A 70,707-nucleotide genomic window follows, 5' to 3' on the forward strand; every position below is an offset into this window, starting at 1 on the left:
ATAACAGTTTCCCTTTTCACTCAAAGTTAAAGATACTCCTGAGGACACATGAATCAACTTATTTTGGCTCTCTGCCAGATTGTTTTGCCCAGTTTTCTGCAAAGTCCTCAGTTGTCAGCCGCACCACATCCAAAGAAATATTGCCATGTTAACTTCATCCAGTCACACACATTGCCAGAAAACGGCTAATTGGTGTCAAATATCCTGCCATTTGCAAGGGAAGGGAATATGAGAGAGAGAGAGAGAACTTGCAGATAATACCTGATAAACCTTTTGTCATGTTAAAACATGTAATGTCTTTACATACCGATGTTTTACATCTTTACTAGTATTTGTTTTAATTTTTTTTTATTGAGAAACAGTTATCTTTAAGGAAAATACTTGTATCCTTTTTGTGAGGGTTTTAGGTTCTCTCTTTTCTGTTTCCCCTTCACTCTCTTCTGTTTACCATTCTGAAAAAAATCTATGCAACTTGGAAACCAGACGCCCATTAGTAGATGTTTTAGGGGTGATAATGCCTTGTGATTTACTGAAAGGGATTGCTCCAGGGATATATTTTTCCATTGAATTTTGGATCATTGCGGAAAGTAGGCTGACGTTACTAAAACCTATATATGTTGGTCAACAAGATAATCCTTATCGATGAACAACACTTTTATTAAAACAAATTACCGTAAATGCAATCGTCAGAATTAAAAAGCTAACGTTAGGCTAAAAACAAACGGTCGCATGACTTTGACGTCACCAACACTAAACTAAAGGCGCACTAGTGTTCAACATTGTGACATTTTGTAGTCGCATTACGTGAGCAGGGTATTTATTAATGTGTTTTAAATCGTAGATCAAAATGTAAAATCTCTGTGTTAACCATAGATCTTATTTCAGGCATTTAACCAAAAACCCTTTGAATAATTCGGAAAGAGAGAAGTGCAAAAATACAAACACTGATTTCCTGGCTAGGACTCATTCCTGCAGCACTCTCTCATACTAACGTTCACTAGAGGGAGTAAAACACTACACAAACATGTATGTAGGTGTATATAACAAGAGAATAACACCATTGCAACCACTAAAAATAATTGTAACAGATTAGTAGTAGTTTCATGAGATGTGAAGAGAAGTTTTCAATAAACTCCACTGGCGTCATTTTAGTTTATTAAAAGAGGTGTAGAACTATTATTGCTTGCATGTATTTTGTTGTAATGTACACTTTTATTGATCCAACAGTGGGGAAATTCTTCTTTGCATTTGACCCATCCTTAGTTATTAAGGAGCAGTGGGCTGCAGTGAAGCGCCCGGGGAGCAACTGGGGGTTCAGTGTCTTGCTCAAGGACACTTCAACCTTGGGGTTGCGGGACGACCTGTTGCTTTCATTTCGTTACTTTCGGCTTTTTCAAAAGGTGTTCGTGCTTTACGTACAAACGTAACAACCAGTTAATCAGTGAGTGAGACACATTAATTCTGTTTGGAAACAGAAAGGTTAATCACTTGCACCCCAGAACCATTAGCACGGTTATTTGAAAATGGCATTTTTCCAAAGACTGAGAGTGAAATATGACACAGATAAAACCTGAAATTAAAAAGAAGTGGAGAGCTATAGTGCACTGCAGTTGGTCTACTGCTGAAAAACTGAACATCGCAACATATAATATATGTTTGTATAAGACACTCAGTATTGTTCGTCTTAAGGTAAATATTACATCTCATATGTATCTGATACAAGCATGCTGAACTAGCATACTGGGTGCATATGTGTTGGAAAGATTGGGGGCTGGGGAGGTCATGGTTCAGTAATGAAGCATCCTTGTGAAATGCAAAATAAACTGCAAAATGTATAAAAGGACAAGCTTCACATGGCGGGGGGGAATATGGTGAGTGTTGACATCACAATACATCTAGGAAATAGATTTTTTTCTGTGAATTAATCAGTGGCCCAGGCACTGCAATTATCTATGAGCAGAAAATATCGGTCAAGTGAACGTCAGTATTAATAGGAAAAATCATTCTGATTCCGACTTGTTGAAAAAGGGAAATCAGGAAGATACAGTATTGGATCCCCAAGTTTGGATATTGCTATAGGCCTATGAGGATTCAAAGAATGTCGGAAGAATTGTGTGTTAAATTTGACGAGATTAGCAAAAATAGCTACAAGCATCAACATATCTTTAGCCAGCTAAATAGAAGACCAGGAAGGATTTGAAGTGTGAGGAGAGGCAACAGGGAGCAGAAGGTTGTTGGGCTGTCATATCTCTTTGTATCAATTTTTTAGTTAGTCAGTGAATGCTGCAGAAGGATCCTTTGTGTGCACCATGAGATACAATACCTAGTAGGCTATGGAGCAGTGTGTTTGAATGTTTTAAGAAGCTCTGATCTCATGTAATGATTTCTTAGAGGCTTTGTTGGCATGACTGGTAAGAACAAACAAAGGCGTTTTCTCTCTCCCTTGTTTTGTTGTACAAGTGCCCGAGGCCTCAATTCTGCCAGTCTGTTGAGCATATGGTGTTTATTTCACCACTACAACAAATCAGTTTGGTCTCAATTAAAAATACGCTTAATTCTGACGGCTCGGGCCTACATGAAGAGGGAAAGCAACCCCAAAACTTGTTTGATTGTGTTCAATGAGATGCCCATTTAACACTCCATATATGTGAAAATAACAAGGCGTAATACGTAATAGATTTCTAATAGAAGGGAATACCAATTAGGGACTGAATCTGAGAAGGAGAAGCCAAAGCATTTTTCAGAGGACATTTTGACATCCGTTCTCATTCCCAGGTTATCAAATACAGACGCGTTGTCCCGCCTCTTGCCTCTGACAGCACACACGTCAACTTTCCGTGTCTGTATGAAATGTACAATGTAGACCCATAGGTGCAATGTAAACCCATAGGTGTCAGTATTTTATGTTAATTGAAAATGAATGGTGATGTCTGCAATGTATTTTCTGTACTTATGTTACATTTTACTTTACTTAATGATGATTTTAAGCCCAACCATGATGTTTTTCCTCAACCTTGCTAAGGGGTTTTGTTACCTAAGGCTAATGCATTTGTTTGAGTTCACAATGTTAGCCGTGTGTTTACTGTGACTGTGATCAAGTGAATGTGAAAATAAAGGCCCATGGATGATATTTTATACATGTGCATACCCATGGATTTCCAAAAAGTATAAAACAAGACTTAAACATTCTACAGTCATGCTAGCAGCTCTGAGGTTGGATTTAGCTAAATGCTAACGTCAGCGTGCTAACAATAACAATGCAAACATACTGGTTAAATTAGGTACAATGCTCAGTAGCATGTTAGCATGCCAACATGTGCGTATAAGTATGGTCTTCAACCTTAGGCTAATTGGAAGTGTGTTTGGATCGCATTAGCACAGTATGTTAGCATAACATAGTGCTGATTAGTTTTGGAGGCTAACCAGGAAGTTAGTACGCACTGGTTCCTTCAACAAAGTCAATGGGATTGTCACATTGGATTTTTGCGAAAAATGAAGCTTGTGGCTAACAAATGCTTATGATACTTACACTCAATCACTTTTATGATTTTTGAAGTGTAAATTAACTACACCACGGTCACATGACTTCACGTCACCACTGCTAAGCTAAAAGCAGACTAGTGTTGTAGTGATGATATCCAGCAGTCACATTTAGCCACTTGTTAGCAACCTCCTTTTTTGAAGTCAGATATTTACTGACGTATTTCATTTTGTAGCAAACAAACAACAACAAAAAAGATTCAAATCTATGAAGCTTGTGTTAAGCAGATACCTTATTTCAGCCATCTAACCAAAAAATAATTTAAAAAACAATTGACTTGAAACGAGGGAACTGTGAAAAATGCGAGTTAATTTCCAGGTTTTAGGACTCATTCAGCAGCACTTAATGTCAGCTGTCTACACATAGACGACTCCTCGTGAGGGGCAGAGGAGACTGATGTGTCAATACAATAATACTATATCTGTTTTCCCCTCTGATGAATATCTTACTTTTTTTGTTAAGTACAGTTCACGATTGTGGCACACGTTCAAAGATTAATTCATAAAATGTCAGCACAGACATGCAAATCTCAGTCACACTGCAAGTTTTATTCATCCGTCATATCTTAAAACCGTAAACTCTTTTGAACTTGGAAAACAACCACTCTAGATAAGTAAAAACATGGTGATATGGACATCAAGAGAAATCATGAGAGAAAACAGAATTACAGAAACATTCTGCCTACATTTCACTGCTTTATATCAAAGGCAGAAGTAATGAGAATTACAGAGATCCCTGCAGGTCATCTGAACGGATTGCAGCAATTTTTTTTATTAAAAGCATGTTTATTTGTGTTTGTGTGTGTGTGTGTGTGTATGTGTGTGTGTGTGTGTGTAGCTAATTAATGGCAGTGTTTACCTGCGCCCTCTGTGAAATTAGTCCTTCAGCCTCTCCAAATTTAAAAAAGTGGTTACGTTCACAAACAAAGCATCAATTACAGCTAAGAAATAAATCCAAATCCTGAGTGACTAGCAAAACATGCCATGCATAATTACAATCAGCCCCCACAGTCCCAAACAAAAACACGTTTTTTAAGGTCAGGTATACGAGCAAGGATGAAATATAATCAGTTGTAACTGCTTGGAATATGTAATTAAGGAGACTTTTAGTGACAGCTAACAATATAGAGGGACAGTTAACTTACTAATGATTCACAAAAGGCTCGTTAACATTTTCAAACACAGATAAATAAACCTGAAGAAGAATGGGAATGTAAATGTGTTGTTAAAAGGGATGTGGAATTGTTGCTGTAAGGCAGAGAGCACAGTCAGCTTGCATAAACCTCTACCTCCATCTAGTGAATGATCCACGTAGGCTTCTTTTATGACACGAAACAGTCAGTGAGCGCAAACCAAATGTTGTTTTTGTGAAATAACATAAATATAAATCTCTGATGACCATCTCCATTAAAATGCAACTTCCAAATGAAATCATCAGTGATATTAAATAATTATTATTCGTCAACACGTCTGATAGTAAAGTTGAACCCCGTGTTTAAATCAATCAAATGCACATCCGAGCATCGTGGCATTATCTCCTTATATAGTGTGCACGGGTCTGCCTTTTATTAATAATACACATATCAATATGCAGATTATTACCTGAACAGTACGAGGATCTACTAAATAAAGCTGTTACATAAAATAACTGGGCAAAACCAAAAATAAAAGGGTACATCAATGAATAAGATGAAGGAGCCAGACACCCATCTCCGCTGTAGTTTCTATAGTCACGCCTCGCCCGTACGTGCCTGCGTGCCTGCGTGCCTGCGTGCCTACGTGCGTCACTGGCGTGCGTCAGGAGGATTGTAAACACTCCTCGCGCTTCAGCAGCAGCTTCCTAAGCAGTAATTTGTCGAGTGAGCTAACGTTGTGTGTTCCAGCGTTTAATATTTCACAGGCGACATGTTTTCCAGTTAATTGCTGGTAATAATTCAAGTAGATATCGGATGATGTCATAAATTCTTTTTTGGGGCTTTACAAGACCGCGTCTCAAGTTACTGCCATAAAGTTGCTCTTAGCTAACGTTAGCTCTCAGACTCGTGAAGTGTAATTCCTTTGCAGCGGAACCAGACGCAGCGTCGTTTATCTCTCTCTCTCTCTATATATATAATTGTTTCTTTTTATGTTCAAAGCTCACCCTTCTCTGTGATGAAATGGTGCTTTCCTTGGTGAGCCTTTGCGCCATGGAGGTGGTGAGGGACCACAGCTCGTCACCCTGCTGGCTGAGGTGGGTGCCCAGGGAGCTGTACAGACCGCTGCTGGAGGCCTCTTTCACCGACTGCAGACCGCTGGCTGTGGGCGAACTGGTGCAGAGGTGGCCTGAACGCACGTTGCGTGTCGGCGGACGCAGGAAACAAAACCAAGCCGGGCCAAATCGACTCTGTATCCAGGCCCTGTTACTCGCAGTTGTCAGAGGAATGTCAGACCAAAGGTAAGACCAGTGGTTTATTGTTCTAGCTACAGTGTTTGGATCCTGTGAGAGACATTTAACATACCATCCCTGTTTCCCAGGTATGCCATGCAAGTACTGGATCTCTGTGGACTGCAGGGAGATGAAGGAGGCATGGGAGACACCATGGGAGGCTGGTCTCTGACTGTAGCGCTCTGCACCATGGTCGTTCAGGCCAGGGCGAGAGCTCAGAGGGCACAGCGGGAGAGGAAAAGGTTCTCGGCTTTGGAGAGGGAAAAGGATGGGAAAAGAGAACGGGGACGGTGTAAGAGGGGAAAGGAAACAAATTGCGATGTCGCAAGCCCAGAGGAGATGGAATCGTGTGGGACTCTGGGTGAAGAGGAGTTGATTAAAGGCGTCAGAAGGAGGATGGAGGTGGAGAGGAGAAGAGAGATTGCAGGGTTAGGAGGCAGTAGAAGGGAGGCCGAAGAAAAAGATGTAAACAGTGATGTGTTGCTGCATGTGAGAGCGGATCTTTTTGTAAATGCTCGCTCTTGGGAGCGTTTTCGCGGGGCTCTGAGCACAGTGGGACCGCTTAAGCTTCAGTGCAGATACCTACGTGTGGAAGAGATTTCAGTGACTCGTATCAGGACCCTGCTGGGCCTCCTGCCCCGCCGGGGTCTTCTGGGCATTGACGTTCGCTACAGCAGCCTCGGGGTGGCTGGCCTGGCTGAGCTGCTGCCACTGCTCTCCACCTTCCCTGCGCTGAACTCTCTCCGCCTGCACTACTGTAACTTGGATTTCCGCAGAGACCACCCTGGCCAGGAAGATGCCCTGAGGGACTTGTCTCAGGGTCTGACACAGCTACAAGAACTGCGACGCCTCAGCCTCACTGCACTGCGCTTGCCTGGGCAACTTCGTGTGCTGCTTAGGTATGGCCTGATACCCCGTCATGCACACTGTCCTGTAACTTTGTCCCTACATGCTGAGCCTAGTAAATACCACTGTCGCACACTCAAATGTTTTTAGATTTGTTCAACCTTAAGAGTAGGTAAGAGTAGGAAATGTACCAATCTCTAATGGAGTTGAGACAAATCGTCAATTCTGCTCTTTGGTGAACAATTTATTAGAAATTGCAATCGATAGCTGGCTCTAACCTTGCACATTTAAGATTTGCAGCTTTTATTTGATAGTACATTTTATATTTAAGATGGTTGTGCAACAAAACAAGAAATATGAAGAAACTACCTTCGGTTTTAGAAATTGTTGATTAGAATTTTTACCATGTCTTTCCATTTTATAGCTAGTATTAATTTATTTTTAAAGGATTTATCAGTTGATCAACAAACTAATCGTTGGATTAATCCACAATGAAAATAATAAGTCGCAGCCCTATTTTTTATCTTTAATTTGAAACAAAACTGCCAAAATAGCAGTCGTAGTTAGAATAATGAGAATTAAAAACATAAAACAAACCAATTAGGCCTCGAAGTTGAATATTCTAATTGAATGATGAATATTTGAATGTTCTTTTTGTTCCAGCTCACTGCCTCAGCCTTTAGAGATACTGGAGCTGCCATATTTGAGCCTGAGCCCAGCAGACCTCGCCTATCTGTCCTGTAGCCATCATGCTTCCACACTGCAGCAGCTGGATCTCAGTGAGAACCGTCTGGATGAAAACACCCTGACCTCTATTCGCCGCCTCCTCTCCCAGGCTTCCAGTTGCCTGCAGCACCTCACTTTAAGTGGCTGTGGCCTCACTGATGGCCTGATGGGACTCTTGCTGCCCTCAGTGGGAGGCTGCAGGGCCCTCAAGAGCTTGGCGTTGGCTCTGAACCCTCTCTCCATTGCTGGCCTCATGGACCTGGTGAGGATGGCCGTGAGAATGCCCTCGCTCCGTCAGTTACTGTACCCCAACCCCCTGGAGGACTACCAGCCGGGCCTTCCTGACCTGCCCTCCAGTGCTCAGCTCTTAGACTGGCCGCTCGATGAAGCCACAGACATCAACATCACCAGCAGTCAGCTCAACAGGTTGCGGCTGGAGAGCGGGCGTTCGGACCTCTTTCTGACATGCGACCTGCTCAATTATGATAAAGACCTCGTGGACTAGAGCAGAGGTGATGGGAAGGACTCGGGTGTTTGTTTTTTTATGTTCACCATCACATAACAGAGCAATGTCATTCATATAAATGGTCTAGTATTCTTTTTCTTGCCCATCTGTCTTGTGAATGTCTCATAAGGGTAGCCAGAGTTCAGGGTGATGTGGGGTTGGAGGGAAGTCATTGTGTCACCAAAGCAACAGGTTTGTTATTGTGGTGAGATAGAGTCCTCCTCTTGATTCAAGAAAAAGACATTTTTTATATTTGTTTGCAAGACAAAAGGACAAACACCTTTACACCATATGCTTGAAAAAAATGTTGCTAAACTACTTCAATATAGGTCACTTATTGACTTTATATATTGTTCTGTACCCAAATTTGCTTTAGTCAGGTTAACAGGATATGTGGGATTACAGCTGTCACTACTTAATTCATACAAGGCCATTCATTCATATTCAGTATATATGCAGATATACATTTGCATACTGTTTGCTAAATATTTGCATTGTCTTTCCTTCATAGGAAAGGAATGTAATTGCAAAATATTGAGACTTATTTTAATACCTAGCAATTATTTGAGTGACGTTCTCACTCTTTGTGCTTTTCTAATTTACATATTTGTCATACTGTACTTCATGTATCTCTGTCGTAAAATGTCCAGGATGATTTTGCTTTATTTCTCTCGGGTCAAAAATCGTAAATCACAAGGAATGCATGTATCAAATTACCGTTGTACCACATTAATGCATTTTTTCTTTTGTCAGTTCCAGAATAAACTAGAACGGGCACTCGGTAGAGCGCATACCTTCGCTGCAGCCACTTTTTGGTACTTGGCATGAGAGTGTGGGGAACAGTAAATTGATGTAACTTGATACCAGATATTGTGGTAAACATCACAAATGAATTATGTATGAACATCAGCCTTGATTTATTAATTTCGAAAGAAAACCATTGATGTATCGTGAGTCCCTGACCTTTGACCCCCATTTCGCTAACAAGGGTAATGACGGCATTGTGTCGTGGTGGATATCACACGATTGGGCATTAAGTTCTGAACATTTTGGCATTAGTATCATGCAAATTTGACACAAATTAAAAACGCTATGGTAAAAAGATGATTTTGACATTTTTATGATTTTGACCTTTGACCCGATCGCTCCCAAAATCAAATGGTCCCCGGATAACAGCCAATCATCCCACCAAATTTCATGCGATTCGGTTTAATACTTTTTGAGTTATGCGAATAACAAACAGACATATTTACAAATAAATACACAGCGATCAAAACATAACCTCCGCAAAAGTATTTTGCGAAGGTAATAACTGCTACCAGTGACATCAGTTTATTCTGATGTCACAACAAAAGAAAAGTAGCTGACTCGTGTATATTTACATCAATTATAGAGGTTTTCTATCTGTCTGCTGCACTATGGTAACATGGAGTTCAGGCCAGAGATACATACATATATGTCTATATATATATATATATGGTGTATATATATATATATACCCCTTACTGTTTGCACCCCGCGCAAGCAGTAAGGTTGGAGGGATGCATACTGTATATGTAAATATACAGTATGCATCCCTCCAATCTACCCCCTCCCCCCAACGCTTGTGCGCCTGCCAGAGAGGTTGTAGGGAGCAGAGTGGCGTCTCTGCCCCCTCCCCCCTCCCCCCTCCCCTTACCGTTTGCCCACCGTGCAAGCAGTAAGGGGAGGGGGGAGGGTGGAGGGGGCAGAGATTCTACTCTGCTCCCTCCACCCTCCCCGGTCCCCGTCTAAGAAGTCTGGTGGAAGTCACTTCTATTTATAACTTTGGGTGTGTTTTCCGTATATTTACATATACAGTATGCATCCTTCCAACCTTACTGCTTGCGCGGGGTGCAAACAGTAAGGGGAGGGGGAGGGGCGAGATGCGCCTAGATGGTTCATCTTCTGGCCAAAAACTAAATTAAACCAACTTTTAAGAAATTTCAGAGGTTTTCTATCTGTCTGCTGCACTATGGTAACATGGAGTTCAGGCCAGAGATACATACTGTATATATATGTGTGTATATATATATATATATATATATATATATATATATATATATATATATATATACACCATATATGAATATATGGTGTATATACATACAACATACAGATCTACAAGTTGTTCCGGAGGTGGGAGTTGAAGACCTCCCGGACAGGATCCTCCGCCAGACGTTCCCAGTTCACCCTCAATACACGTTTCTAGCCGGCTCCGCCGTCATCTGATCCGACTCACCACCTGGTGGTGATCAGTTGACAGCTCACCTTCACCAGCAGGGTCTTTCCACAGCCAGGAGGTCCATGAAGGAGGAAGCCCCTCGGAGGAACCATTCCCAGCCACACCTCTGGGTGACGCATGTGGATCAGCAGCCTACACACCTCCTGCAACAATGTTCGAATAAATGAAAGTGAAAACAATACAACCGTCTAGTGCAACGTGCCCAATGAGCCTCACTGTGTAGGACTTTAAAACGTGCAGTCACTGGAGGACAAGCAGCAAGGTTAAAGGTACTTACCGTTAACGTCTCTTCATTACCTCCGACATCTTCAAACTTCAGAGTGGGATACTGCAGCTCGAGGGACTTTGATTTTGCTGAGAAATCATGTGTTCAAAAAAAAAAGTTACGTTTAATAATACAAAATAGCCGTCAAAATATCTGTAAACCAATTAATAGACGATCAATCAATTCAACAAACTGAATAAATACACATTAAACTAAATACATATATTCATAGATTATTAAAACAGCCGTTTGTCGCAGCGCGACAGTAAACGCTTCACAAGCTCAACATCGATTACTCTGTAATGTGCTGTTCAATAGCACGTTAATAATCTATACTCAAACTAGAACGGGCACTCGGTAGAGCGCATACCTTCGCTGCAGCCACTTTTTGGTACTTGGCATGAGAGTGTGGGGAACAGTAAATTGATGTAACTTGATACCAGATATTGTGGTAAACATCACAAAAGAATTATGTATGAACATCAGCCTTGATTTATTAATTTCGAAAGAAAACCATGTAGTGGTATTTGATACAATTTGGACTGTATGTGCTGCGAAGATATAAGACACAGAAATGGTTGTTCTGTTGATATGTATTTTATTAATTGTTTGGACAAGTACCTGAACATACATGTCCAAAACCGGACGTTCGTGAAACAAGTTCCCTGAACATTACCATTGAAACATCAAGGCCAAATGCATGAAGATTAATACCTGTGATTTTGTTTATTAATTTTGAAACTTTTGTTTGCGTTGAGAATAATTTGAGAAGACTTACAACACCATATATACTCCTATTGAAACACAATACATGAACTAGATGTTACTAACAATACATCAGCCGAAAATAAAACGTAGTATTCTAACTGACCTAAGCGTGTGCAGTCATACATGAACCAGTGATAATTGTGTATAATATACAAGAACTAGAAGTAGGAATACATCTCATCATAGGTGAAAAGTCACATTAGCAGAGAGACGCAAATGATATCGTGGTCTGAATAATATGTGTCCACGACATCCACATGTACAGTGACTGGCTGGTTGACGTAGACGTGGTCCAGCAGTGATCCTTGGTCAGTCGTTGGTCCGGTTACACACTGGCTGAAACCGTGGTGAGCCATCAGTTGGAGGATGTCATGGTTAGGGGTGTCCAGCAGGTCAAAATTGAAATCTCCGAGGAGGACCGTCAGGTTTTCTGTGTCCAGTGTGGTCATTAGTTGTTGAAGACGATCTTTGAAAATCGTAGGACCCTGCGATGGAGGCCTGTACACGGTCACGATGTTGATTGTCCTTCGGTGGGTGTGGAGGGCGATTCCTGTGTACTCCAGTGCTGTGGATAGTCTGTCCAAACTCGCTGGAGCCATCCCCTGTGGAGCCTGAATCATAATGCCTCCTCTGTGAATACCGTGGTCGAGGGGCCTCTCAGCTCGAAAGCATTTAACGTCCTGCTTGAGCATTTGTTTTCTGGTCCTAGTCGTTGACCATCATGCAAAAAGGTCTCTGCAAACAGCCGAAAACACAAAACGCTATGGTAAAAAGATGATTTTGACATTTTTATGATTTTGACCTTTGACCCGATCGCTCCCAAAATCTAATCAAATGGTCCCCGGATAACAGCCAATCATCCCACCAAATTTCATGCGATTTGGTTTAATACTTTTTGAGTTATGCGAATAACAAACAGACATATTTACAAATAAATACACAGCGATCAAAACATAACCTCCGCAAAAGTATTTTGCGAAGGTAATCAGTCAAAGAGTTCAAGAGTTATTTAATTGTGAAAGTTATTGAGCATACTTCAAAGTGCTAATGGGAGTGTCGCAGACTTCGAGGCATTATTTGTATAACTCCGCGGTAGAGTGTACCAGCTGCGGTAAGACATGGTCTTCACAAAGTCCTTCTCCGAGAAGACGTGAAAGGGAGAAATGGTGACCTTCGTTATTGGCAATGCGTATCGAAGACACCTCTGGAGGAAGGGACTGCTTGTCAGGGGAGGCAGAATTATAGCTGTATGGCAAGAATACATCAAACGTTATAAACCAGTTATTTTCAAGCATCAGACGTCTTTGCTCAAGGAGAGTGAAATCTTACGTGGCCTCCTCTGTGCCCTGGCCATGGTGTGAGTCTCTCCCAGACGAAAGATTGGTTGAGAACTACTACACAAATAGAACAATAATAAATAAAACAACGTGCGGTGCTTGTTTTGCAGAGGAAACCATATCTACTGTATGACTTTCACATACCTGTCACATCCAGGCAAAAGAACGGTGTCCTTGCGTCTCGGAGGTGGAACACGTTGAGCCTTTCTGTACTCCTTCTGGACAGAGCAGAAATAATTCAGCACATCCACCGCGCTGAAGATTGACGGCTTGCACTTGGCTTTACTCCTGAGGTAGAGATGCCTGCTGTGTTCCTGGTGGCATGGACCAAGCGAGGGGAAGCAGTTAATCACCAGCCACGACACCACCGGCCATGCCAGTCGACCACTTAGTGACACGCTCTCATGCATTCCATTATTTAGAGGAGCTAAGGTCACAGTAAAGGACACGGGAAGCAGTGGCGGGCTGATTCAAAGAGGGAGAGCCTCCTGACCTGTTTGCCACACTCAAAAATGTGAAAAGATGTTGCTTTTTCTTCCGGATTTAAAACAAGAAGAGAAGATAGAGAGATATTTAAGATTTAAGTGAAACATGTCTGTTACTTTGTATTTGGAAATCCATAACTCCAGCCAAGAGTCTGCTCTGTCGTGGAGGCTCGTCCAGATGTCAGACCGGTCCTGCAGCTCCGAGTCCCAGGTCTCCAGCTCCGGCAACAACCACTGCTCCGCCTCATTGACAGCTACGCTGGTCAGCATGCGCAGCACTGTTTCTCTATTGACAGCGCAACACGACAATTTCAACTTTCGCTCACTTCAGAGAGTTGAAATTACTATTTTTGCCACATGGGGGGGGGGGGGGGGGGGGGGGGGGGGGGGGGGGGGGGGGGGGGGGGGGGGGGGGGGGGGGGGGGGGGGGGGGGGGGGGGGGGGGGGGGGGGGGGGGGGGGGGGGGGGCAGTGGAAATAAGTTTGTTTTCACATTGTCATTTACAGTCACGTGTACTTAACAATATTGATTACAGCGGCTTCAAATATAAACGTTTAGGTGCCTGTATTGTCACATGGTTGTTATTCTAACATCGACGGACTCACCGAAGGCCGAGATTTTTAAAGGCTAAAAGTGTGAGAAGCTTTTTCACCAGCTCGTAGCTGACAGACTTGAGAGACATCAGCAGCTTCAACATTCCAACTAGTGCGGCAGACGACTGAAACACACACACGCAGGGAAGAATCAATAACACACGTACACTTCTTAAAATGCACTGTGGCAATCTAGATCCTGGATATACAGTACCAGAGGAGGTCTCACGAATTGGGGCACCAGGTCAATGAGGCCTCGGTAAAGCGTGTCTGTGGTCTGTAAGAGCCCCTGGTTGTGCAGGGCGTGCAGGGCAGCGAGGATCTGCATCGGGGAACTGCAGGTGTTCAGACCACCCAGCAGCTGCAGGGAGAAGTCCTCTGGAGAAAGAGTGCCCGGGATACACTGTACACAAACACGCGCTTACCATGAGCTCATCGTTTTCCTTTGTGCATGATCATTTGATGGTTCACGGCATATATATATATATATATATATATATATATATATATATATATATATATACTTGGCACAGATTACCTTTTTATCAGGATACAGGTCTTTAAACCAGCCTGCATCTTCAAACTGTTTGAGGAACATCGGCACCTTAGGGCTGGGTTCCCGCGGTGGTGGTAGGGTCTTTGGACGACGACAAGTTGGAGGTGGAGGTGGAGGAGTATTGGGTATGGGTTTCTCTTTAGATTTTCTCTTTGGAGGCTGCGGATACTGAGATGCACACACAACTGCTGCTGTTTTGTGCGTTCTTTTGTCGTCTGCCAAGCAAACACAATGAATGCTCTTACCTCTTTATACTTTTTCTCCACGACGGGTTTCTTGGGTATAAAAGGCCGTGGCTTGACTTTAATCGGAGTCCTTGCTGGTGGAGCCCTATTCTCCTGCAGTAAAGAATACAGCTGACTGATGTATACCAACATACAGGAACTGGAATAAAGCTGTGAATTCTATTGTACATTTCTGCAAAGAAAAGCCAAGAATGACTGAGAACGAGGTTTTGTTTATCAAGCTCACAGTTTTGTACCTGCTTTTTCTCCACGCTCACAGGAATCTGTACTTTGGATTTAGGGTGGACGTCCTCCTTCACGATACGGTTACGGGCATAATACGGTTCAGGTTTACATAAGGGTATCTCAAATTCATCTGGGTCAGAGCTGTCCTCCAAATCAATCTGTTAACACAGCATTACCATATTAATGATATATTTATGTCTGCATATATATTTCTTTTATTCCAGACTCATGAGTTCATAAAGCATAGTGAAAATGTGCAAAAATTCAAATAAAATGGCTGATTTCTGAAAGCTGAGACCAAATCACTACCACATTCGCATCATACAGAAGCCACATAAAGAAATATGGTGATTTTTAGAGAAAGAAGCCATTAGATTAATTTAACTTGAGCTCGTGACAGACTGCTTCTGAGTATTAAAGAAACAATTAAAAGGCATCTGATTATGTAGAGAACTTGTCAAAAGTCTGTGTATTCTTGAAAAGTATCGAAAAAGAAGCAGAAAAAAACGAGTAGGGGGAGGAAGATGTAGAAACCTTAATAATAGGAGGTATCCCATAAATGATCTTCATATAGTTATCAAAAGCCTCTTTCCTGGTTTCCTTTGTGCTGGGAGGCTTCCTCCTTTGGCATTTTACTGAGCCCCGTATGAGTGCCGCTAGGTCCGCGGTCAAGTCCATTGAGCTGACGTACTCCTAGAACAAGACAGATGGAAAATGTATTCTATGTTTTTGAACACATTTTTCAGTGTGCCTCTGAATCAATTCCCACACACCTTCTGTCTCTTATGTCTTATGTCTTCGGTCAATAACACATTGCCGGCGGTTGCCTCATCTTTGTCTGTGCTTGCATTCCTGTTTGCAAACATATTGCTCATAGCTTAACAAGGCATTCTTTGGGATTATACAGTATATAATAGGAATAAATCTTACTTTCCTTCGCCAGACTTTGTTTTGGTCTCGATGATAGGAATGTCAGGAGGGGGCTTAACATAGTAAGTGTAAAGTAGCTGTGGAAATAAAATGGGTTTATAATTTGTAGCTTTGGTTAAAAATGTCCAAACTACCCCGTAACACACGCACACACGCACACACACACACACACACACACACACACACACACACACACACACACACACACACACACATCATACACTGTAAACGGACTAGTTACCATTTGCTGAAAGTAGTGTGGCAGGAACTTTGCACAATTCATCCTGTACAGATCCCCTTTGATGCCAAGAAACACCTCCCCTCCAAACCCAGTGTAGGCCAGACACTCGGGCACCGCATTCAGCTGCAGCGTCCTGGTGTCACAGACGCATAAATAGACATACATTACTGATGTGAGGTCCTGGGACAGGGATGTCGTATGTGTACAGATTGTAAAGCCCTCTGAGGCACATTTGTAATTTGTGATTTTGGGCTACACAAAATAAACCGAATTGAATTGAAACGCTGCAAGAAATAAGTGGTAATGAACTCTAACTTGATGAGGTGATTCTTCTCATTCCAGATACACACTGTCCCATCTAGACTGCTGGAGACCAACACATCCAGATCATGACACACACACAGTCCTGCAAGAGCAAACGCCACAGTCACTCACACACATACGAGCAATACAACACGGTCCAGAACAGATAATCCATCCAGTAGGCACACAAACAAAAGCGTTTATGTCACCTGTGAATTGGTCTGAATGGCCTTCATTGGGTGGGCAATCGGTCTTGCTCTGGTTGAGTATGTTAACGTGAATCAGGTTGTAGGTGCCATTGTTGGGCTGTTGAACGGTCAGGGCCAACTGGGGCTCCAAGGCTGCCAGGTAGACTTGAGGATGGTCACAGTGCAGGCTCAGCTGTTGGCTGAGAACCTCGGCTGAGTAGGGGTTTACTCTCCACACCACCACTGTCATGTCCTCACCTTACGGATAGATGTAAAGTCGTTAAGTCATCTGGGACAAGCATACAAAGGCAATGAAGTTACATGAGGAAATACCCGTGGAGAGGAAGCAATCGTTCTCAGGATACGCCTTCATCGCGGTGACTCTCTGGCCGTTGTGTGCCCGCGTCCTGTACAAGACCTTCCCGTTATCGATTTTCAGAACACTCAGACAGCCTCCACTTTGGCCCAGAATGATCATAAACCTGTAAAGTAAAAATCAAATTGGCTGAAATGAAGATACTTTTGCCCACGTGGTATATTTACATAAATTATATTTAAAATTAGACAAAATGCCCACTTATTCTTAGCATCAGTAGGTAAGACTTTATTCCTGCGACTGCATCCTCTCATCTCCTGCAAATTCATCCACTCCTCTAAAGCTTCCTGTGTATTAACCACAGAGCTGTAGAGTATGAGGCAGCTAGCCGGGCCAGGCTGGGCGTCCTTCTCAGTCACATGGTCCATATGCGTCCAGGGCTCCTGGCCTTTCCCCTTCCACTCTCGCATCAAAGTGATTGGATTAGTGAGTGTGTTGGCTTGGAGCACCGTACCTGTGTCAGTCAGAGCCAACATAATCTCTTTTTGCAGGCAGTAGTCAGCACACATAATCCTCTGCTTTGCCTTGAAAGAAGTCAACACTGCTCCGGTTTCTGCAGTCACAAGCGTGACGTCACTGTCCCCGCTCAGACAGAGGACCCGTGAGGGGAAAGGAGCAGGGAAGGGGGAGGCTAGGATTTGTCTCAGGAGGGCTCCTCCATCCTGTTTGAGTTTGCAGTGGAGAGAGTACAAGGTTCTGAAGGTCCAGAGATCAACTCCCTTGTGAGAGAAGGAGAAGAAAGTATCTCCCTTATTAGTGCCACCTATGCACAACAGAGGAGTGTTCGGCTCCGCATGGACACACTCGACCACATGACCCTCATCCACGCTCCAGCAACGTATCGTACAATCCACGGAGGCTGATAACAGCATGCTCAATGCAGAGCAGTAGAACAGAGAGCTCACCACATCTAGACACAAAGGAAACAGAACACGTGAACGATTTGTCTCATCGTGAAAGATGGACAAAAAGAACATGGATGGACGTTGTGATTTTACCATCATGTCCTACAAAAGCAACGCGAAGTTCCCAATCTGGACCCCATACTCTAATGGAGCGCTCTTGAGAAGCAGTGATCAAACAGTCCAGTTGAGAGCAGTACACCATCGCAGTGATAGCGCTGAAAAAACACAACCTGTTCATCTTTCTTTTCAATCAAATTGAAATCACCTCACGTGCACCAATACACACCATGAGCAGAGATCCCTCTTGTGCTCCAAAACCTTCCCGGCATCGAGGTCGACCACCGTCACGACCAGCCCGCACACGACAAAGGCTCTGTGGTGCCTGTCGGATCGCCGGGGAGCTAATGCCATTTGAGTGAAAGTGCTGTGCCGCAGCCCTTTCTGTATCTTCACCTTACACACCATGATCAACTCCGACCACACGCACACGTTCCCCGCGCCTGCGGTCACAAAATCCGTGCAGTGCTGAGCAGTCTGACACACACGTACGTCCAGGGCATCGGGAGCAGCTTCCAGCGGGCGTAACTCACTGTCCAGAAATGTGATGACAGGCCCCGGGCCCCAACCCACCAGAAGGCCAGGGATCTTTGTGGCGGTCAGGCCCAAGAAAGGGAGGCGCGCGAGGGAAGTCTGCGTGTGGCCATCAGCTGTGTAGAGGCACACTGTGTTGTCTGAATGGAGGCTAATGAATGCTGCAGCGGCTTCAGAATACACCATGCAACGCACAGGGCTGTCACAGGAGAAATGCTGCAGGGGATGGAGACCATGAGTGAACACCTGCTGCTTGCTTTTTACCTGGAGAGTCAGACAAAGATAAGTAAGATAAGGTGTTTAAGATATCTGGGATTGCACAAAGCCAACCAGCATACATCATGTTGGTGTACCTTGCCTGTGGCTGGCTTCACATCCTGCTCGAACAGATTCGGCTTCCCATTTGATGTGCCACTCTCTTGAGACAACAGTCTCAGGGTGCGACTGGGGGAGAGTACTTTCGTTGTTCTCGTCTCCTCTCCTGGGGCAGCCATTTACACCACTTTCTACACTGGGCTTGGACATTAATGCATCAACAATGTTAATTAAATAATACAAAGTATTTTACTTTTTTATTAAGTTTTACTTTTGGTACTTTATGTATATTTGTATCCTAATACTTAGCTTATATAATACGTTTTTGAATACTTGCCACAGAGTATTTTTTACTTTAGTAGTTCTTCCACCTATGTATTTGGTAACACAGTAAGTAAGAGTTATCTAGCTAGTAAGCTAACATGAGTTAAAAAAAAAAAAGAGCTAAAGACGAACTTCAATCCCTTTGTTTTAACGTCTTAAAGTGAAGATCACCATAAAAGTTGGTCAAATAAGTTAGACTTTGTCTTTACCTTCCACCAACGAGTAGAGATGTAGCTAGTCCGAAAGCAGCAATGGGTTCGTACTTCAAACAACAATCATTTCATTGAGTTAAAAACAATAAACACTTCATGTGCGTATTTGTTGCCAGGCAACGGGTCGCTCGGCTACATCCATGGCAGCAGATCAAAATGGTTCAAATGGTTCCTCAGAAAACCTTTGGTTCTTCATGTCGGTACTTCACGTTGGTCCTTAGTTCATCATCTTTTCTAAATGAAATGAATACAATGTAAGTGCCCCTATCGTTAAACACGAGGACTGAGGTCATGTGTTAAGCACCTTTTCTGGGAATCATCCTTTACTAGATATTTTATCAGATGATATTCTTCAGACCAATATATTACATTTTTACTATTTTTAGACCAATTAATTATGAAATGATTCATTAGTTCATCACTCGACACGGGCCTAATCTATTGATCCAAACTAGGGCAATTTTTAGATGAAATAAATTGTTCCTTTGTCGTCATTTTTAAAATTAGCTTTTCACATAACAAAGACCTTCATGTTGGGAGAAAAACAAAACAATATATAAGACAATATAACAAAACTGTTTAATGAATAAATCAAAAATGTCTCAAATCTATGGCCCTGGTTAAACTTAATTGTCGTGTCATGTTGAAGAGGTAAAACATTAAATACACAAAATAAACATACAGATTTAGTCAGTTTATTATATAAAAATTAAAGTTGATAATATCAAACAGTAGAAAAAAAATTACATCAACAAACATGTACATCATATATATGTTTCTTATCATTATGGAGGATATGAAATGTTATTGTGCCCCTTGTAGGGGACCTTTGGTATTTAGCCACATTTGTTTCAGGTGAGAAAAACACACACATCTAATTTAAATATAACACATACCGTATAAACTGAATTCACCAAAAACAGAACCATAAATTGATCTGTATGCTCTTCCAGGTTATTAAAAAGCAGTTTATCTTTTGAATAAACAAAATCAGTCCAAATGCAGCCAGACAAGACGCAGTGTTTCAGAAGGCTTCAGTCGCCATCCTCTCCAACTTCTCCTCTTCTGCAGCAACGGCCACAGTAAAAGCTCTCGTGAAGTACTGCATTTCTATCTTTCCCGACTCGTGTGCAAGTGCTATTCCTGAATATGTGTTTTGTTGTCCTGAGTCTCCAAACACAGCCATGGCGGTCACCCTGAGAGGAGAGCAGAAGACGAGCGCCACATATCAATATGACAAATCTAATGCCACTCAGAGGAATCATGCCTCATCGTCTGTCTGGTGTTACCTGTCTGATTCCATCCTTTCGGTGACCACAGGCTCCGCGTCACTTTTCAGCAGGTCCCATATGTGGAGGGTCGAGGCAGCGTCGAGCACACAGAAGACTGTGGGTCTGGTTTGGACCCACTGCAGTGAGACCACCGGGTCCCCAGCCATACCGCTGCTCCACTGTGCCACAGGGTGCTCATGGCTGACCTCATGCAGCCTGATGCTGCCGTCCCCACAACCCACCTGGAATAAGGAAACTATATTATGTAGTATTTTATTGTCTTAGCTTATCATTTACATTTTTGTAACTTTGTGTCATTCAATATCTTTTTAATAAATGGTGGTCTTAATAGTAAAGGAGTTGCTGCAATGGCAATAAAGTTAGCTCAACATCCAATCTCTGGAATGAAACATACTTAGGGTTGAACAATTCAGCAATTTTATTTTTAATTTGTGTTTACTGATATTAGAATTGAGATAGGATTTGGGATATATTAGCTTATATTATATATATTCTGATCATTTTTACATCATAATGAAAAAAACACTGTAAAAACTGTAAAACATGATGTGTTGACCAGGACTTCTCTGCAGCAACATGTCATTTAAAATGTTATTTTGACACACATTTTGAAAATTGCTATTGGCAATATTGCCACTTCAGTCAAATTTAATTATGCAGCCATTAAAAAGGCACCCTGAAATATGAGAGTAGTTTTCGCAAAGCATTTCATCTTTGCAGGCCACTGCTCCTGTACTTAAAATATATTAAATGTTCAAATTTGGGGAGGGTGGGGACACATGAATAGTGCTCAAGAAATGGCATTCTCACCAGGAACAAGTGTTGCCTGAATGGAGAAAAGTGGATAGAGGTGACATCAATCGGTCGGACTCCGGCTTCCTGAAACCTGTAAAACTTTGGTGGAGCCTTTAAACCGTGACTCGTCTCATGATTGACCAGACCCTAGAAAGAAAAGATATTAATGCACCGTCACTAAACGACACATAATGGCAGACGAGATGATGCTCACCATGTTGGTGCCGATAAAGAAATGATTGGAGTCGGTTGGAAGGAATTTCAAAAGAAGCGTCTGTAACGGCCCTGTTATCGCGGCATCTCGTAGTGACACCCTGAGAGCCAGACAGACCAAGAGAGGAGGAAAAAACAAAAGCCAAACCACAGGTCAAAGGTTACCACATTCCCAGCCGAAAACAATGCGTGCAACGGTGGCACGCAACACTTTATCATATTCACACTGCACATATACACGTAGGTGTTCCAATCGAATGTTGAGGTGACAAAAACACCAGCCCACAGTGCACAACTAGCACGCTCGTATGACCACGACGGAGCAGCTGTGTTCCCCTGGGCCGAGACATTGTGGGCTATTTTGAGCCCTGTGGTCGGCATTGATGGATGGTCATCACAAGCTATTTATCAATCTCACCTCTCAGCAGTGAGGAGGCGGGAGCTGTGAAGCAACTTTACTTTGCCGCCAGGCCTGAGCCCTGCTTGGGAAAACATGGAGAGGGAGAGAGAGAGAGACAGAGAGAGAGAGAGAGAGAGAGACAGAGAGAGAGAGAGAGAGAGAGCGAGAGAGAGAGAGGCTCAAGCTCGTGCCAGCATGTGTGAGAAAGATGAGAATGTTTGTGGAAAAAGAGGGAGTGCTCTAAAACAAGCCTGCCTTACCTAGATCAGTTGGAGAGCCGGCCTCGTTGGCTTTTGGGAGTTGCACTACCACCTAAAGGACACAGAGAGGAGATCATGCAAGTCCATCAAGGCATGACTCTGCTGGCTTTCAACACAGTTTATTTTGTTTTGAATTGAACTAAATGGATTTTTGACACTCCTGCTATTAGTCTTTGTTTTCTCCTATTTAGGCTAGAATCATGCGTAAAAACAGTTCTCCTAATATGAGGATGTGAATGGGATAATACAAGGATACTGTTGCCATGGAGTCAGTGAGGTAGCTGTGGGTTTATAACTTCCTTTAAGCCTGTATTTGTTTCCAACCTGGCTCCATCAAAAGTATATGATACAGTATCTATTTGAAATTTTGGTTTGCAACGTACTCATGATTGTACAGAACTATAAACGAATGTATTTGAGGCTGAAAAAAACCAACAAAAAAACGTTTAAATGTGTTTATTCTGCCGTTAGGGACCATCTTTTTTCTGCGTTTTCCAAGGAGATTAATGGTCATTTATTAAAATGATAATAGAATCCACAGGAAAGGTAAGTCACGCTGAATCTAAAAATATGTGCATCATGTCTGTGTGTTTAAATTCTTCAGCGTTATGACTCTGTGAAGGAGTCTTATTATAGCCACGGCCATCAGGAGTGAACATTTTCCTTAATTGCCTCCATTAGCTGCGCGTCACAGCTACTGCTGACCCTGTTAAAAACTATAATAAGTAATTTCCTGTCTTTTACACCTCACCAGTATCTTCGCCCTCACATCTCTCCCTCATTGCCCCCCTTCAACTCTCCCGTGGCGAGGAGCGCATCTCAGTTTGAAAACCTCAGGCGTGAAGAAAAAAATGCATTGGATCTACTTTGTTGCCCGACTCACCCAGAAATTCAAAAGCCCCATTTCATCCAGAGAAGCCAGCTGGAATGACAATCCTGACGACTCTGGATTATAAAACAGAATAACACAATACGGGCGTGTTCATGAAACGATACACAAGACCTTCGATCAATGTGTTGACCGTCCCGATACCGTTCCATACCTTCCTCAGATGCCAAAAGGGGGACCTCTGGCCTCAGGCCCCCCGGTGCCGTGGACGGGACGACTTCTACAGATGTCACAGATGAAAAATGGCTTGAGCCGGCCATCACTGCATCTGTGTTGACGAGGTGATGAAAGAGAGGCCATGAGCGAACACTGAATGAACAAGTGTTGTGTGATAAAAAGAGCCTCTGAGCTCCAAATACATCTCACATAATACTAAAATAAGAACACAAGTATCATATTTATAATTTGCCTTAAGTCAGCTCACTTGCCAGTTTTCATTTCCTTCTGTAATAATGTATGCAACATCAATGCATATTACTCCAGGGATGTGTACGGATTGTATAGGCATAATGGAGAATTGTGTAAATAGTTTATTGTTTCCCCAGTTTTTTTACATGTCTTATTGTTGTAGAAATGTTTACAGTTTATTAAAATAAAATATGTTCCAATTTGATTCAACATTCAGTTGCTTTGTGGTTTAATAGGTAAATATAGAGGTCTGGTTCAATTAATGTATTGAACCCCATTAGTAATATGAGATATATAGTCTGGTACATGATAAAACTCAATGCTTGGAGACCTCGCCTAAAGCCCTAATTTTGTTCTGCTTCACTTTTTTAAAGTCAAACTTTGCAGAGATACTGTTCATATATTGTTCTATGATTTTGAGAATTGTAAACCTTTCAGCTGCATCATTCCAAAAAGATAATCATAATAATAATGACACTATGCGATGCATCGCAGAATGAGTAGAAGGAAAAGGCACAAAAAGTGAAATGATTACATCTTCGGGAAAATCTCGGTTTCAAACTCTGGAGATCATGTCCATGTATGAAGAAAGAACATCATTCTCATCTGTGACATACCAGTGGAGAAGGTCGGCTGTCGGAAAGTCCATTCATTGTCCCCTATCTTCAGGCGGTAATGGTCAGTGGCGCGCTCCCTCAGGTCCCACAGCACCACTGAGCCCACTGATGTGCCTGCAAACACCAGGATGGCTTTTCCAGGGCTGAAGCAACAACACTGCACCTGCAGCAGGGAATATTACAAGGTTACTGATGGTGTTTTGTGGTTTTGTGGTCGTGTCACTGTAGTTCCCCGAAATTTGATTTCAGGACACTAAATTGGTTTTGGTGAATGTTGCATATTAGGACTGGCCTTTTGGGGATATCTGTATCATGGAGAATATAAGTGTAATTGTTATTTTTTAAGGGAAAGCCAAGCAATGAGGCCTGATGATTAATGTTTAGATCGTTGAAGTTGTTCAATCTGAGCTGATTGATAGTCATCTTGCTCATGTCAAGTTTCTAAATCACTGAAACGTTGGAAAAATCTAAATATTTATGGGGATTTTATTATGGTGACAACTCCCTTTGCTACAAATGAAAAAGGAACCGAGAATGTCACCTCAGATTCGTAGACGAGGACTTTTTGAGGTCTGGACGGCTCCCAAATATTCCAGATGCAGATGATGGTGCAGCTGTCAAGACGCACAGCGCTGGGCTTCGTTGTCGGCCTGTGCACTGACATCATGGTGTGCCTCTGCACCTGAGAGAAGTGCACCAGGCTGATGCGGCGACCTACAATCGACAGATGAATCACAAACGGTGCAGTACAAGAGATAAGATAAGATAAGATATGTACTTTATTCATCCCCAGGGGGAAAATTCTTAAGAGAAGAGCTACCTGAGATGTGTAATTACGCACATGTTCTAGTTTAAACAGCATTTTCTAACCAACACTAATGAGAATACAGTGGTTTGCCAGTACAATAATCAAGATAAATGTATCTGGTTGTGGTGCGCACCATAAAGAAAAGACAAATTAGTGTTGAGCTGTAAACTTCCGTCGCTGAAAGACGGCGTGTCTGTTTGAGACCTCAGCTTCCTCAGGGATTTCCTCTCAGCTCGATCCTCCTCCAACAGAACGACCATGACCTTGATTCAGTCACAAGAGACGGCAGACGTTAGTTTTGGAGAAAGAAAAAAAACCTTCCGTGTAGGAAGTCAAAAAGTGTGGAGTGGTGAGACGACCTGAGAGGCTGAGCGTAGGAACGCTGTCAGACGCTGCGAATCAAAGCTCATTTCACTTTGGTTTCGTGCTTCATGGGAGAGGTTTGGATCTGTCAGATAAAACACAGCTGTTGAACTCTACATGTAAACCATTAGAGAAAGTCGTTTTAAGAAGCGTTTCCTCACCCCCACAGGCTCCATTGTGCTCTGGAGGATGCTGCGTCCACTTCTCACACACCTCTATCTCCTCTGTCTGGACGTCTCTATCGGCATTGTCCTCGTTACACTGAACGTACGCCTGGCGAGAAGCAAGTTATATTCACACAGAGACGATCACAATTGTGTATGACACGATTTCCTTTTCTTTTTTATAATTTGGTTCCAGGTATCTGTGTCGAGTAAGAAAGAACAAACACTAACCTGCTTTGTGTTTTCAGTTCCAAAGGCTCTGATATACATTTCATATTCGTTCACTGGTGGCAGATCCAAAAGAGAGACCGTTATTGAGAAGTCCAGATCAATTAAGCGAAGAAGCTCTGTACTGCGTTTCCTGAGAAAATACAAGTCGAAGGTACAATGAAAGATACACACACACACACAAAAGTGTCCCAAATCATAAAAAGGGAGTCACTATGAGCATCGAATCATATTACAAACTGTTGAACATGAATATGTTTTTGGCAAGTTAACTTACTTCTGTTTCGTGGACACTTTCTTGCTCACTTCACGCTGCTTTGCGGCTACAAAGTCGATAAACTTCCCGCGTTGGGAGCCTCTACTCTGGTTCTTTTCTGATCCTGTGAAAAGAGCAACAAAGATGCCTCACGTCACCTAGAAAGCTGCGCAGAATATGCAGACAATAACTGATCTTCCGATCAGACACACAGAAACTCATCTGGGTACACTGTGGCATACACTAACACAGCAAGTGCTTTAGTTGAAATATGTTTTGAGTCAATAAAACAGAACTGCACCTTTGGACCATTTCGGCGTTTCTTCCTCCTCCCTGCTCGGGGTTTGTCTGGACTGAGCTGTTCCGACTCTCTCGTTCTCTTCATCCATGGCTCTCTGAATTGCTTCAATTTCCTTTCTCTTTTGAGCTGAAAGTTCCTCCCTCTCCTCCCCGACCTCTGGATGCTGCGGCTCGCTCGCGTCCTCGCCTTCATTTGCGCTCTCATCCATCTCCTCAAAGTCCTCCTCATAATCCTTTTAACAGAGAAATCCAATCAGTTGTACTCACACAAACAAAAGACATAACCAAGATGCTGTGAGCACAAACGTCTTATGAGAATGAAAATGGATGCACTCGTAGAAGCTCTAAATACTCACCAGTTTCTTTGAACATAAATGGTTTATAGCATGCAAAGATAACACAAACATAAGTAAATGAGCATGATGAAAAACTTAAAAACAACCGAATATGGATCGACCACATGTAGCCTTTTTTTCATAATCAGAAGGCTGTATTATTACCTCAAAGTCATCATCATAGCCAACATCTTCATCATTGGCAACCTGACATGGGAAAATTGGAAAACTTAGATAAGTGTGGTGCAGAAACTCTTTGGGATGACGCAGCACTCCAGTGAAGCAGAAAATGCTGTGAAGGAACGCGAGTGCGGTGCATGCAATACAGACGGTATATAATATATAATAATATAATACGGCCCACACAGCAAACACAAACACCAATTCACCCGCAATCAGTTCATTTTTTTCTTTTGCTTCAGCTCGTAACTTCATACGAGCATCTGCAGCATGAGCTTTGAAGCATGATCTGTTGTCATGCAAGAAGCAACGGAAATGTAGCTGTGAGATCAAGCAAGTTTGAAGAAGAAGAACACGCCACCAAACTAAAAACTAAAGTCCCCAGAAAAGCAAAGTAACAGAGCATCTTACGGGCTCTTCTGTGGCTCCCACATCGTTCATACTAGTTGTCTGGAGCTCAGATACCTCCTGGATCGCAAATATGACACATGGAGGGAACAAGGCCATATGATCCATAAGGGAACCATATAAAATGATCCACGGGTTACAGTGTACAGGCTACTTACGGGCACAGACACCTCAGTTTTAGTCTCACGCTTGAGACTTTTATCAGATGCAGGTTTCTTGGAGCTGGTCCCGTCTCTGGGATGATTTCTTTCCGGTTCCCCCTCCTCCCGTTGCCTCCTCTCTTTGTGTTTGTCCCGCTCTGCTGGCTCACTGTCACCACGATGGCGCCTGACCTCTTCGCCTGAACCCTTCAAGCCTCGATGCTCCCTCGATTCGCTGTCATGCGTCCGCTTTTCATCCTGGAGAGCAGCAGAAATCCGCACCAGTAAAACGATTTGAGCGAAGGAAAGAAGTTATGAGTGGAATGCTCTCGAGTTGTGGGACATAGGCCGAATGTTATTGAATTTAGTCGGAATGCAAGAAAGTGATGAACAATCAGTATAGACGCTTACATGATGTCCTCTCGCTCTGTGTCTCTTTTCTCTCTCCTCTTTATGTCTTCTCTGTTCTTCTTTGTGCTCTGAAATCAGAAACACATGAATGGAAATCATGATCCTGTGATTATGTTAAGCTAAGTGTGCACACGGCTGTGGCCTCACCTCTTTCGTCCTTCACTTCCAAATGCGTTCTGTCTCCATGCCTCTCTCGTCTTTCTTTGTCGCTCCTCTTGCCTTCATATTCCTCTTTGTGTCGCTCTCTCTTTTCTCGTTCGTGCTTTCCCATCCGATCTCTTTCTCCTCCTCCACCTTCCTCGTGTCTCCGTCTCTCCCTCTCGGTCCTGTGCTCTCTGTCCCGCTCTTCTCTCCGTCTTTCCTTTTCCCTCTCGTCTCTTCTTTTGTCCCTGTCCTCCTCACTGCGTCCCTCTGTATCCCTTTCCCTCTCTTTCTCCTTATCTCTGTGTCTTTCTTTGTCCTTCTCCCTTCCATGCTTGTCCTCTCCATCCCGCCTCTTGTAATCATCATCGTGCCTCTTCCCATCCGCCAACTTTTCTCTCTCCATTCTCTTCTCCCTGTCATCCTTTTCCTTATCGCCTCTCCTATCCCGTGATCCCTCTTTTCGTCGATCTGAATTTCGGTCTTTTTCGTCTTCATCTCTCCTTTCCCTTGTAATCTCCCTGGGCTTGTCTCTCTCTCGTCTAGACTCCTTCTCTGGGTCCCTGCGCCGTCTCTCTACGGATTCCCCACCACGGCGCTTTTTCTCACTGTCATCTCTCCTCCTGACATTGTCATCAGTATGTCCCTCCTCCTGAAAAAACAAAAATAAAACCATGTTACTTGGATGCAATTGTGTCTCCTGTTATAAATCCAGCTGGAATACTGTCCCAAACTCCCCAAAACTGACCCTGATGTGTCTTCTCAGGTCAGCTGGTCTCCATGTGTCTTCCTTGGTTAATTTCTAAATACATAATTGTCGATGTTCACTCGATGACAATATCAACGTTCATTCATAAACGACACAAATGTATTGGTACAATATCTAACCAAATCCATGCTCATAGGCGAGGCGACGTTAATTTCCGACAAACAACGTTTGTTCACAACAACAGCGGACACGATATTCTGCTGAAAACGACCCATTTACGGGAACGTCGAAGATGAAGCACGTACCTTGTCTCTGTGCATGTTCTCATCCGTGTTGTTATTCGTTGAAGTCGCTCAAACGCCGAAAATCAACTCATATTTTGATAGTGACGCCGCCATGATGGAAAAATATTTTGTGCGCAAGCGCAGTTAGTCGAAACCAAGGAGCTCGCGTCACTTCAGCTTGACAACAGGCTTTGTAATCAACAGCAGAGAGATCTCTAGAATAAACAGCAGTTGCCGTGGCAACGCCCAATGACGTTATCTATTTTTGACAAACCGTATCGAAACGTTGTCGTTTAACTGATTGTAACGATTTACACTACTACACATGGCACTAATGTGTGTGCGTGGCTTCATTTCAGTGTTTGATATTGTAAAACTCGTCTGTTGATCAATTTCTCTGTGTTCGTCATTATACACACGTCCCTAATATCGTAACGTCTCCGGCATTCAATCACGCACGCGAGCTTGTTAGTAAGTTAAGGAACTTTGTTGGAAACAGAACAACCAATTCCACACGTTAGTTCCGTTAAGAAGGCCGGTTTGACTTCAACCGTACGCCCGCCTCAACGTTTATCGATGCGCAGATGAAAACGACAACCTGCGTTTGCCGCTAACGAACACCAGGTGGCGGTGTTTTGTTCTTCTTTTTTTTTAGCTCGTCTCTGGGCGCCCCTGGTAACGCACAGTGCATGATCCCTGTGCGTTTTGGCGAAATGAACATTTAACCTGTGTAGACAGTAGGAGCAAGTGGAGCTGTGGACTGGACTGGACCGGCTCGGCGGACTATTTTTTTGTTACCATGCCAAATACCCGAGCTTTTTAGTCTTTGCCCAAACTGAAGTGGTCAATGCCAACGATTCCTCCGAAGGCGATGGGTCGGTGTGCAGGTGAGCCAACGCGAGGAGAGGGACCGCTTCGCACATGGGAACCGTGTCGCCCGACCTGATCCGCATTTGAACAGTTCCGAGGACGCACGGGGACGCGTCTTTAGAGACAAGCATGACAGATATACGAGGCGCCCATCTACCCAAGGAGAACGGACACATCGCTCCGCCGAGCGACAACTTTCCCCATCCCTCCGCGGGGAACATACCCGAGGACACCCCGGTGTCTTCCACCAGTGAGTTGACCCAGACCTGGGTCCACGTAGCAAAGACGTTTGTTATCATCTTCCCCATATACGCATTGGGCTATTTTGAGTTCAGCTTCAGCTGGCTGTTGATTGGACTTATTCTCTTTTTCGTGTGGAGGAGAAACACTGGAGGGAAGCACAGCCGCCTGAGTCGAGCTTTCGCTTTCTTTGAGCGAGATGAGAGAAGTATCAAGCAGAGTGTTACGATCTCTGATTTACCACCATGGGTAAGGCACTCTGTGAAATATACCGGGGATGACATCATGTTCACGTCGTTTATCCCACTTGAGCTGGTTCTCTGTAAAGCATGTGGTATTTTTGTGAGGAATATTTTTGAGTTTCCAGGAAGAAACAATCAGCTGACGAGAGCAGGAGGAGCAGAGTTGAGCTGTAAAGCTGTGATGGAGCAGCTGTTCCCCCCCCCCCCCCCCCCCCCCAGCAGTGACATTAGACTGAGTCCCAGTCTAAATACAGCAGGGTACAATGGTGAACCAGACACCACGCTGCAAGGGAAACATGCCCAGGGTCCCTGTTATTTTGGGATTCACACTGCTCAATTGCAGTAACTCACTCCATTACAGCAAACGTGTTAGATGTCCCTGGGGTTCTTAATATTCTTTCCTCCTTCTCAGGGTTAACAGATTAGTGTACAGGGTTTCATTGGGAATCTCCTGAAACCTCCCCAAAGATCTCTAGCAGCCCCACCATATGAGTCAATGAGATACGCTTGCATTTCATCAAGTGGCATCCAAAACACAAAATACATCAACTCGGTTGATCATTTAGAGATCAATATTTTGAACTGCAGGCAGTGTTTTGTAGGTGTGTCTAATGATGTATGCAACACTCATTATGTTTGTCACACAGCCATATGCTCTGAGGCACTTGTTATTTTCATAGAAGCTTGTAAGACATCATGTAATCCATGTTGTTAACGACTGTCTGGAGGGAGTTGGATTATAGCATCAAGGGGATTCAAAGTAAATGTCTTGGCCTCTTTTTAATAGGCTAATGTACTTAGTTTCCTTAATGAAGGATACAATGGTTATGCATGAGTCCATATTCCACATTCATTCATTTAATTCCAAACTCCCTGCTGACTGCTGCCACATATCCACAAGTTAACTCCACTGAAAGTCCAGAGGACAAAGATAAACTGGCTGTAGAAGACACTTCAGGCACTTTTTTTGTAATCTTCTGTAGATAAACCCCATCTGTGGTTCTACAACATTCTTTAGAACCACAGATGGTCTCAGGGGTCCAGTTTGGAAATCACTAATGGACACAGGGTTAGATTGCATTTAATCGACTGCTATCTAAGCACAAAATGGTGAGCTTCGAGTCCCTCCTTCTTAACTTATCAAACTATAAATACAACACTTTCCATATCGGACTCATCACAGAGTCAGAGCACCGACTTGTTTGTGGCGCTCGGTACGGCCTCATGTTTTTAGAACAGTAAAAAGCTTATTCTGCTGACACATGGCCGAGGAGGCATTGAGACTATTACATGGGGGTGGAGGTACAGCATCCCATTTAGAGGGATGGGGCAATAATGGATGGCCTTAAGCCTGCATGTGGTTCATAAAAGAAACGTCCGGTTAAGCACTACAAGTAACTCTGGTCGTACCTGGGGAGGCTGAGCATCACAGGAAAACACTTTGCACCTTCTAGGGCTTTGCAGCAATTGATTAGCATGCCTGACAAGCCAAGCTCGTATCTCTGCATTTATGCTGCGCTGCCATCAAGGGGTGGGAAATTTATAGTTATAGCTCTTAAATCTCTGCTAGTGCCAGTTTTTCCCCACCGGGCAGACAGGAGTGAGCCTTAATAGACATGGCACTGCTTCCACAAAGGCTCTTTAGTGTAGTGCCCACATTCCCAAACTTCTACTGCTGAAAAGCACTCCTTGTTCAACTTAAGACCCTCAGCCGTATTCATGTGGGTGAGTCATTGGCTGGCCGGAGTAGAAGCTAATTAAGGATATGGATCACATCTTAATATCACACAATACATTCAGCACACGGTCTCGCTAACTGCTGCTGTATTGTGTATGAAAACCATGGAAATACATCACTTTTTGCAATATTACGATATTACAAATATCCCACATGTAAGACAGTATCTAGTTTCATATTACAATATCAATATATTATTGATATATTGCTTTGTACACACACACACACACACACACACAAAGATGCTGACTAAATCATCCACCCAAAGGACCACAGACATTAGTTCACACTGTTGTTTAGGGAATTAGGCAAATCTGACCTCTTTAGTGTATAAACTATAAAAAAGAGCAAAGTAAATACGGGCAAGATATGACACCTCAACAACTATACAACGTCTAGTTGACATCGAGTTGGTATTTCGACTTTGTTTCCAGGTCTTGCTCATTGAGAGCAGTTTGACCAACCCTCTTAGTTTCAAGGACACTCACAATTACACTTTCAAGACATATGCACCAATGAATTTGAAGCTTTATAATTGAGCCGCTTTACTCCCACTTTCTGCTTCTCAGCTCGGTTTTATCGGCCAGCACTTAAAACGTGTCCCGTTGAGTGCATCGTCCGTTACTTCAACTGCATTGTCTGAATGAGGTTACTGTGTCAGCTGTTATAATGAAGCATGCCAGCGTGTCACACAGAGGATTATATTATTTCCACCTCATAACAAAACTATCGTCCCGGGATCTGTCATCCGAAGTAGAACCTTCTGCCTCCCCGTCTTCCTGCTCTTGTCACTGCTTGACATCAGTGCTGGATAAGCACTTCTGCTGCCTCCATGAGGAACCGTGCTGTTCCCCGTAGACGTCGAACTGCATGTCATCTCTCAGCAGCACTCCAGCCAGAAACTCCACTTCATCTTACTGTTGAGTTTAGGGAATGTCTGCCTTCGATTCAGTGTGACAAAGAGTCAGGAATGTTTATCTGTTATTTATTAAGGCGGCGTGTGCTTTGCTGCACACCTTTGTGCACCGTATTGACATATCCATCCCAGACATTTCCTTTAACTCTTGTTAAATCAAGGGCCGATTTACTTTGGCCGTCACACCAGATTAGTCAAACTGCAGCTCAGTCTCACAGCACCGTCAAAGCCGGGGGAGATGTGTGGAGGTCTGGGGACGTGAGAGTGGTTGGTGTTGGATTGTATTTCTGAAATGTCTTCAAATTAGAGAAAAGCTTTCTAAATTCCTTCTAATTTACCTGTAAACTCAATAGCGTAAGGCATGAGTGCACTTTGCTCACACTCAGGGTGTGAAGAAAAAGTAGGTGTAAGGTTTGCACTGAAGTCAGTTATTTTATAAGGGCGAACACAAAGAGATGACGATACAGGAAAGGTCATAAAAGCAAACGTTCTGAAGGTCGAGTAGAAACTCAACGACCTCTACTTTGACGAGTGTTTTCCATCTTGCCTTTTCCTTCATCTCCCTTCCTTTCTTTCCAATAGAAAACCCACTCTGTCTTCTCTTCTTTGAAAGTGTAATCACACTAATGTGTGTGTCCGGATGCCAAGTTCGTCGAGATAGATAGGCCTGTTTGAAATGAGAAATCTGACATCTTAAAACGTTTTCTTAGGATAACCGAAGTGGTTTTACTTTGGACCTATGATTTTTAAGTCAGACTGGCACCACATGGCTTGGTACGTGGAACATGCCTATAACAATGTTGCATTACCATCCTTATTAAAACCAACGTACACTAGAGATCATGTGCTCTCTTTTCTCCACTGCAGGTCAACTTCCCGGACATAGAGCGAGTGGAGTGGCTGAACAAGGTAAAGAACTGAGCGGCTATCGCTCGGATTTGTCCTCTTGAGTGGCGCCCTCCTTTACACCTTGTGTGAACTGGAGTAAATGGAATGGATGTCTGTCGCTCCTCTGCTCTCTCCTCTTCCCACTGGTACTGCTGCTGCTGCACTGTGCAATGCATTAACCCCCATGTTAATCCCCATGGCAACGACCTGGATGTAAATTGTAAAGCAGTCACGTTTAAATGATCTAAATGCTGCTATACAAATTTAAAACGGCTTTTGTCTCTGCTTGATGTGAATATTTTAAAGTCACTTTATCATTCACAGATGTTCCTGTTTGAATAACAATAATAGCTTAAAGAGGGAGAGATTGTGACATATTGATATCCCACAAGATCTTACAGCACAAGCATGCACATGCCCTTTAGGGTAATTATATGATGTAAAGGGCATTGTCCCAACACGCCTCTACCATCAATTATCTTTTAAGTTCAGTCTTCTCTGTCTGCATCCCCTCAGACCGTGAAACAGATGTGGCCCTACATGTGCCAGTTTGTGGAGAAGCTGCTCCACGAGACGATCGAGCCGGCGGTGAAGCAGTCCAACGCCCACCTCAGCACCTTCTGCTTCAGCAAGATCAACATGGGAGACAAAGTGAGCCCCTCTTCTAAGACGGGTCACCTGTTGTTCCGGCAGTGGCAACACAGGCGACTGGCAGCATGCCACTGGGACAGCTGGGGAGGGCGTGCGGGAGCTTCAACGTCAACATGCGGGCTCGTCACTGACACTCGTTGCATAAATAGTTTCCATGTGCGGGTCGGGAGGCGGGGGCCGACCTTGTGCCCACCACGTGTGGGTTTCGGGAGATGTGGAGGTGTTGGTTTAGTGTTGATTGACTGGAGTGGTGCAGGGGTCATAATGGTTCCCTCTCTCTTGCGGTGAAGCCCCCGAGGATCAACGGGGTCAAGGTTTATACGGAAAACGTGGATAAGCGACAGATCATCATGGACCTGCAGATCAGGTGAGCCCACCAGATCCCTATTTACATCACAATTGTCTTCTGTTCTGGAAGCCTACAGAGCCCGGGGACTGCCATAGAAAGACAAAGTGATCAAATTCAGGCTATGATTTATCAATTTGTGCGCACAAGATAAGTGTATGTACAGAGAGACAGCACAGCTGACCTGTTTTCTATAAAGTCCATAGCCTCCTCTAAATCAGCATATTGCTGACAACATAATCTACAATCTCTTAATGTCTTCTTTAGTTGCATTTTAAGAACAATAATTCCTTGCAAACAATTCAACAACGTCTTAATAACTCATCTCCAAGCTAAAGTGCAGCTTAATTAATTAGTCTCCATCCATAGCGATCTACAACCAAGTGTCTTTAGCACTGCCAAAATTATTTCATTATTTAATTTGTGCCGAAGAAAACCTGGGGATGATTGAATTAAATTGATATAACTAATCATATCTTGTAGTAGTAAATCTTGGCCTCAATATCAATATTTTTCCTCTATTTGTCCGCTCTCGGTATCCATAGAAGCTTCTTTAAGATTGTAGATATGCTCTGAATTATTTATTTCTCAACAGTAATACTGTATTAAATACAGCATTGAGAGCAACTTGAATCCAGCGTGGTGATGGGAGACACAAAGAATTAAAAACTACTCTATACTACTGTATAGAGAGGTAATTACCTAACATCATTACAACAAGTGGCTATTGCTGGAAAGAGTGCAGACCGTAAATAATATTAGAAACCTTGGGATTTCTTAAAATCATTGCACGGTCTTGTAAACATGAGGATTTATAATGCCTGATGACTCAATGAGCTAAACATCTGGAGGAAAAGCCCTTTGATGCATGTTTGTGTTGATATTACCCATAAAGATAATGAATAAAACACGGAGTCACCATGATTTAACCAACGTCATGTCTCGACCAACCATGAAAGTCACTTTAATATTGATTAAAAAAAAGGATTTTTACTGAACATATTTTGTGTTTTTGTCACTCAGCTTTGTTGGCAACACCGAGATTGACATCGACATCAAACGCTACTACTGCAAAGCCGGCATTAAGAGCATTCAGGTAAGGCCGTTCCTCTTTGTCTGATTGATTTCACGTCCTCACTGAGGTACTTTCTGCTGGCACGAGTCGTGACCTCAACATTGGTTGTCAGAAAAGGGCAGGAAGTGGCACGGTGTCTTCAGTAAAAGGTCTCCCGTCGGCTCTGAGGCTGATTCAGGAGCCGATCGACTGCAGCGTTTTGGTACAGCGCATGAAAATATGCTGACGGTATTTGGACTGGCGCTAGAACAATATTTGGTATTATTTCTGCATGAAGTGTTCTACCAGTGATGAGCCTATCATGTAATGAATTACAACAACAATGAAATTGTTTCTAACTTGACACACCTTCAAAATATAGCAATGCTTACTTGCAAGTCACAGGCATCATATGTCTAAAGGTTGTGACCAGTTCATCCAAAGAACTGATTATTTAATGATTTTTTACGGGAATTCCAAAGAAAAAAAGCTATAGACAAATCTGAGCACCTTTGATTTATTAAGACCACTTGGGTTTGAATTTGGCTAAAAAGAAAGCAAAATTAAAAGAGAATCATAACACAAAAGGTGACAAATAAAATATATTTTTTTGAAAGGTGTTACTGTACATGTTGCTGTAAAATATTATAATTGTCTTACCAGACTGAGCTAATTGTACTTATGTACAATAATAATAATAATAATAATAATAAAAGTGCTTGGAGAATTGTTTATAGTAGATACAAAAAATGACATATACTCAATTTAAAACTATTACAAAATAAATAAATAATAATAATAATGCGTCCGTCCATCCACTCCTAAATACAAACATGTACCCTTTTAATTTGCGTATTACTTGTTGAGAGAGTGTTTGTGTGTGTTTTGTGTGTCCTTGGCCCTTTTTGTGGCTCTATGGAACCAAGCAGGCAGAGAAAACAATCAGTGTTTCTCCTCGGAGACGGATAGCTGTTAGGTCGGTCCCTGGGAGACATTTGTTACTCACTGCTCCCGTTACGTAACTCAGGCAGACCTAAATATCTCTGCAGCGCTCATACAGCCCCATCACTCCGTGAGCTGGTTTACATTACACGAGCAGGTGCATTTCACCCCACGATAGCGCTTAGATTACTGGTGGCTTTGTGAGGAGAGGGGTTAACCGCGGGCGGATATTATACTTTGACTATTTGTTTAACGTCAGCCTGTCGTGTGGTCCGACTGCTATGATGGAGGTCCACTCCACCTCACGGCTACTGTACAGACAAAGACGGCAGCCATTTTTCTTTTGTAGATTGTCGTGTTTAAGACGGATACGTCCATACTTGACATATGTGTTCTTAAGGCTATACAATCTACAGAAATGTGATGACTGTGTAATAACATTGAGATGTAAAATGTGGTACTGTCTCATAAGGGGAACATCATTTTCAAATTCTTGGTTTAAAACTGAATTATTGTTCATGCCTCCTAGATATTCAAGGGTCTAAACTTAATTTTGGTTTGCCAGCTGGCTCTCTATATCATTTTAAAGGGAGCTCATTTAATCTTACAGATGACAAAGTTTCAGTTTCACAGTTTTTATCTTCAGGAAACGTCTGAAATCTTATAATGTGAAATCCTAAAATAAATGCAACAACATTATCTTCAAAGAGATGCACACTAAACACGCCTAATTAGTATTGGTTTCAACGGTTATTGGTTCAAATTGTGTTTTGTTTGTTGTTGTTTTCCAATTTCCCTAAGATTTCATTTCTATCCATGCTGGAAATACAAATATAGCCCCCAAACAAATATATTGGTGCTGGAATTCAAACTTTGTTCCCCGGTGTTGATCAGAGCAGCGATGCGGTCAGCTGTGTGGCGTCCACATGACACGTGTAAAGCACTTCCAATACCATAATCCCTGTAATCGTCATAATATGTTATGGAGAAGGTGGACGATGACACGGGGTGAAGGTGTGAAGTCGGGCCGTGGTCAAGTTTCCAACCTTGTCATGTGCTCCGCCGCTGAAGAAGGTCGTGGGCCAGCCGGGTGTGAGGTTCCCTTTAGCTCTCCCTTTGTGTCTGTAAGTCAATATGTTCCTCTTGGGTTTCCATAGATCCACGGCGTGTTGAGAGTGGTGTTGGAGCCGTTGCTGGGTGACATGCCTCTTGTTGGAGCTCTGTCTATGTTCTTTCTCAAGAAGCCGGTAAGTTTCAGATGCTGATGATATGACTCTATAGTTAAATCAATTAAACAGAGAAGCGGTGCAGGTTAAGATGAGTCTGCAGTCTGAAGGAATGCATTGTGAGTAGAGTAGATGCTATTAAACTGGGATTTGCGATAAGCATGTCCTTAATTCCATCCCCTGAGATGGTGCAGCAGGGAAACGCATTACCCCTCGAGGTGTTGTACTTTTATTTCCTTTGCAGGCTTTATCTCTGTTGTCTCTTGTGCCACGTTTGGCCCCAATTCTGTGAACATCCCCAAATGTCCTGAATATCTTGTATACTCCACTTTGGCTCTCTGCATGTTTTATAGTCTCTCTACATTTTATAAGATTGCATCTCCCTGGTTTTCTGCTTTATCCGTTTGCCTCTTTCAGGCATAAAATAAAAACTACCCCTTGTAACTCTGTTCGAGGCGCAAGTCTAAAAAATGAGAGTAAAGAAATGGGAGTGGGCCTCCTGTAAGTCAAATCATAGCTGAATCACAGTACAATGTGTTTCTTTCATTTTTTACACCCGTAAACAACGATATTGTCTACATTCCTGGAGCTCAAACGCTCTCCATCACGTTCCATGATTTGCATTTCACATTGCCTATTGTTTGCATATCTAATATTTTCCAGCGTACAGAGCCCCTGCTGCACAGCTTTACAATGTTTGGTAGATTTATGCCAAATGGGAGGACCCAGTGGAACTATAGCAGAGCTTTAAATAGCTGCAGACCAAGCCGGCCCTACTTTGGAAGATTTCTCCACTCAAAAAAGCTAAAGGTGGAGATATCAGGAGGCTGAAGGGAGAAGGCAACAGCCCTCAGTAAATCGTGTCGCAGTCGCACGTGTACACACACACACACATGTACACCCGCTTCTAGATGAGGAGAATTACTTTGGCAGAGAGAGAGAGAAATTAAGTTGTAAAATAAATTTACTGTGGGCAGAAGAATCTCAAAGATGTGTACCCTGGAATCCAAATATCTCATCTTCCTTCTCCCAGCGTGCCATAGAAGGCCTGATCCCAAGTGCCAAATGAGATAGGAACCTTTCCAGACCATAATAGGTCTTGATCTTGGCTGTGCAATCGCTTTGACGTGTCTGTGTAAGCAAAAGGATGCAACACATTCTACTGGGAGACCTAAAAAGAGAGTCCACGGCTCAGCTGGACTGTCTTACACTTTAAAAATGGATTCATGAAGCAATGGATGATATCTGTTGACGCTGGTTACATATCGTGACCTTTTTATTCGACTAATGTTTTGATTAATCAATAGAATTGATCTATTGATACTTTGGGGATAGTTAAAAATGTGTGGCAAAAAAAACAAAACGTAAATTGAAAAATAACCCATAATTATTTTGATAATTGATAAATATAGCTGACCAAATTTGAGGATACCTTGCTTTTTCTTGTTGGTATCAATATAGTTTAAATGATGCTTGTCAGCATTGTTGCCAGTGTCCCATTCTACGAGTCGTTTGACTGCTCCATGGAAGTGATTTGCAGGCAGGGGGCGTGTCCCTCCACAGCGCCTCCCCACAGCGCCTCCCCAGCACATCGGATCACAGCCCTGCAGTGCTCCCCTCTCCCCTGCGGCATCAGCGCATCTGCTGCAGTATTGTAAACGCATCTTGGGCAGAAAAGTAGGGTGGGAACGACTCATTTAGAAAGCCTCTTCAGGCTCGAAGGCAGAAGCGGATCAAAGCTCTCTGAGACGCAGGATCAGTTCTCTGATGCCGTCCACACTCTCTTTGATTTGCTTTCCTCCACTGTCACTCTCCCATTTGACACACCCAGAGAGTGAATGTACTTTTTTTTTTTTTTTTTACTTTCAATGTTAAAGTGTCTGTGATCTTTTTATACCCTGACAAGTAATGAGACCCCAGAGGCTAGCTGCTGCTTTTATAAATATTTTAGTGAGCAGGTGTTTTTGTATTAATTTCCATACAAAGATCTGTGCTTTGGCCTCTTGTTGTGACTCATAAACTGGAGCTGATTTTTCACGCAGCATCCGTTTATACACTTAGAAGGTTAAGCGAACTTTAATGGAAAACCCCAAAAGGTAGAAGCAGTGAGGTTGAATATAGAAGGCCAGAGAAGGTTGTGGTTTATTTTTACATTCCTTTGTCAAACTGGTGTGCACATTTCTCTAAAATAATGAATATGGCAACAATATACATTGTAGGTAAAGCAGTGCTTTGTTCTCCAAATTAACTCCAATAGCAACGATATAATTTTTTGATTTCTATGTTTTTGCTGCAACTTGTTCATGACGATTTGTCGCCACTGTTATTTATCAGCAGAGTTGGTTGGACAAAAAAAATGGATACGTTCTCCTTTCTCTCTTCTTTTAGCTTCTGGACATAAACTGGACTGGCCTCACCAATATACTTGACATTCCTGGGCTCAAGTAAGTCTAGTAAATGTCTTTGTTTGTGAGAGAAAAGAATGAATGTGGGAGGTTTTTAGTGTTTTAGGAAACTGAATACGCGTCTAGTTTATTGACGCTGTATAACTGCGACCATGAAATATGTTTTTTTTTTTTCTTTTATCGTTTTGAATGCGTCAAAAATGTGTTGATTCTGCTTTTTAAGAATCTCAATGACATGTTGGTGGATTTAGTCAACCGATACTGACGCTTCTTTCTGTAGGGGGAAGTTTCACTAGATTTCTTTACCAAATGCACTGCCAATGTCTTTCTTACTGGAGGCCGATGGTGTCCTTGTCTTTGTTACTGTTGTGATTAAGAGCTTGACCCGAGTTGATAGAGTTAAACTTGAGCTAAAGTATGATGTATTTATCATGCAGTACGTTCACATCCACACATTACTTAGAATAACCAGATTAAGATGATAGTTTTATGATCTAACTGAACTAAATCTGGTCAGAGAAGGAAATGTGCTCCTTGTAGCCTGTTTCCTCATCCTTGTTTGGTTTGTCTCGCTTATATTGAGTGTCTTTTCCCCTCGGGTAGTTGTGTGGGCTGAGCACAGAGTAAATGAAAGTCGATTAAGAGACGCTAAAGGCCCAACACAATTACTCACTGCTGTCTTGAGTGGTTCATACTTTATTCACAACCCCAATAAACTGACACGCATGAATGCTGCATGTGATTCTCTTGGCATGCAGCTTGTAGTCATATACCCTGCTGATGTGGACAGACATGCTGGCACAGGCAGAGCTCAGTGGGCGGGCTCCGTCGGCTCCTTTGTGGAGTCTTGTGCAGTGCAATGCGTGTATGTGTAAACATGTGCCTGTGTGTGTGTGTGTGTGTGTCTCTTAAACCCTGTTGTTGTTGTTGTTATGCAACCAATGCCATACTTGTTTTCATGTTGCGATGTGTCATCGCCGCGTCTGTTTTAGAATCAAAATCAAAACAAGTCTCCAGCCATGCTACTGGCTCTGTGAGGCTGAGCTCAGGGTGCTAATGCAGCTGTTTAGCGTGTTCACCATATTTGATAGCGTGATAGCATGCTAACATTTAATAACTATCACTAAACGCAACGTAATGCCGAGGCCGATGATGGGAATGTAGTTTGGCTGTTATTTAATCATAAACCAAAGCATTGGACGAATTAAAGTTTGACCTGGTGATGGTGCTTGATGATAGATCACTAATGTTATTAAAATGAATTATGAAAGTCTGTGCCGCTCGGACTTAATCACCACTAGCAAGGCATGTCGACCAAAGGATGACATAACTTGTCTTTAACATGGCCCACAGGAGAGTAAAACCCACAATACCGTAATGCACTTGCTGTATCTTATAAAGTGTGCATGTCTGCACTATTGTCCTTCAGTTAATAACACTTTTGGTTGCTTTGCGTGCACACACATGCAGGTGTGTGGGGCGTTCCGGTGTTTACGCCCAGGGAGCAATTGAAATGCAGCAATAAGCGCTGATGCCGCAGGAATCCCTTCACACACTCAGCTCTCAGCTGGAGGAGAGCTCCGTCTCATTGTGGTCCCCCGCCAGGGAAACACAATGCCTCTAATCGGCTCACGGAGAAGAGCTGGATCCTGCCGGTTCGTTGGAAAATGAGCTGAGGGTTTGATCAAATAATGTTTCTCTTGACTACCGACACAAACACAGACGGTTTAATTGAGTTTATCTCAATGCACGTTTTGTCAGAGTAGCAAAAAGGTCAAATCTGGCCACATGCTCCAAACAGATAGGGGTCATCATTTCACCTCTACTACTGGGTCCATACAATCAAAATTCACAGCTCTCCATTATAACATTATTTATGACAGGATTACATTTAGGTTCTCTGTCCCATTCAGTAACTCAGCATTGCAAAAATCTAAGAAAGCTTGGACAAACTCGTTCAACGGTTCAACCCTGCTTTTAATAATATTTAAAGGGTTAGGCCATTTATTTCTCCTAAAAATCTTATCCACGCCCTCATAACGAGTAGACTACTGTAACTGCTTTCTCTCTGACTGCAGCTCATCTCCTTGACTCGGACGAGGAGACATGACTAGATTACACAGATCCTTACTTCCTACGTGCTGCTTTTAAAATTGATTTCAGGATATAATGGATTAGGTACAAAGCCCTGAGAGACCTCGCCCCAGGTTATCCATCAGATGTCTTATTGCCCCGTGTTCCCTGCAGCACCCTGAGATCCTCGGATGCATCCCTCCTTGTATAGTACTAAGGCCTAGATTCTTACACGAAGGTGATACAGCTTTAACAGTCAGGGCGTAACACGTTAAAGGTATCTACAAACAGCATTTATTTTATTTTCAACTAGTTTAATTATAATCTGTAATTAAATCAATTAAATCAAATTGAATAATGTGATTTAAAGGTAGCTTAACCGGCTCGAATCAAGTGAATCTGTGTGAGTCAGAGCAGAGGAGTTACAAACAGGCTGTCACCTCGTTGCTGTATGCTGCCACACTGGCGGACAACTAGAAAAGCAGATGTGATATGTACGTCAGATCTCGAGTGTTAGTAAGTGCCTGATTTATGAGGCAACTTGTTGTTGTCTCTTATTTGGCAGCATTTCTCATCAGCCATTTTGTAGATTTCTCCCGTGTGTTTTCAGAGTCCTGGGATCCTTCCAGAGACAATTACAGGATCACTTCCAGTTAACCAACTATTGATAAGGCCATCGACATTGTGATATATGGACAGCTGTGGCGTAATCACAACTGTGTCTCTACGAGTGACAGCCTGAGCAATAACCCCCGGATGATGAATTTTCACTCCCATCCCATTTCGTTCCCATGCGTGATTGCAGTTTTCCAGCCGTGCCGCAGCAGCTAAATGAATAAAGCAAAGCCTGGCGGGAATGCTTATCGGCCCTCACTGTCTCTGTTGTCACAACGTGTTGAATCAGTCGTGGCTCAGGTAGACATTCAGAGAGGGTTGTTGGCCGTGACTCCAATGTTCCTACTATCTTCTCACATCTAAATCAGAAATGCTCTGTAATAAACTGAGATTAAAGGAGAATATTTATAACCCAAGGGCACCCTTGCTGTCTATTAAATAATGCATTGCTTCGTTCTGTTTATCTTCCTTGCCTCCCTTCTCCCAACCTTCCCTCCTGTCGTTACAGCGGCTTCACTGACAATCTGATTCAAGACGTTATCTACAACTATCTGGTTTTACCCAATCGTATCACCATCCCACTGGTCGGGGATGTGGAACTGGCCAAGCTACGCTTCCCCATGCCGAAGGTACTAATGCAGTGGTTCAATGTGCCTCTTCTTCTAGCTATTTGGGTGAGATTGTAAGCTCACTGCATGGGCAATGTAACGAGGGAATTCATGGTTGGTAGCTGAAGGTTCTTGATTGGCCAATTCTCACTGGGGCTGTGGGATGTTTTATGATTATTCATGTAATAAAAGAAAGTCTTTATTGGGGATTAATTTGTGTTTAACTCACGAAACATTTCAAGGCTGTATCCATGGTAACATGATAACGATGCAGTGTATGTCACTGGTCTGGATCTTGTTGGAGATTGGAGATTGTTAAAATCTTATAAAAAGGAATATTACTATTATTATATTTAATAAAGGAAACCGAGTAAAATGTAAGTAACAAATAACCTCATTGGAACTATTTTGTCTCTACCTTCCCCTAGCAATAAGCCACAGCTTTCTCCTGCATTGCCTCATGACACCCGGTGGATGGTATCACATCCAATCATGTCGGATTCCCATTGTGACTTCTAAGTGTCGAGAGCTGCTATTTCAGAGTTTCTCTCCTTAACGCTGTTCTCTGCACGTCTCCACAGGGAGTCCTGAGGATTCACTTCTTGGAGGCTCAGGATCTGGAGGGGAAGGATACATTTCTGGGAGGGCTGATCAAGGGCAAGTCTGACCCGTACGGCATCCTGCAGATCGGCAACCAGCTGTTCCAGAGCAAGGCGGTGAAGGAGAGCCTCAATCCCAAATGGAACGAAGTCTATGAGGTGACGAGTTTGGGATGCCTCTCGGAGTAGGGAACGTTCATATCAGTGCTGTTTGAGTAATACTGAGATTGGTTGACAATAGAAACAAGTGTCCCAACCTGCATCCACATGGGTTATCTGTCTATTGTCCGGACCTGCCTTCATGAACAAGTATCAATATGTCCGTGTCTTCATCAGGCTCTGGTGTACGAGCACTCCGGTCAACACCTTGAGATTGAGCTGTTTGACGAAGATCCTGACAAAGATGATTTCCTGGGAAGGTGAGTCTCTCTCATTTCCTTCTCTGCTCGGATCTTCTCACACATACTTCTTAATAAATAAGGTATTTTGCACCTCAGCAATGTGACTGATATCTAAGAGCTGTGCTAGTAAACGTTAAAGTAAAGAAGAGGTGTTATCCCACACTTCCGAGCCCAAGGGCAAAGTCAATTGATTGTACCACAAGGCAGCAACACTACACCAAGTGCTGACAACACAATGTAGCCGATCGATAACTGGACCCCTTCTGTTCTGATTAACTGCTGTGATTCCTCTGCTTACTGTTTGTCATCCCGTTCGGAGTAATTCTTATTTTACATTATTCACAGCCTGATGATCGATATGACTGAGCTGCACAAAGAACAGAAGGTTGATGAGGTAAAACCATTTCTATGGTAAAATTATAGCATTTGATTAGAATGTGTTATGTTATACGTCGTAACGGAATTGTTTGACATCCTTCAGTCTTTTAAAGCTGAGGTCGGCGTCATCGGAGAATCACTAAAAGTACAATAGATTTGAAAATCATCCAACCTAAAAACACAGCCCAGTGTTGACAACTCTTTTCCAATGAAAGTAGATAAGCAGCATTTGTAGATAAGCAGCATTTGATATGAATGAAATGATTGGACGGGCTTATTGGAGTCCTGCGTTTGATTTAAGGATTGCTGTCGGGTTGTAAAGAGAAATTCATCAAATATAACAAAACAAGTTTCTAACAACTATTTGACTAAAATACATTACCCACCCCAGCGTAAGAAAAAACAACATTTTGGTCCCTTCAGTGACTCACCTTATTGATTTTACATCGATGCTGTGTAACACTGTTGCAGTGGTTTGACCTGGAAGAAACTCCGACTGGAAAACTCCACTTGAAACTGGAGTGGCTGTCTCTGCTCTCCACTCCTGAGAAGTTGGACCAGGTACAACACGGAAATAAAAGACATTTTCCTGCCTTAACAGCTAATATTATCCGTCATTTCACTTTGTGATGACTGCCTTTTACGGCCCTTTCCTGTCGATTCAGGTGCTGCGAAGTGTACGTGCAGACCGGAGCCTGGCCAATGATGGACTATCCTCAGCACTGCTCGTGGTCTATCTGGACTCAGCAAAGAACCTACCAGTAAGATACTGCAATGATCGCTCTATTTTGATGCTGTCAGTGCTTTTGCTCTGACCCTATAGATTGTGGTGAAGAATAGCATGATTAGGCTGATGCAGGCTTCTTTTTTCTCCACCCGAAACACACACACCTGGCCACATTAATCCTCAGAACCAGTTTAGTAAGAAATACTAGTGTTGCACACTTGTTTGAATAAGGATTATTGGTCAGTGTGCAGCAATGTTCCACTTTCCTGTCATCACGATGCTTAGTGAATACTGGCTCCCACTGCACCCTGACCTCCGGGTGAACCTCATTTTCCTCATTATCTTAGCTACTGCAAACCCATCCGTAAAAGCAATGATGAATGGTTATTATGGATGTAGCCTTCGACCTCAAACGGGTCAATATGTTTTTAACCACATTTCATGAATATGTCCCTACATCTCAGGGATTCTGTTTTATGCCAATATTTGCCAATGTGTCTAGCTGTTGTCCGATGAGAACCGTGAACCTCAAAAACCTCTACTTTTCAGGACCTGTGTACATATATTAAGTGTATCTAATACAATTTGAAATCTTCCATTGCACCTATTGTGTAACCTGTGACCTGTAAAAGAACCATCAATTACAAAATACCACGTTAGCCCATCTCGGTCCTCATAACTTCACCTTTTTCTCTTTACTCTCTTTCCTCCTCACCCAAGAGCGTCTTCACAGGCAGCTTAGGCTGTGGAAACTTAAGAGAGAGGAGAGCATCTGGTCTAGTCTTTTATGAGAGCAATACTTCAGAGTATAGAACACTTTTTGTGAGTCCCCCAGTACCTTTTGCATCCTGCTAGTGTTAGTGTTAGCATTAGCGGTGTGCAATGACGTGGGTTGAACAGTAACAGTAGTCTTTAAAAACCTGCATCTCAAAGCATGTGTTAGCTGCACGGGTTTCATTGTTAAGTCTGATTAAAATGAGTGCCAAATAACCGTTAACATAAAGCAGACGCCTCTAAACAGAGGACTCAGTTATGCCAGCTTGTTAGTCAGATGTATATTTTTCCAAATCAGGTGCTTAGTACTTTTTAATTTTTTTAAAATTTATTTTATACACTTTATCCACTTTATTCTATTTCTACTCCGTCTGTATATATAATATTATTCTTGTTTTTTACTCTTTTATCTTATTTCTGTTATTATACTACTTGTTTTACTTATTACTGTGAGCAATGCTGCTGTAATCCTGTAATTTCCCCACTGAGGGACTAATAAAGGATTATCTTATATTATCTTAGTTCAAGGCTAAAATATGGAATATCCGCAGTACAAATAGCTCACGGCGGAGCCCATAGTGATCTGTGTCTGCATTGGTGAGCCAATTAATGTGAAGCTGCACAGATACAGAATACCTGTAGCTTGTCTAAAAAGCGGCACACAGTAGCTCCTCCAAATCTTCCCTGAAGGAAACACTCTCATTATTCTGACCTGTGTTTTCATTGTTATCTCCCGGTACTGGCAACAGCATCAGCCCTCTTGCTGCTTTTCATTTATCTCCCACATCATTCCTTTCTGGCTCGTATTTCAACATGTTCTTCTGGGTTTCTCCTCAATGCCTCTTAGCCATACCCAACTCCCGTCCTACTAACTGTGGGTGTGATTTTCTCCCCCAAATCTCCTTGTGGCTTAAAGAGCAACCTGTCAGATTTCACCTATGATGGGTTGAAGCAAGTCTCAGTCTTTAAGGCCCTGAAGGTAATGTGGGAAAGATGGTTTGCACGTACAAATCACACCCTGTGTCTCATCTGTGTCTTCAAGTGCACCATACAATGTCATGTGGTTGTGAAGATTATCAAACAAGCAGAGGGAATTATCTAATGTAAAAAGAAATGTGCATGATGATGGATCATTTGTCTGTTTTGTGCCCTTGTTGTGCCTGTCAATGAGTTTCCACCTCTCCTAACTCTGGATCTTGCATGAAAAAGTCTAATACTGCACTCAACCTGTTCTATTCTCAATGTGTCTCCAATCTTTATGGTTAAATGAAACTGTGGTTTGTATTAGGAGGAAACATGTCTGTTCTGCCACCGATCCAACATCATTTTTCTGTGAATTGTGTGGAAGGTTTTCCACAGCAAACCTGCAGAGCAACCCAGCGTGATTAGTGTTGGCTGATCCCAAAGGAAGCATAGATGAGGAGGAACTGATGCGTGTCAGGCCAGCTTATCTGCATTTCTTTGAAATAGAAGGAACTCGACTGCTGCATTATTGTTTCTTCCCTTTAATATTTTCAGGGAGTTTCACGCTTCCCATTGTCACACATGCAGTGACACTCCTTTAGTGCAACGTAACCCTTGTGTGTCAGTTTCATCTGGCAGTATCGGGCAGTCGGGAGTGCAAGTATTTCCCTTTTGCTCCCAGTGGTTGACTCTTTGTTATCCTGACTGGCCGGCTGTTACCGAGGCAACAGACTGAGCCTCTGCATCTCTTTGTTGCCTTTATTCATCAGTTGATATCAACCCGTTGACCATATTTTCTTTATTGTGTCTACTCTGAGAAGTGGCTTTAATGTCTAAAATGCTTCTTGTAGGTCTTTCTTTCCGACATCCTTTGACATCAGACTGCTGCGCTGTGCACCTCAAAAGGTTGCAGCTAGTTTGCCGTCACTGCTTCGACGAAGACAAGAGACCTTTAAGTCTTACTTGTTACAAGCTATCGTCTCCACAATGGAAATAATACCAAATAATAGTGTGACAATCAGCTTTGGGTTTCCTAAAATGTGAGTTCACATATTTGTCTATGCATACACAACACCATCTATCCTGAGAAGGAAAAGCTCCACGAATGTGTACAGTAGCTGTACAGAAGGAGCATAATTACAATTTAGAGACACACCATTATATTTTGGGTAAATTAAGGATAATCATATAATATTGCTTTTTGTGCTTAGTGCATATTTGTAGCATATAAAGTGTGGGATTGTCTTAATCACCCTGAATGTACGATGTGGAGCTTAATTCTGATGCTGCTGAGAAATAGATGTCAGATTTCTACGCCATCCTCAAGAGAAAGGACAAGTTAACGAGTAAGTTACGTCCCCCCCCTGGCTGGCAGATATGTAGGTTATTATTATTCCGAATTTAGTACCGAATAATACTTCGCTGTTGAAACCCAGTATGCTAAAATCAGAAAGCAGAGGAGACAAAGCTCGGCAGTCTCCTTGGTAGCCTCTCTGCCTGCAGCCCCGCTTGTCAAAATGTATGGAATGCTGCTTCCCTTCTGAACCGCAGACTCTTTCACCGACTGTGTGCTTGATCCGGAGTCTCCAGATGCTAATGTTTGAGTTTGTGTGTTATTATATTGTCCGTTACTGACGTTCATGCATTTCGTGTCACAGTGGGGCCAATCAGCTGACTCCCCCCTCTCTCGTTCTCTGATAGTCTGCAAAGAAGAGCAGCAGCGAACCATGTCCGTATATCCAGCTGACCGTAGGACACAAAACACTTGAGAGCAAGGTGAGCCGTGTGTTGTCATATGGTCAGATGTTGCCCTTTCCTTTCATCGTGAGAGGAACAGCATCAGTCGATGTTAAGTTGGCAATAGCAACTGAATACATGCAGTTATATTCACCAGAAAACATCCCACAGCAACACATTGAAATCTAACAGCCAGCCGTCTCGTTCTTTCTTCTCTTCCTGGAGCTTTCTATTAAAAAAAAGTGTCGCTCTTCAGTGACTGAAAATGATTGTTCAGATAATAGACCGCGGTAACCTCCAACTCGCTAAGTGTCGGCTGAAGAGCTTCTGCATTGATATTTAGTGTTTTTACCAACTATTTCTCAAAGGAAACGTCTATAAGGAGTTCAAAAAGGGAAATTATTCAGGAGGAAGAAACACTTACTGTGAGTAGACCGAGTTGATTGTTGACGTTTTACTGCAAGCATGGGGGCTGAAGAAGGTTCGTTATGACCCCCTTTTGTAGAAGAGTTAAGAGATAGATGAAACAGTATATTATTGAACCATCTTAGCACTTAAATCTGATGGTGTTGCTCTTTTCTTTTGGGCGACAGAAAGTAATCTGACAAGTTAAAATGTATAACTGATACGATCACACAGGTTTATTGTTGTGGCCATCGGTTTTCATTATTTCAACTATGTTTCCGAGATTACAGATATGTTCTGATGCATACTATATATTTTCTCACTCACGATACAGTTGAATAATGATGAAGTTACATTTGGAGAAAAATAGATTTAATTCAGAAGAGGGTCACTCAAAATAGCCCCCCTCTCTTCACAACTATTTATACTATATGAGTGATGTCAATCAAGTGCAGTGGCCATAAAAACTCTCTGGTCACCTTGCCTACAATATACTCTGAATGAAAAAGGCCACGAGTCGGAATCCGTTCACTCAATATAGACGACCCTTAAAGTTAAGAAGACACTTTAACTCAAAGTCATTGTTCCACAGAAACTATGAAGCATCAGGCATATCACTGTCCTAATTATCGAATCAGATCTTGTGGCGAAACTGGAGAATGAATAGTAGATTACAAAAAATCAACAGAGCTGATTAGAGGTTGTAAACAACATTATTGAGTAGAGCTATAGAAATAAAGATAATATAATACTGAAACAAATAGACACATTATTTTATGTAAGGTGGGCAAAAATAAATATAACCTGAAAATATACCAAGAAAATGACCAAAACATGCAATAACAATATATGCTGTTCAGTTAATAATATCATGCTGACAGTGTTAGTGTGATTCTATATTTAAGTAAAACAATACAACCAGTCCTAATGGCTGAAGGTACCATTGAAGGATGTCTCCAGATGAATTGTGTTGTTAACTAGCTGCTCTGAAGAGCCTTTTAATTAATGACTAACGAAAGGCTACCTGTCTTCCCATAAAGATCCGGTACAAGACCAAGGAGCCTCTGTGGGAAGATTGTTTCTCATTCTTCGTTCACAACCCCAGGAGGCAGGAGCTGGAGCTGGAGGTGAGGCCGTGCGACCCAACGAAAACTCATTTAACATTTCACTGATGTGTCTTTTATGAGATCATGCACAAAGTGGATGAAGCAGCTGTCTCGGGTTCAAAGCATATCTTTCTTAACGCACAGGTGAAAGACGACAAGCACAAATGCACCCTGGGTAATTTGACGATGCCTTTGAGCGGCCTGTTGGCGGAGGAGGAAATGACGCTGACTCAAAGCTTTACTCTCAAGAACTCCGGGCCCAGCTCGACCATCAAACTCAAGATGGCCCTGAGGGTAAAGATGGACTGCATCCCTTCCCACTGTCCCGTATGAGTCGGCGATGTAAGACGTATTTATTTCAGGCCGAGGAAACCGGAACAGATGTTCAAGATCTGCTGTTCAGCTGCTCGGTACATTGGAACCAATGTTCCGGCGAAGCAGGCGTTGCTAAACGACGAACTAAAAATGTTATTTTATTTTGAGTTATTTTATTTATTGAACAGCCGCTGCAGCTTTTGAGCTCATCTCAATTCTAACTTGGCCCGGCCTCCCTTAGCAACTGTTAGGTTTCTTCTCAAAGCTCATATGCAGTTTACAATGACAACGGTGGCAGATGTACCACTCAGAATTATTCTTAATACTCGAAACATATTGAATCCTGGAATTCAGACGGAGGAAGAAAGCAGCGAGCTTCTCGTTTTTATGGCTCAGCAACATTTGATTTTTGCCGGCTGAAAGGTCAACTGTCCCGGGCACATTTGGTTGAAAAACGCCGTCACCGGCTCACTTTTTATTCTTTGAATGTTTAACGTTGTGTTGAGGTGCTCCGCGAAGGCAAAAGCCAGCTTCACCCAAATGACTGACGACTGATGATAATTATAATTAAAAATTAAAATGACAATGTTCTCGCTTCTCCCTGGTGGTGCCTGGCCATTTAAATAGTTCGATTGAATCTGTCACGGAGGTCTCCCCAATATAGTGAAGATGAATGGAGTTCAGTTTGTGGCACGGCATTAAAAAATATAATTACATTTAGAAAAAACCTTTCATTGTTACTCACGACAGTCCACATCTACAGAGCACAACAATCAAGTTATAATTAAAACTTTGTTAATTAATAAAGAATGAGTTATTATGACCCCCCCCCTATTGGACATGGCTCCCCCCAATTTAACCCCTGAACTCAAACATTAACTCATTTCTCAAAGGCGCCTTTCCATTACATGAGACTAATGCATCATATTGACTTTCTGTTTAAGACTATAATAATTTCCTTCACACGGATACTGTGGCAAGTATATTGCAATGCCCCTTTGTGACACTGAAACAAAGTGCATTCACTTGTATTGAGTCATCACAAAATGAATGCAGCTCTATCAAAATATTGACAGGCACTGAAATGGCTTTCCTGTATTGGATCACAACCAACATATCAAGATTCATAACGGATATCCAAAGAGGGAAATTGCTTTACAGGCTTAATGAGCGTTCTGGATCCAGAAGATGGAGAGATAGATAGCTCCATGAAAAATGATTTGCTGTACAAACATGCGAAAAAATACCTGACTGTCTTTGCTGAGTCTGCCGTTTTTAAACCACTTTACAAGAAAGTATTCGTCAGTCTGACCTCAAAGTCGGAGCATTGTTTAAGTCGCTCTGAGGTTGCATTTAAAACCAACCAACCCAACCAAAGCCCCTTTAAAAAAACAACTACTTTGCTGTATTTCTTCATCGCGATTCGGAGTAATGTCCTCCCGTCTTTCTGTAGATCCTGTCCCTGGAGAAGCAGGTGTCCTCAGACCAGCCCTCCTGCGTCCGGGTCAGGAAGTCCAGTGTGCCGCAGCCGACCCCGGCACCCATGCAGAGACGATCGGCCTCGGATTCCCCGCTGCCTCCGCCCACGCCTCCACCACGTACGGGCACCTCCACCCTCACCCTCCAACACAGGGACGGCGAGCCGTACTCAGCCAGCCCTCGCCGCAGCGTCTCCAACCTCAGCACCTGCATGTCGAGCTCCCAGAAGCACCTGTTTCACAAGGAGTCCACGCCCAGTCTGGCCTCGGACATCTCCCTGCCCTTCGCCACCTTGGAGCTTCAGCAAAGGCTTCGTCAGCTGCAGAAGTAAAAGACATAAATGATTCATCATTTCTAGAACTGTTGCCCAAGCACGGTTCCTATCATTTGAATTCTGCAGCTGCCTCTGAAGGAATGTCATCTTGACTTTAAGAAAAAAATAATTTGTGTACCTTTTATGAATATTTTATCCGTCTACCTGTCAAAACTATCCATCGCTGCCTGTTGTATAATTTAACTGCAGCCTGTGGAAGTGACTCTGACTTACTCTGGTGTGTTTATAGTGGCTCGGCCCCCAGCCAGTACCCCCTGGGTGAGGTCCAACTGACTGTCCGCCACAGCTCCCAGAGGAACAAGCTCATTGTGGTGGCGCACGCTTGCCGGTGAGGTCCACAACTGCCGTCACACCCTGCATTTAGATTGGCTTTTTTGGGAAGATATATGGTAGACTAGTTTCAAGGTTGTCTCATTTTCAAGGACTCTTTTCCAACTCGTCTGGTTTTTGGCCCAAGTCTCCGGCACTTATACTGATTTGAGGGTAGTGAGTCTCCACTAGGCAGCTCCTCTTGCTTCCTGTGGAGCTATTAAAATTAAGAATAAACGGGCACCGTTAACCTAAGTAACATGTGACTGGCAGCATGTGAGTGAAACAATCTTTGTCCTGTGTGTCCTCAGTAACTTGATAGCCTTCACCAAAGACGGCTCGGATCCCTTCATCCGCCTCTATTTGCTGCCTGACAAGAGCCGGACGGGGAGGAGGAAGACGAGCACGATGAAGAGGACCCTTCACCCAGTTTATGATCAGACGTGGGTTTAAATATTACTACCAAATGATTCAAATAAGTCGGTGTCGTGTTTGTTATCTCAAACTTATTCATGAACATCAGATTAATAATCTGATTTAACTTTCTAAATGATATTTGCTGTAAACAAATGAAGCGTGATATTACTCCGTAGTCAGACGTGTGTGTGTGTGTGCGTGTGCGTGTGTGTGTGTTTGCAGGTTTGAGTTTAGCGTGTCCATGGTGGAGCTCCACAGGAGAACTCTGGATGTAGCCGTGAAGAACGGAGGGAGCATCCTGTCCAAACACAAAGGGCTTCTGGGAAAGGTAACTTCTGGCGCTTATTGCGCGTATTCTCCAGCAGCAGAGCGACTCCCAAGTACGCCATTTAATCCCAAAACCTTTTTCTTTCTTGTTCAAATTCGCAGGTGCTGGTAGATTTAAGTGGGGACGATATATCAAAAGGATGTACACAATGGTAAACTTTCATCTTTTCCTGGAGCAGCGTTGAGTGACTTCTTCAGTCAATTTCAGTGCTTGAATACACATTTGTGTCATTTTCTCTTGCAGGTATGACCTGAGTGAAGACGGCGTGTCGTCTCAAAGCATAAGAAGTATTCAAGACTCCCTCTTCACATAGTGAGCCCACGCTTCGGCTGTAATATAGTTTTCTTGTTAATAAAAGGGCACATCATTTTGTTGTATTCATGTACATTTTTCATATATTTTACAGGACTCATTTTGGCATGCAAGACATTTTTCAAACATTTCCTGTCATTATTTAATTAATAGAAGATATTGTAACATAGTGTAACGTTTTGAAACACATTGCCTTGTCTCTTTTCGGTGTTTCATGTAAATATCAAGTCGCTGATGTTTAAAACTTTGCAGGGGTTTTCATGGCCATACATTTCCTCCGAGGAAATGATTATGGAGAGCTGTCAAAATTGTTTCTGCTGCCCGTTCCTTTTGTTCAAATGTGCCAAATTCTGTTTTGTCATTTGAGAAAACTCTTACCAAAGGAACAGATACAACCACTAAAGTAGGCTTAAGTAGCAGTCTTGACTTTGATATGTTTTTTTTGTCATGCAGTGTTATTTGATTATTTACTTCTTATTGTTAATTACGCTTGATTACAAACATGAAATGGAGATATGCAAAGATTAAAATGACAATTGTGTATATTTAAAGATGATTTTGTGCAATATGTGGATGTTACTGAAGACCTGGGGGCATTTTAGGGCTATGAACAAGTGCTGTATACTATGATGGATACTTGAATCCAGGTTTGATTGCTGTTCAAACCACACGTGAGTCGAACAAACTGAATAATATGAGCAGAGACAACACTAATTGCATTTTATGAGCAGGGCTGGCAGAAGTTTTTGTTACGATGACGGGGCTTTAACGTTGTCAGGCTTGTACATGTTTTGTCACACAGTCATAACTGTCGGAGGTTTTAAATACTTTTCTTGTTATCTATCTTGTGCCTTAAAAAAAACCCTGCTATGTAATGTTTGCCTTCTTAATGTTATTATTTTTGAATGATATGATGCCTCATGGGTTTTGAGGAATAAATGTTTTCTCTTGTGAAAAATGGTCTCGCTGTTTCTTTTACGTTGGTCCTTCTGTTCAGCAACAAAGACTATACATTCTTTCCACTTTAAATATGATATGTTATCAGTGGTGGAAAAAATACTCAGAGCAGTTACCTAAGTAAAAGTATATATAACACAGTGTAGGAATATTATTTTAAGAGTACACATCCTGCATTTGAAGTACAAAAGTATCTGCATCAGAATGTACGAAATAATAGTGTAGTGTATAATATATTAGTGATTAATATATTATTGTTACTGGAATGCTATTTGTTTTGTATCAATAATCTGAATCTGTAAAGGAACTAGTAACTATATATATATGCAATAAATGACGTGGAGTTAAGAGAAAAATATTTCCCTCTTAAAATATTGTGGAGTTGAGTAAGTAAAGTACCTCAAAACTGAGAACAGTAGGCTACTGGAGTTCATGTGTGTGTACTTTCCACTGCATACCATGAGAGGGTTGGTGCCTCTTGCGCAAAACATTGAACCGCAGCATAATTTCCCTTGAGGATTGGCGTTGTAATCGATAAGGCAAATATCCTATAGAATAAAAATAATCACGTGTCCATCTTCTACAGCGTAAAGCCATTGTAAAGACATGGATCCGGTAAATACGCCACAAGTCTGTAAAACATTATGCGATGACTTGTCGCCATCTAGTGGCGGAGGGAGCAAATGGCAGTATTACGTCATCGTGTTAGGAGACGTTACAACGTCATGACGCGGCCGAATCAAAATTTGCGCGGGTTTGCTGTTGTTATGGGAGGCTGTCATCCAGCGGTTTGTCGGCTCACACAATTATAAATAAAAAGGTAACTGACGAAGCTATTAGTTGGTTTTTTTTTTTACCACCCTGATTATAAGTCTTAATACTTTGAGTACCGACGGACAAAGTCAAATTAACTTCCGCAATTAACACTTTTAACGGTAACACGGGCAAAACGGGGGCAGCCATGTTTGTTTTGTTTTTGTTAAAGTGACGTTACTCTCTTCTAAAAGTATCGACGCGTGCTTAACTTGACCGTTCACTGTTCTCTTGGGTTCAGGTTTACTGGGACTCTTCACGGCGGAAACATGTCGAAGCGAGACGCGTTTTTAGAGGCTGCCTGTCGGGAGAAAGTGGAGGACTTCCTCCACTTCATCCAGCTCCATGTGAGTCACTTCCAGCTACATGAATTAAATATAAACCCTTCAAAATGAGCATAGAGTTGAATCAACAACTCTAAAACAGTTTTAGCATGTTTTATAACTGGCAACCTGATGCAGGGGGACCTTAAATATACTAATTGTGAACTGCAGATAGCAACTGTAAACTGTAGTAGAGGTACAATTTGGGAAGTCGTATGTATTTTGGGAATATCCTTTGGGAAATTAGTCTTCAATGTGATTTGGTCTGACAGTCTTCTCTTCACTGTCAAATGCATATTTTTTTTAGTTTTAATTTAAGGAGTTTAATTCAGTAAAGCACAGCTTTAAAAATAAATAAAAGCAGCTATTTAAATTTATAAGCAAAAGTTTGGTATTTTACTTCATTATTGGTGATCCAAAGTGGAACAAATGTATTTTCTATAAGTCGTCTACTGCTGGGAGTAAGATGTCGTGTGGCAGTGTTTCGATATCTTGTATGTGTGTATCCTGTATGTCTCAAGTCGTTTCTCTTGTCCGTGTCACCGAGCAGAAGGACAAAGCGGAGCCTTTCGATGTGGAGGAGGTGGTGCAGGAGATGCCCAGGAACCAGAGATTGACTCTCTGGGGGAAACTGGGCTCACTCCTGCAGGACGTCCTGCAGGAGTTGCCTCCAGAGCGCTGGGCGCAGGGCGGGGAAGAGGGCATGGAAGTGGAGTCAGCTGCGGATCCTGTGAGTTTGTCCACAGTTGTGACATTAACTTTGATATGCTGTTGTTTAGATTTGTGTTAAACTATGAATCAATACATTGTTGTTGATATCCACTGTTAACATTTCCTTCAGACACATGTCATGGCTGTTGTGGATGGCGTAACACTCGTGGCTGATGTGTCCATAAAGGTCCTAGAGGACGGTGACGCCTACAATGCCCTTCTGGAAATTATCCACAGGCTTCACAGTCAGTGTCCTTTCTGAGTTTCCTCTCTCCTAAATTGATGTCTTCAGGTACATCCAATATTGTTTACTTAAGGTGATGTCCGTGTTTCCCTCAGATGTTCTGGTGTCACTGCCTGTCTCAGAGGCCCCTCTGCAGCTCCATATCCACACGCTGTGCGAGGCCTGGTGGAAGAAGGGGCTGAAGGAGAAAGAACAGTTTGGCCGCACTGCTTTCCTCATCTCGCTGCAGAAGAGCTTCACTTTGAAGAAACCTGTCAGTAATTGTCCTGTTGTGCATGTCCTGTTGTGCTTTTCGGTGGCCTTTAGGTCATGAGTTTTGTTATATTCTTGTTGTAAACGTCGATGCTTTCTCTCTGTTGTCAGGGTGTTGAGATCCAGAGAGTCTGGAGTCTCCACGATGTGCTTTTAAGTTTGGACTACACATCAGAAGAAAACAAGCAGATAATCGACTTGTTGCTCCAGTGCTTTCATCGCCCCAATTACATTAGAAACGATGACGTGAGTAGAGTGATATCAAGCCGCAGTGTATGTTTGAGTCTCTGCTTTGAATCTTATTGTCGTGGTTTCGTCTTTTAGCTGTCGACCTGATGATGTGTACCTTGTCTCAGGGAAAGCGATTCCTGGTGTTTCTTTTCAGCTGGAACGTCGACTTCATCATCATCATTCACGGCACCATTAAAAACCAGCTGGAGTTTTATAACAAGTAAGAAGCTTGCTTTATTCAGTTTAAATGTAAGCAATGTTGTCTTCATGTCATTTACCAATTAATTGTTCTGTGCAGGACCATGACCACTCATATTATGGAGATCTACTTCAGAGCATGGAAGAAGGCTAGCGGGGATTTCCTGGAGAAGATTGAGAGCTCATGCATTCAGGATTTCATGCAGAATGCGATCTTCCTTCCTAGAGCATCTCCTGTCCACGCCAAAGTCCGCCAGGTGGACTTGTTAGCCGCTTCATACATTTGTTACCCGAGCATTGAAGCTTATGATGTGCACAGTATACTCACTTTGTGTCGTCTCCTCGCTCTCATATGCAGATTGTGAGCTATTTCCACTCGAGGAAAGGCTGTAACAAGTTGGACAAGATGCTCTGTAATCTCTACAAGCCCATTCTCTGGAAAGCTTTAAGTGTACGGCAACAGAACTCTTAACTGCATTCATTACTAGTTATTTAATATTTTAATCTAGTCTAATGTGTTTGCGTTTGCTTTCCTTAGGTTCCGAACTTTGAGGTGCGTGCAAATGCCACTTTGCTTTTCACCGAGGCGTTCCCAGTCCACGACCCGGAGCAGAACAACAAGAATATAGATGAGGCCATTCAAAAGCAGCTGGACACGGCAATGGTGAGAACGATTGAAAACATTCGTCTACTTTTTGTTGTGAGGAAACTTGGAGATATGATGGGCTGTAAAATCCACAACACACAGACGCTGAGCTTTGAAAGGAGCAAAAAGCGCCACTCTTCTAACCACCTATCGCTCATCCTCAGAGCCTCCTTGATGACCCTCATCCTACCGTACGCTGCAATGCCATCCTGGGAGTCTGTAAGATCCTCTCTAAGTGCTGGGAGCTCCTCCCTCCCACAATCGTCACAGACTTCCTGAAGAAGCTGGTGATGGAGCTGGCGTCTGACAGCAGCTCCCCTGATGTCCGGTGCTCAGTCTTTAAGGTCGGTCCTGATGTCCAGTATATTGTCCTGGAAAATATTAACATGGTTAGCCCTCCTTAAAGTTAGATTACTATTATATAAATCTTATCCAGGGTGTTCAACAAACTGGCAGTATTAAGTCAAGCTAGAAATTACAATAATTAGGCTGTTTTGTCCAGATTTTGTGATGCCAAATTGCATGTGTTATTTACTGCACACAGAATTAGCGCAGCTGATTTTATTGGCAGTAGACAGGATATTTAATGACTCGTGGTTTGTGTAATGTTTTCCCCAGTGTCTGACTATTGTCTTGGACAACAGTCTCAGCCATCCACTATTGGAAAGGCTCCTGCCTACCCTCAAATACAGCCTTCATGACAACTCGGAGAAAGTCCGCATAGTGTTCCTGGACATGCTCATCAAGGTCAAGGCGGTGCGCGCTGCCAAGGTACTGTATGTTTAGGGTTTCTTTTTGCTTTATGGAACAATATAATACAATGCAAACTATAAAAGTGCACTCAGAAGGGTGCAGAGCTCTGCCTGGAGTGTCTCTCTCCCTTTCCAAAAAATAAAAATAAAAGTTGAATCTGACTCCGTTGCTCCTCTTGGTGACCTTTCAGTCAAGATGGTGGCGAAGACAACAAATAATATTCATCTGGTATCGTGCCTAACTTTAGTGTTTCATAATAATCTGGTTAAAAATAAGACCAAACAATGCATGTCAGTTGGTTAGCCACAACAAAGGCCAAAGGTAAGGTAGCTAGACTAAAGACTAGGAAAGACTTGTTTCTAGCCTAACCGATTGTCGGAAAAGCTTTTTGCTTCTCGAGCAGTCGTTGAAGACTTGTTGCCGCTAACAGCCGGTTAAGGTGCGCGAGGAGTCAGACTATATATTAAGTTATTAGCCCTTCAAACACAAAGAAAAGTCAGAATATATACTTACGTATGATATTAACAATCAAGACACCGGAAAGGATGTATTCCCCATATAAACAATTGAGACACAATCCACTTACAAGATGCAAGTTAATGCCACGTGTAAACGATAACAAATAAATAAATAAGAGGTTTCTTGTGTACCCCGGTCCAGTTTTGGGACGTGTGCAACATGGACCACCTGCTGGCCCGCCTGGCTATCGATTCCCATCCGGTTTCCAAGCGCGTTGTCGATCTGCTCTTCAAGTCCTTCTTCCCCGTCAACGAGGCGGAGAGGGAGTGGTGCTCCCGCTGCATCACCCTCATCCAGATGAACCCCATGGCTGCCAGGAAGTTCTACCAGCACGTCCACAGACACACAGCCCCGACTAACATAAGTAAGTGATGTGTGGACATGGCAGACATTTTGGAAGCCTAATAAAAGACTAGCCAGTAAACGTATGTAAACTCGTATGTTGCTTTTGTGGTTCGTTCATCCATTGTTTCGTCTTCTCTTGCAGTAAAGATGATGTTGGCCATTCGCCGTGCCGTGAACAGCTGTATCCAGACTGACTGCGACGTCTCCGAGATTAATGACGGCAACAAGGAGAACAGCGAAGTGAGACGTGGAAGTTGTTCATTTTTAAATATTTTGTTGTTTAATGAAGATAGTTACTTTACTTTATATCCACAAATTAAAAGTAAATATTTTGTCCTAAAATTGCTTGTTCTGTTAAAACAGAAGTAAAATATCCAAAGATATGATTTACAATCAGTTACTGTTTTAGATTTTAAAAAGGTGACGACAAATGCAGACAAAAGGTTGATATTATCGGTACTTAATTACGATAAATACATAATTCAAGGTGACTATAGCTACATAATTTGTCTGCTTGAATCCTATTTGATCCACAGGTTGCTGTTCTGCAGCTTTACAATTAAACCTTAATAAGATAAGATGAAAAGGTTTGCTGTGTGTCTGAGTTCATGAGTTTGATCTCAGCAGGCTGAACCTCTGTTTGGGAAAGACATGGCCGTCGTGTCCAGTCTGCTGGAGATCGTGGTCATCCTGTGGAGAAGTGTGGAGAAGGCCCTGAAACTAAACAAAGAGGCCCAGAAGTACACTTTTGCCAAGTTTGGAAATGTCATGTCCAAGTATTTCCAGGCTTTTGAGGTACTTCAACCTCCCTCTGTTTTTATTTTTCACTTTACATTTTTTTTCTTCCATGAATGAACAAGTATTACTGTAAAACTTTCTTGCTTTGTCTGTCCAGGATGAGCGATGTACCGTTCCTCTCATACAGCTGGCCTCGTTCATGCCCCCAGCTGCAGTTCCAACATTCAGGTAAGCCGTAACGCATCTCTCCGCCTCTCCGCAGCATTCTACTCTTTTGTTGTGCTCTCTAAGCCGCCTCTCTCATCCTGCTCCCAGCTGCGGCGTCCTGTCCAGACTGCGGAGGATGGACTCGGGAGCAGTGCCAACACAGTACGGCCAGCTGCTGGACTGCATGTGCAGCTGGGGCCTGGCAGCCGACATCCTCGAACTCATCACTGACTGGCTCACTGAGGCTCTGCCCAAGCAAGGGGTCAGTGAACGCGACACCAAAGGGCCTGACTTATTGTGAATGATGTGGAGAGGTTTCATCCAAACACGGGACCCTCGTTGCTCTTTGTAAAAAAAACTCATCTTTCTTTCGGCTTCAGGACAACACCAAACGAAAGGTGCGTATCCAGGAGACGGTGGAGGCCAAACCAGACCTGGCACTGGCTTACCTGGAGTACCTGTTCAGCCACACGTTAGCACGGGAGAAAGTCCTGGCTCTTGGCCCGCAACCTCTGAAGCAGCTCCATACAGTTCTAGGAAACTGGAGGGTATGTTGGATATTATTCACCATCATACCTGTCCTCCTCGAGAAGCAGCTTTCCTGTGACGTGTGCGTCGGTGTGATATTCGTCTCAACAGTCGGTGCTGTATGCTCACTTCAGCTCCTCCGCTGAAGATCCCAAAGGTCCCGGCGTGGAGACGGCGCTGAAAGTCTTCATGCATCACGGACGTCTCGGTGCACACCTGCAACACAGTGTGAGTTTCTACTTTTGCACACATTGCTTCTCATCCTTTTCATCCAGTTAAAATAAAATATGGATAATCAATTCATGTTTTCAGTAATTGTTCAAGTAAACATTGACACATTCACACGCCCAGCTTCTCTAATGGCAGGATGTGCAGCTTCTGTTAGTTATATGTTTAAAGTGAACTGAACACCTTTTTTGAACCTTTGAACATATGAAACTAAACATAAATTTTTTTACATTTCCCAGACCAAATGATTAGTCGATATTGAAAGTAATCGCCCTACAGTAGGTGTTAAGGCGGGGAAGAGACCTCTAATATTTTTTCCCTTGCTCACATTTTTCCAGATGACCTTTACTTTCTGACAAGCCCAAATAGTGTTGTTTGGGTTTCCGTGTCCAGATATAATTGTTTTCCTTTTGTAAACTACAAACTTGGGTTAAAGGTAAACAGTTAAAAGATGAAACCCTTTATTCTGTCCTAGTCCTCAGAGGGTCGACACTACCTGCTCTCTCTGGAGGATGTGGCAGCGTGGGTAGCCGAGAGGGTGCTGCCCTTCCTGGCTAAACGTACCAACGAGGATGAGGAGGAGGATGAGGAGGAGGAGAAGTTTCAGTCACTTGCTGCACAGATAACTGAGGTGAGCTCTATTATTACTAATGTAAACATTAAGCTCCGAAAAGCCAACTTGCATGTTGAGAAACGTCCACCAAAAGCATTAATTGAGCCCAAAGAAATATGTGTTGGGCATATTTTATTGAGCCTTGCCCGAATATAATTAGTGAAACCAAAACGACTTCCTGAATGTGCGGCCGCATTGGGCGCCGGCATTTAATTTGGGCAAATGTGTGAAATGTGTGAAGAGAGCTGAGACACACTTCTCCAGAGCAGTTCTAAAGTGGGTACATTTTCACAATAGAATATTACTGCTGCACATACAATTGGTATTTGTGTTATTGTGATGAAGTAAATTAATGTTTTTGTCATTATATCTTACCAACATGCCAATTACCATCACCTCAAATTGGAACCTAAGAGCTCTCAGTAGAATATATTTGTGACACCTGTTGATACCAAACATAATTGTGGAGCCACTGTGAGAACCGAGAGTTATGGATGGATGGATGAATAGATGGATGGATGGATGAATGGATGCGAGTGCCACAATGGAAGTGCATCTGTATCTCCTCGAAATATTTTTTGCCGCGCAGTCATTTATGTGAATTGCAAAGTCAGTCCATGCAAGAGGATTTCTCTGCCGGCAAACGCACACTTCTCACAAATTAAATCAAATCAAATCTCTTTGTTCATAAATTGCCCGTTTAGATTTTGTGTCTTGCTCGTTTTTCACTGAAACGCACAGCCTTTTGCACAGTTGTGTTGTTATCCAAAACATTAAGTTTTGTGGAGCCTCTTTGCCTCCTTCTTCCAGGGCTTTCAGTTTTGCTCGGTAAATTTAGATTCCTCATCACACATTCATGTCCATGCCCGCTCGTGCTCATACTGCCACACGGGCTCATGGGCTTTATTTGTGCCATTATTCTCCCACTGTCACCACATGACTGCTGTGAACAGATATTGAAAATAACCCTGTTTTAGTGCCCGTCTTATTAATGCTAGGGGGGGGGGGTCTCATCTCTATTTGTTGTGGATTTTAATAAGTGTTCTGTTTTTGGACTATGACGTATACGAGTATAATGTTTTTCTTCACCGTGATGATCATTATGCATTTTACCAGAGTTTCCTGTCAGTGTGCCGAGATGTTTTACTTGTGGGTTTGGCCGACGACACGTTCAAGGGTAAAATCCTCCACTTGTGCTCGCTCACCCTCCTCTCAGGTGAGTGTTTCAAAAGTCTTTTATTGTGAAAATTACAGCACGGGTTCTGGCACACGGCTATTCTATAACTGAAAGATTTAACAGAAGCTCGAGTTTTCACTTTTTCTTTCCCTGAGTTGACCTCTTTACACACAATGTATTTTCCTTGGTGTTTCCAGAGGCCGGACACCTGTGTATTCCTGCAGTGCTAATGATTTTGAAGGAGGTGGCAGACGGCTTCGTACCCGAGGACAACAACAACAACAACAACAGCAGCAGCCAGGCTCAGGAGGATGCAACCACTGTTGTTCTGGGTGTGGTGGCCAACATCTTCCAGAAGATTATAGAGCTCTTGGCTCGCCGGCTTAAGAAGGAGCCAGAGGAGGGCGAACGGGTACGTAGACGTTTTGATTTCTTTCTTTCATTACGACCTTATGCTGTCCATAAACGGAACTGTCCTCTCAATATTCCAGCACCGTACAGCTTTCTCTACTTGACCTTTCTCCTCCTTTTTATGTCTTGTGTTATGAACATCTCCTTCTTTGTGCCCTCACTTAGCTGTGTCAGTCAGCCGTTCCCAGCCTGGCAGGCTTCCTCCAGGTGGCTCAGGCCTGGGACAAAGCACCTCTCTCCGGCGTCTTCTCTACTCTCTTCGCTGTCGTCGTCGTGGAGAAGAGACATTTGCTTCAGAAGGTACGACCGACCTGCCGGAGCATTTGTCTTTTCCCAATATCCCACGCGTCCTGGGCGTGTGATGGGCGACTCGACCGATGGCGTTCTCGAGCAACTCAATTAAGGCGATGATGAATGATGCTGTGTTCTTGTTTTTAAAAGATTACCCACCCTGAAGAGGTGATCACCCCAGAGTCAGTGGAGGACATGCCTCCTCTGTCCAGTATCCTCCTGTCTGTCATCCTCAAGTCCTCCTCTCTGACCAGGTAAATATCCTCCGTTCACTTTCTGTTACTCTGTTTCTGTCTTTCGTCTGTTTAGTTTAATACATTTGCATGAACTAAATGTAATGCATCTGGCTTTATTTGTTTTTAATGCGTCCTTCAGGGCATTTTTAACAGAAGTCAGCTCGTCTTTCGACTCTGAGGCCATCAGCAGTCTGAATGAACTGGCTGCCGTCCTGCACGTCTTGGCGGTCGTCAGACACAGTGAGTTTAAGTGATATGAATTTAGATTAGAATTTTAGTTTCCCTCGACATTTAAAAACAAAGCAGATCGGATAATGTTTTTCCTTTTTTTTGTTATGTGACATTTTTAGCGGGGCAGTCCAAAGCAGGTTTGAAGAGCGCCGCCACATCTGTGCTGCAGCAGATTCACAAACATGCAGTCGCATCAGAAGACACCAGAGACATCCAGAGGTAAGCGGGAGGACAGGAGACCGTTACAATGTTTTCTTCAGATAAACTGTGGATCAATAAATTCATAGATTTTTGGTATACGAGCTGTCAAGACTAACCTTTGTATCCCCTTCTGCTACAGGGTTATTTACGAATCTTCTGTGAAGACCTTAAATGAAATTCTGGATTTATGAGTTGACCTATTTGATGGGTATTATCTGCCTCATATTTGTATGTTATGAAGCCGAGGAGAGCAGTATCATGTCTGCCTGGCTGTTAGCGTTACAGACTCTCAGTTGCTGGCAGACAAAAATGACTCAATTAAGTATTTAAACTCCACTGACCGGGCTTTTTACAACCCTTATGGCTTGGATTGAAATCTAAAGCTGGGGACAAGTGACTGTCTGTTTGCATGTTTTTCCAGATTGGCTCCACTTCTCTTTGTTTATTTATTTCTTGATGGCACACATTGCTAAAGTCTTGTCTCTCAGGATTTGTGCATTGATGATGTTGAGAAATATTGATGCAGAACCCCATAAAACCCAGAAATACTGTTTCTTAGATCGAGTGTTAATTATCTAAAAAGCTTTTGATCGCTTTTTTTTCTCACAATATCATATGAAATACATATATTTTTTCATGTCTCACTATGTATGTTTATGTATCTGTTGGTCTGTCAGCTGTAGCTCACGTTTATTAAGAATAAAACAATCCGTATCAATCAAACTAAACTTAATGGTTATTTCTTTCTCAGACTGCACAGCGGTTTTCTCGGTCATAACTCAACACGCAATAAATCATCCTTTCTTTATTCTTAAAGAGGAGTGGCTCCTATTTTCAGAACTCGCATGCTGTTTTACTTTAGTCAATATTAGTGATTGTGCACCCTAGGGACACAAGTTTAACGGTTATATCTGTTATTTTTAGCTACAAGGAGAGAGTAGTGCAAGTAAAATGTACGGTTCTGCAGCACTTAAATTTAAAATAAATGTGTTGGCTTGATCGCAGGTCTCGTTTTTTAAGAGGCGACATTTACTAGATTTGGTTAGCTGATCATGTAATACACTGCCGTGAAAAGTAAAAATGTTTATGTACTTGATTTATTTCAGAGGCAAATATTGTACTTTTACTCCACTGCATTAATCTGTTTGTTACCACTTACTTGCAGATTGAGACACAACACAGAGTATCAGTTTATAGAATAAATGACATTGTCACAGATTAAGCTACCCAACAGTATATATATATATATATATATATATATATATATATATATATATATATATTAATATTATGTGTATATAAAGTAAACATGTACTTTCATTTTACTCAAGTAAGACTTTGAATGCAGAACTTGTACAAGCAATGCAATATGTTTACATTGTAGTATTGCTACTTGTATTTAAGTAAATGATTGGAATACTTCTCCGCCACTCGGAAAATATTGTAGGCTTATGCTCAAAGAAATGCTTGGATGCATTTGTACTCTAAAATCACAAGGGGACTATTTTAATATGTATATTAATTCATGAGTGGTACTTTGAAGTTTTTGTATCCCAGATATGGATGGATGCAGATATGTGTGTTTATTTATATTTGTTTGTGTAATCTTTTTATTATTGTCAAGTTAATAAGGTGGGACCAATCCACCCAAACTTCCCGTAGCAGTTTATTGTGCCATATGTTGACCTTTTATGTTTTGTGTATGACAAGGTATTGGTTTGGTTGCACACAAAAAATAAAGACTATAATAAAATGCAGTCGTATGTATTTAAATTTTTCTGTGAAATTTGTAACTGTACTTATTTTTAAAAATGTTTTTGTCTCAGTCGAGCTAATAAGATGTGAAATTCATTATGTGTGTGTTTTTTTTTTTTTGTGCTGCTCTCACGGTTTCCGGGCAGTGATCATTCATAACCTCCTGTCTCCTCTACCATCCATCCCTCCATCCATCCCTCCATCCCTCCGTCCAGGGCGCTGTTGCAGGCTGCTCGCATCCTCCCTTCCTCACCATGTGTGTTTGACGTCAGAAACTTAGGAGGGGCTCCTCCGTTGAAGCTGGTTGCTGTTTGTGTTGCTGAACCAACGCCTGTGTTGTGTTGCCATTTAGCGATATAATATAAAATAATATATATATATATATATATATATATATATATATATATATATATATATATATATATATAGTGTTATTTTATTTCTTCACCCTTCTGCGCGTCTCCTCAAACATGCCTCTTTAGACCGAGTGTCGTCCGAGCAGCTCGCACCTGAGTCGGCGGTAGTCATGCTGTTTTCGCGGAGGTGTGCGATGGATTAGTCTGTGTCCAGGCAGCAGCGGCATGGCTTCCCCGTGGTGTCCCGTCCTCCTCGCTGCACTGGCGGCCAGCCTCTGCTCCTCACCTGCCCTTGCTGACAGAAAATTTGGTAAGCAGTTGTGTTTTTATGTTGCTCCATTGCTATACGATACACCAATAACCCTATTGTGTTGCATGTAAAAATCCACCTGGCTGTCTCGGTTTAGCTGGGGGTCGTTTATTAAACAAAACATTGCGAAAGTTGCTTTAAATTATAGTTTATTATTGTAGTATTTCTACGTGAGTGCACGTCGCCGTCTTCTTGCTGCTTCCTAAACTTGTGTTTTCCGGTTGTGGCTGTTTGGAGGAGATCTGAAGATCCAACTGGAAAAGTTACATAATCTATCAGGCCCGATGCATGAAGTGTTTACTGTGAGACTTGTACGATGAGCATGCTATTTATCTTAACTGATAGATTCATTACAAACAAACTGTAACGAGAGAAAAACAAGTTTTGCAGACTATAATGGCTTTCATACCCATAAAAAGGACTCTACACATGCCCTTAAGGAACATGCAATTTTAAATATGTGTTGATATCCTATGCCTCCTCAAGAAAGGGTCATCTTTCATACAGCCCTGTTTTCAGGCCCGGTTGTATATTGTCATTATATGTAATGTAATTTATCCTTGAGTTGTTCTTGCCTCAGACACTACGCTGTCTTTTGGAAAAGTATGGCACATGTCCAAAGTATGCCATATTAGAGAAACCATTGTAATAATTGTGTCTTTTGGTTAGACAGAAAGTGATTAAAGGCTCTCATTTGACTGTTTCAGGTGTGTGTTGTCTTACCACCTCCAATTTACACCTGTAATCACACTGGCTGGTCCAGGATCTGCAGTCGGTACGCATGCCAGTATAAACTTTATAATGAGCAAGAGGCAAATATAGGTCTCAGGTTGGCACTCCTGCTCTGTGATGATTCATACAGGCTCTGAGCTGCATCATATTCTTTATATTTACAGGCAGAGGGTGTCTACTCACTGTTAGGTTGTTTATTTTTTTAAATATTCATACATACAATCTTGTTGGCTATAGAGTCATCTGACATAAAATGGAAAGGACAGAACTTGTTATTTGACAAATGTTTTTGGTTAATTTATGCTTACAATACTTCGTGAATGAGTCAGTGTTTATTCCCAGAGTGCATTTCTTTCATTGAATTCTCACCATTTTTTTCTGTGTGTGCAGAAGAGGTCTCCATTCTCAGCAAGTGTCTGGGAGTTAGAGGTGTTTATTGTTATTAATGAGTCCCACTGCGGATTATGCTGTATCATTGGAAAGCTTAGGAGATCAAGGTGTGCTGCTATGATGTATATCTATATATCTATATATCTAATAACATGGGTTATTATATATATATATATATATATATATATATATATATATATATATATGCATGGGTGTGTTTGTGTGGTAGAGAGACAGTGAGAGTGTGCTGTGTGGGTGTTAATGTCCTGCCTGTCTGAGAGCACATGAAAGTCAGACGGGGAGAAATAAGTCTGCAGCTGCACGCTCTGAATGTGAAATGATTGAGCTGCAAAAAAAACGTGGTGTTGTACATTTTCCCTGTGCATAAGACAAAAAACCCGTCCAAAAACATGTCAACTTTCCAGATTCATAGTGCCTGAACCGTAGTGTCATCTCTTTAGCAGATGTATCTTGTGTAAGCTAGCAGGAGAGATAGCCGCGGCCAACGGATCTTTCCGTTATTTAAAATGATGTTGATCAGCCAACATCTTGGACATATAGTCTCTTATTCCACATAGTTACATGGGATGGTAGTTAAATCCAATCACGATGGAGATAAAAACCCAGCTGAACTCTTGCTAACGGTAACTAGCTTAGTCAGGTTGCAGTTAACTGCCATCTCATCTTTTGACTCCAGTGCAATTAAATGACTTTGTTTGGTAAAACTATACTTAATGTCAAATAGTCTTGTTAAATGTTGAATTAATAGATATTTTGATAAACAATATTTTGGACACACTTTTCTTAACAGATTCATTTAAAAATACGGTTAGTTGATTTACAGGCGGCCACCTAGCAAAACCGAAACACCTGTGTTGATGCCTTTTACTCTACCTTTAAATCACATTTCAATGTATTCAATTGTACATTCATTTATTATTTATTTCAGTAAGTATTGACAGTGGTCAAACACATAATTCTACACATCTTTTTTCCTTTTTTTTTTTTTTAAATGCACAAGAAAGACAAAATAAACACATTAAACTGCCTTGTTATTAAGTCTTATATTCTCAACTTGACTGCCTATGTAGTTCTCTGCATTCGGTCGGTAGGCCTCGAGTGTAGGTCAAGTCTGCCCCACATGGTTCAGAGTCACCCTGACCCTTACAGGATTACATAAACAGCAGTAAATTCTATACCGTTTGGTCATACTGTCTCTTCCAGGGTGACGCTCTGCTCTTCCAACAAACGGTAGAGGTCATGGGCGGGTGAACATGTTCTTTTCTGTGCTTTCGTGCTGGAGTGGCTCAACAACCAGCCTTGAGTCCAGAGCCTTTGAAGCGAGGCATAATTCATACGCATGCCTGCATTAGCCAAAGGGTGGTTATTGCTACCAGCGGGAAGTGTTTGACAAATTGAACAACACTGATACATGTTTGGGGGCGACTGTGGTTCAGTGGTGAGCAGGTTCGATCCCCAGCTCTGCTAGCCCATGTCGATGTGTCCTTGGGCAAGACACTTGACCCCAAAATTGCTCCCTTAGCTGTGCCTACTGTGGTTGAATGTGTATAAATGTTAGTTACTCCTGATGGGCAGGTGGCACCTTATCCACTGGGTGAATGATGACAAGTAGTGTTAAAATGCGGTCGGAAGACTAGAAAAGTGCTTTACAAGTACAGGTCTATTTACCATTTACATGTTAATTATGTCATAAATACATCCCGTTAGGCTGTGTAAAGTTTATCTTCTGATGAAAGATGGAAAAAAGGATGGAATTAAATAGAGGGTTGGAATCTTTTCTACTAAGTTTTATTTTAAGAGTGCAGGAAGGTTAATACCCTGTTTACACTAAGATAGGAAGAATATCCCTTGTGTAATTAATTCATTGACTACCGTAAAACACTACTACCGGATATTGTTGCGCATTAACACTCTGTTAACATTCTGCTCAGCATCTCTTTTCTGTTTGCAGAGGTTTGGCAGTGTCCTGAATCACAATAACAACCTCTGAACATCCTGTAGTTCCTTAACTAGACAGGCAGCCGATCTCCAGCTGCAAGGTCATGTTTTGTTGGCAAGAGAAATACTTCCAGCAAATTTGTTCAACAGAAACGGAATCGGCTAAAATAGGGAACTATCAATCCAGTC

At 42.4% G+C, this 70,707-nt stretch overlaps 4 protein-coding genes across 10 annotated transcripts; 3 read left to right on the plus strand and 1 right to left on the minus strand.

Moving 5' to 3' along the window:
* The first annotated feature begins 5,326 nt into the window (after positions 1-5,326).
* On the plus strand, positions 5,327-8,840 carry si:ch73-174h16.4 (leucine-rich repeat-containing protein 14). 2 transcript variants are annotated; one of them, XM_034560578.1, is made up of 4 exons: positions 5,327-5,466; positions 5,676-5,974; positions 6,055-6,864; positions 7,475-8,840. In XM_034560578.1, exons 2-4 carry the CDS (start codon positions 5,697-5,699, stop codon positions 8,040-8,042), a joined length of 1,656 nt encoding a protein of 551 aa, XP_034416469.1. In that variant the 5' UTR covers positions 5,327-5,466; positions 5,676-5,696; the 3' UTR covers positions 8,043-8,840. The 2 variants fall into 2 exon arrangements, with proteins under 2 accessions (XP_034416469.1, XP_034416470.1); XM_034560579.1 differs by having other exon boundaries at positions 5,327-5,399.
* Positions 8,841-19,845: 11,005 nt separating this feature from the next.
* On the minus strand, positions 19,846-28,901 carry wdr60 (WD repeat domain 60). Of its 5 annotated transcripts, none has more exons than XM_034560535.1 (23): positions 28,787-28,901; positions 28,521-28,574; positions 27,779-28,424; positions 27,632-27,699; positions 27,239-27,478; positions 27,084-27,140; positions 26,658-26,699; positions 26,159-26,390; positions 25,879-25,981; positions 25,605-25,734; positions 25,371-25,482; positions 25,206-25,294; positions 24,980-25,109; positions 24,580-24,752; positions 24,039-24,201; positions 23,168-23,281; positions 23,008-23,069; positions 22,125-22,176; positions 21,883-21,943; positions 21,466-21,565; positions 21,267-21,398; positions 20,454-20,677; positions 19,846-20,360 (listed from the first exon to the last, which is right to left on the minus strand). In XM_034560535.1, the coding sequence occupies exons 1-23, from the start codon at positions 28,799-28,801 to the stop codon at positions 20,189-20,191; spliced, it is 3,171 nt and encodes a 1,056-aa protein (XP_034416426.1). In that variant the 5' UTR covers positions 28,802-28,901; the 3' UTR covers positions 19,846-20,188. The 5 variants fall into 5 exon arrangements, with proteins under 5 accessions (XP_034416426.1, XP_034416429.1, XP_034416427.1 ...); XM_034560540.1 differs by having other exon boundaries at positions 20,245-20,360; positions 20,454-20,691; XM_034560538.1 differs by lacking the exon at positions 27,084-27,140.
* Positions 28,902-29,764: 863 nt separating this feature from the next.
* esyt2b (extended synaptotagmin-like protein 2b) lies at positions 29,765-54,212 on the plus strand. Its single transcript, XM_034560232.1, has 23 exons — positions 29,765-30,124; positions 33,639-33,680; positions 34,176-34,310; positions 34,601-34,677; positions 35,680-35,752; positions 37,810-37,899; positions 40,267-40,322; positions 43,480-43,600; positions 44,161-44,337; positions 44,515-44,597; positions 44,925-44,973; positions 45,429-45,518; positions 45,623-45,718; positions 46,405-46,506; positions 49,123-49,197; positions 50,604-50,690; positions 50,814-50,963; positions 52,438-52,790; positions 53,027-53,125; positions 53,418-53,549; positions 53,746-53,851; positions 53,953-54,002; positions 54,095-54,212. The coding sequence occupies exons 1-23, from the start codon at positions 29,765-29,767 to the stop codon at positions 54,162-54,164; spliced, it is 2,673 nt and encodes an 890-aa protein (XP_034416123.1). The 3' UTR covers positions 54,165-54,212.
* Positions 54,213-55,830: 1,618 nt separating this feature from the next.
* Positions 55,831-65,744, plus strand: ncapg2 (non-SMC condensin II complex, subunit G2). Of its 2 annotated transcripts, none has more exons than XM_034560515.1 (27): positions 55,831-55,940; positions 56,175-56,280; positions 56,807-56,986; positions 57,098-57,212; positions 57,307-57,464; positions 57,575-57,709; positions 57,820-57,914; positions 57,993-58,149; positions 58,251-58,343; positions 58,431-58,556; positions 58,703-58,882; positions 59,157-59,309; positions 59,952-60,174; positions 60,298-60,395; positions 60,780-60,950; positions 61,051-61,121; positions 61,209-61,362; positions 61,481-61,648; positions 61,740-61,856; positions 62,332-62,487; positions 63,586-63,685; positions 63,844-64,058; positions 64,223-64,357; positions 64,499-64,602; positions 64,724-64,824; positions 64,935-65,034; positions 65,156-65,744. In XM_034560515.1, exons 2-27 carry the CDS (start codon positions 56,203-56,205, stop codon positions 65,205-65,207), a joined length of 3,435 nt encoding a protein of 1,144 aa, XP_034416406.1. In that variant the 5' UTR covers positions 55,831-55,940; positions 56,175-56,202; the 3' UTR covers positions 65,208-65,744. The 2 variants fall into 2 exon arrangements, with proteins under 2 accessions (XP_034416406.1, XP_034416407.1); XM_034560516.1 differs by having other exon boundaries at positions 60,783-60,950.
* Positions 65,745-70,707: the final 4,963 nt, after the last annotated feature.

The sequence above is a fragment of the Cyclopterus lumpus genome, chromosome 20, assembly GCF_009769545.1.
Source record: "Cyclopterus lumpus isolate fCycLum1 chromosome 20, fCycLum1.pri, whole genome shotgun sequence".
In the NCBI taxonomy this organism is placed as follows: domain Eukaryota; kingdom Metazoa; phylum Chordata; class Actinopteri; order Perciformes; family Cyclopteridae; genus Cyclopterus; species Cyclopterus lumpus.

Bases quoted from the DNA above. Each gene is read 5' to 3' on its own strand.
- esyt2b (XM_034560232.1), top strand. From the start codon at position 29,765: ATGACAGATATACGAGGCGCCCATCTACCCAAGGAGAACGGACACATC. The intron at 30,125-33,638 runs GTAAGGCACTCT...TCTCCACTGCAG, and splicing joins TCTCTGATTTACCACCATGG to GTCAACTTCCCGGACATAGA. The intron at 53,126-53,417 runs GTGAGGTCCACA...GTGTGTCCTCAG, and splicing joins GTGGTGGCGCACGCTTGCCG to TAACTTGATAGCCTTCACCA.
- ncapg2 (XM_034560515.1), top strand. From the start codon at position 56,203: ATGTCGAAGCGAGACGCGTTTTTAGAGGCTGCCTGTCGGGAGAAAGTG. The intron at 58,557-58,702 runs GTGAGAACGATT...GCTCATCCTCAG, and splicing joins AGCAGCTGGACACGGCAATG to AGCCTCCTTGATGACCCTCA. The intron at 61,857-62,331 runs GTGAGTTTCTAC...ATTCTGTCCTAG, and splicing joins GTGCACACCTGCAACACAGT to TCCTCAGAGGGTCGACACTA.
- si:ch73-174h16.4 (XM_034560578.1), top strand. From the start codon at position 5,697: ATGGTGCTTTCCTTGGTGAGCCTTTGCGCCATGGAGGTGGTGAGGGAC. The intron at 5,975-6,054 runs GTAAGACCAGTG...CCTGTTTCCCAG, and splicing joins AGAGGAATGTCAGACCAAAG to GTATGCCATGCAAGTACTGG. The intron at 6,865-7,474 runs GTATGGCCTGAT...TTTTTGTTCCAG, and splicing joins CAACTTCGTGTGCTGCTTAG to CTCACTGCCTCAGCCTTTAG.
- wdr60 (XM_034560535.1), bottom strand. The intron at 28,425-28,520 runs GTCAGTTTTGGG...TTGTTTTTTCAG, and splicing joins ACCTGAGAAGACACATCAGG to GAGGAGGGACATACTGATGA. The intron at 20,678-21,266 runs GTGAGAATGCCA...TCCTTATTCCAG, and splicing joins TCAGGCAACACTTGTTCCTG to GTGGGTTGTGGGGACGGCAG.